At 48.2% G+C, this 71,812-nt stretch overlaps 3 protein-coding genes across 3 annotated transcripts; 2 read left to right on the forward strand and 1 right to left on the reverse strand.

The window, feature by feature from the left end:
- Nucleotides 1-4,575: 4,575 nt before the first annotated feature.
- On the forward strand, nucleotides 4,576-29,083 carry LOC147957408 (uncharacterized). Its single transcript, XM_087531682.1, has 3 exons — nucleotides 4,576-4,905; nucleotides 28,474-28,838; nucleotides 28,927-29,083. The coding sequence occupies exons 1-3, from the start codon at nucleotides 4,681-4,683 to the stop codon at nucleotides 29,081-29,083; spliced, it is 747 nt and encodes a 248-aa protein (XP_087387808.1). The 5' UTR covers nucleotides 4,576-4,680.
- A 1,159-nt stretch (nucleotides 29,084-30,242) lies between these two features.
- Nucleotides 30,243-31,089, forward strand: LOC147957409 (uncharacterized). The gene is made up of 2 exons (XM_087531683.1): nucleotides 30,243-30,525; nucleotides 30,605-31,089. Exons 1-2 carry the CDS (start codon nucleotides 30,243-30,245, stop codon nucleotides 31,087-31,089), a joined length of 768 nt encoding a protein of 255 aa, XP_087387809.1.
- Nucleotides 31,090-42,467: 11,378 nt separating this feature from the next.
- On the reverse strand, nucleotides 42,468-44,081 carry LOC125523925 (aspartic proteinase nepenthesin-1). The gene has a single exon (XM_048688999.2). It carries the CDS (start codon nucleotides 44,079-44,081, stop codon nucleotides 42,711-42,713), a length of 1,371 nt encoding a protein of 456 aa, XP_048544956.2. The 3' UTR covers nucleotides 42,468-42,710.
- Between the last annotated feature and the right edge of the window lie 27,731 nt (nucleotides 44,082-71,812).

Below are 71,812 nucleotides of genomic sequence, written 5' to 3' on the forward strand. Positions count from 1 at the left end.
GCCGAGGCTTCCGGACATCGCGGAGGTGGTACGTCACCGTGTCAGCGAGGAGGACCAGCACGTCCGTCGCTACATGGTTGCGTTGGAGGGCAGGTTCGAGAATACCTGGCAGGTTCTTCAGGGATCTCACTGGAGCTATGATCCTGTGACGGTTCCTTCCCTTTGGGTGTCCACCGCCCGCGCCGATACCCGTCGGGCGCTACGGTTCTAGCTGTACTGGCGATATGTATGATAGTATTCGACATGTATTAGTGATAATATTCGACGATGTACAGACACATGGAGATGATGTAGTTTTTCTTATAATTGAATGCATCCTAATTTGAATACTACTTTATTTTGTGATTTGATTTTTCTTATTGAATGCTCAAATTGGAGAGCACTATGCAAGGCATATGCATATGATTAGTTGAATAATAATGATCTAATTTAGTTTTTGTAGTACATATATATATATTTAATTGTACATGTTTAATCTTTGAATTATGAACGTAGGAAATGTCATCATCGGACGACGGAAGTGTGAGTGCGACTGGTGCCACGACGATCGAGGTCTGTGCGACAGGCCTCACCTGGACGATGATCGGTGCTTCAGCATTAAGCTCGAGGAGACCTTCGAAGTTGAAACGGTACGCAACGACGACAAGTGTTTTTTTCATAATTAAGCATGACTTCAACTATTTCAACGTGTAATTTTCATCTTTTACAATTCGAGTATAGTTTATCCCATGCCATGCAAGACGCTATGTCTTGGAGAGGATGGATTTTGAAGACCATGAAAATTTTGAAACGAAGAAAATTCACCTAAGGACCCATCATGGTGTGGATTTTGAAGTAAAACTGTATAATGCTGAGAGCGTAACCCATTTTGGTTGCAAAAATTGGGAAGCATTTTGCAAATTGTATGGTTTTGATGAGGGTATGCTTGTCACCATGGATCTTGGTGATCCTGAAATCGAGCAAGACAATATGGACATTTGGGTCCTTGTTGATACGCCTCCAGTTCTACCGCTATGTGAGTTTCTCAAACATAGTTAATTATTAACTAATTTGTATTGTTCATTTCAAAATAGTTGACAACTTATTTCCATTGACAGCTTATTTTGAAGTATCAAAGAATGTGCAGAAGATGGTAGATAGAACTTACTACACCGATGGCTCTGAGTTAACTTACAAGGAGAAAAATCATCTGGTTGGATTTTGTAATGATCTTGAGAATTACAATATCTACAATCGAACTCCTCAACATTATGGTCAATACGTGCCACTAGTGCACGTGTTGAACTACGGTAACTACTATGGAGATACCCTGGTAAGATTTTTTACTATTACGACATACGTGCATCTTTTGCATACTTCTATATAAAACTAGTACTTCATTGCTAACTATGAAGTTATTACTATGTTTTTCAACAGATAATCCCAGAGGATTGTGTGCCTCATCTGATGTATGAGCATGGTCGCCTTGATGTTTTGAACATATATCCAGGTCATCCTACGAATCTCAACTGTCCATACCGGACTTCTAAAAGAAGTGGAGACATGCAAATCAGAGAATGGAAAAAATGTATGGACACTCGTAAAGAGGTTCTTGGACGCAAAAGGAAGCGCGGTGCAAGAATTGGAGACAGGATGATCTCCATTGTCCATAATGGAGAGTCAGGGTCTATATTGTTTTATGCTATTTTACCTTAAAGAGGGTATTTAGCTCCTACCTAATATTGATGATCATGTGCTAAGAACAATTAAGTAGGGTTGGGTTCGATGACTATGAGGATGATGATCGTATGACTTGTTATTAATAACGAGTAGAAGTTCTATCATGATGATTAGTAGGACTTATTATTATGATGATGCATGATGTGAGCATGAAGAGTTATTATATATATATATCAGTGGGTGAAATGAACATGGATTGGATTGAAGTGAAGGCAACATGCATGTGGTGCATGTCGAAAGTAGTACTAATCCAAACTTGATCAAGTTAGGATTAATTAGTATTACTTTTGACATGCACCACATATGTTTCCTTCACTTCAATCTAAGCCATGTTTAGGCATAGCATAGCATTGGTATAAACCAAGCACCTTTCAAAAAAAACCCCAGCCACAGAAATGCTGACGCGTGGATGCCTATTGGTCCCGGTTGGTTCCACCAACCGGGACCAAAGGCCCTCCTGCCTGGGCTCGGTGCACCGGCCACGTGGAGGCCCATCTGTCCCGATTCTGGTTAGAACCGGGACTAAAGGGTCAGGGCATTAGTAACGACCCTTTAGTCCCGGTTCAGGAACCGGGACAAAAAGCCCTTATGAACCGGGACAATAGGCTCGTTTTCTACTAGTGTATGAAGCATAAAGCACCATGTTCAAGTAGAGGGTACAACGGGTTGCGGGAGAGTGTACCACTGTAGATAGAGGAGGGAAGGTGATGGAGATGTTGGTGAAGATGGCGGAGGTGTTGGTGAAGATCGCGGTGATGATGATGGTGGCCACGGCAGCGTTTCGGCGCCACCGGAAGAGAAGGGGAGAGGGGGGCCCTTCTTCTTCTTCTTCCTTGACTTCCTCCCTAGATGGGAGAAGGGTTTCCCGTCTGGTCCTTGGCCTCCATAGCATGGGAGGGGCGAGAGCCCCTCCGAGATTGGATCTGTCTCTCTGTCTCTCTCTGTTTCTGCGTTCTGTTGGTCTGCCCTTTCATCGTTTCGTATATATATGGAGATCCGTAACTCCGATTGGATTGAAATCTTTGCCGAGAATTTTTTTCTTCTGAAAATTAGCTTTCTCGCGGCCAAAGAAGAGCAGCAACCGCCTTACGGGGGGCCTGTCATGGTTCTAAGTCTGATAGTAGTGTAGGGGGTATGAATGGAGAGGCAAGATCCTAGCTATGGAGTAGTTGTATACGCACGAGTTTTACGAGTTCAGGCCCTTCTCGGAGGAAGTAATAGCCCTACGTCTCGGAGCCCGGAGGCGGTTGACTGGATTATGGGTGTATGAATTACAGGGGTGCGAACCCTTTACACTGAGGAGGGGTTGGCTTATATAGAGTTCGCCAGACCCCTCCGGCCCTCAGTTATGCAGGGTTTAAGGTACATTAAAGTCGGACGTTACTGGTAACGCCACAAATAAAGTGCTATGATGACCATAAAAGCTATTTAATGACCGACCGTTAGCATGCGGAGTGACTTTAGATCTCCTGGCTGTCGAGTGGTTGGCTTCATGGTCGAGTGATAGTCTTCATGGTCGAGTGTCTTCGAAGTCCGTCGAGTGGAACACTCCTGAGTCGATTGAAAGGTGATTTCTTTTAGAGATGTCCTAGGGGAGGGTAGCTTAGACAGGTCCATGACCCTACCCTAGGTACATTGCTTCATCATTAGCCCCCGAATGGATCGAGGTTTGAATGGGGAAGGAGTTGAACAGGTATTCCCGACCCATCTTTAGCACCTCGAGTGCGTCTGCTCTTGGCTCAATGAACTGCAAAGGTGACTTCAACTTCTTTTCGGCCGCCTTGATACATTCATGTTTTTGTCGAGTGCACCTTCACCAAAAGAACTCCGAGTGACGATGTAGAGGAGTCCCTTTGTCAGGCAAGTTGTTTTGCTACCCACGGATCTCGCGGGATTCGAATTTTGGGAAGCGCGCCGAGCGGAGGTGAACGCGGTAATCGGGCTAGATAAGGCAGGGACACCTCGATTCCTGTGCCGCCTTTTTTGTCACGTATCGCGCGCGCGACTGTTGCGGGATTTGACAGGATCGCCTGGGCCTACAGGTCAGCCACTCGGAAGCAACTCCATATAAGCCGCTGGCCCAGGGCTTTTGAACAGTGCGCCTCCATTTTTCCCCTTTCTCCTTGAATTCCTCCGCCACTTCTGCTCTCGTCTCAGCGCCGCTGGTCTACTTGAGCTTCGTCTGCGGCGATGGTGAAGGAGAAGATGGCGGCCCTGGAGCATGCGAAAAAGGCGACGACGCAGGCGAAGGCGAAGAAGTCCGGTCGGGGCGGATCTTCCTCGAGGTCTGCCCTGCCGCCGGGCTGGATCCAGGGCGATTGGATGCCCTCGGTGATTCGACAGGATGACATTGATGACCTGATCGAGGTGGGATTCATTCCACACAAATCTGTGCGCCTCCCGGGGAATGAGATCGAGCCACAGCCTCGCGAGGGTGAGTGTGTCCTCATCGCCACTCACGTCGACCGCGGATTCTCTCTGCCCCCTCATCCTTTTTTCCGGAGTTTCTTGAACTTTTTCGGAGCGCAACTCCATCACTTTACTCCAAATTCTATCGTGTATCTTGCTGCCTTCGTGTCTTTGTGTGAGAATTTCTTGGGTTGCCGTCCTCATTGGGGCCTCTTCAAGCATATTTTCACATGTCATTCTCAGTCGGTTAAGAAAGCCAAGTCGAGTGACGATAAGACACAAGTGATTCAGATGTGCGGGGGTATTGGGATCCAGATGAGAAGCAAAAGTTCTTTTCCAGCTATGATTCTTCCTGATTCAGTCCGCGGGTGGCAGTCGACCTGGTTCTACTGCAGAGACCAGCCGACTCCAGGACAGGCGACGGGTCTTCCCCCTTTCTCCCTGAACCGAGCAGAAAAACCTTCTTCTCTGAAAGTGACACCAGAAGAGAAGGCACAAGTTAAAGTGTTGGTTGGTCGAGTGGTTCAGCTTGTCCGCGACGGGGTGACTGGTATGGATTTACTAGAGGTCTTCCTCCGGAGACGCATCCAACCACTCCAAGCTCGTGACCATCCGATGTGGATGTATTCGGGTCTCGATGACACCACTCGGATTCACCCGGAGGAGGTCGAAGAGGCTACGTTGGAGGGGTGGATGTCAAGTATCACAGGGAACAAAGACAACCCCCGAGGAGCCAGGAGGATTCCTCCACTCGACCAATCACATGAAGTAGACCAGGTCCAATTCTGCATCTCTGACTGTGTAAGTGCATCTAGTGCCACCCCTAGTTGGTTTTGGAGTATTGACGACAAACCTAGTTGAGGGACTAATGTGTTTGTGAGAATTGCAGGATAACACAGGTAGAAGTCCCTCATTGATTCGGTTTTACTACCAGAGATGACCCCTAAAAATGTACGAAGACATTGAAGTCAATGGTGGTATATGAAGATATTCACATTGAAGACTATGACAAGAGAAGACACCGCATGAAGCCTATGGAGCTCGAAGACTTAGATCTTTCGTAGTTCTCTTTCATTTGTGTTGAGTCATCGGAACCACCGTACTGCTAAGTGGGGTCCAGAGAACCAGTCAGAATGACTAAAGTGATGCCTAAACAAAAACCTATGTCTTCGAGTGAAGACTATGAGAGCAAATCTTGTCCAGAGTCGGACAAGTCAGCTTTGCTTGCAGCCCAAGTAAAGTTGCCGTGTGAGTTTGAAATCTGACCGTTGGAACACATGTCAGTTCCTTAGTGACCCAGGGTCATTTCGGACAAATCAGGTCGGGTTGCCAAGTGGCTATATATAGCCCACCCCCTACAACCATAAACGGTTGGCTACTCAGATTTAGTGCGCGGCTTTTGTCGTTTGAGAGCAACCCACCTCGAAGCCTTTGAGAGAGAGAATTCCTAGAGAGGATAAAGCCCTAACCACCCAGAGCCAGAGAGAATTGGGCATCACTTAAGTCTTCTTGTCTGAGTGATCTGAAGACTTATTACACTTGAGGACTATGCATCCTCCAGCCGGTTAGGCGTTGCGTTCTGAGCATCCAAGAGACATTGTGGATTGCCGGTGAACGAAGTCTGTGAAGGTTTGGGAGTCTACCTTGAAGACTTACCAGAGTGATTGGGCGAGGTCTGTGTGACCTTAGCTCAAGGAGAATACGGTGAGGACTAGGTGTCCTGAGCTGCGTGTTCAGGACTGGGTGTCCGGGACTGTGTGTCCTAAGGTTTAAATACCTAGCCGCTCCAACCAGACGTATAGTTGTCACAGCAACTGGAACTGGTCCAACAAATCATTGTCTTCAACGAGTCACTGGTTTAATCTTCACTTCCTTTTACTTACTGTTACTCATTGTGAAGTCATTGCATGCTTGCTCTATCTTTTGTCTTCACAACGTGACTGTATGATCTGTTTGGCTTCATAAAATCTTCCTACCTGATCCTTATTACACTGCAGCTATTTGTCATTGTGCCTTCACTCTATTGAATACTTGACCATGGCTTGCCTAGTGTAATCTAACTTCCGCTGCATAGTAATAGGCATATCTCTACTGTTTGTCTTCATAACTTCCACGTTTTGAAGACTTTCATAAAAATCGCCTATTCACCCCCCTTTAGTCGATATAACGCACTTTCAATTGGTATCAGAGAAAGGTGCTCCCTTGTTCTGTGTGATTCGGTTTAACCAACTGGAGTTTTAGCTATGTTGACTGCAGGGATAATTAAAGTCTCCGCTGTGTGCCCCGTCTTCGATGGAACTGAATATCCCTACTGGAAGAATAAGATGCGCATGCATCTTGAAGCCATTGACGTCGACCTATGGTATGTCATCGAGAACGGCGTTCCCAAGGCTGGGGAAGGTGTCACTGCTGCTGATGTCAAGAAATTCGTTCAACTGGACTCTACTGCCAAGAATATCATCTGTGGTCATCTGACCAAAGGACAGTATGGCCGTGTGAGTGCTTTGAAGACATCCAAGCTGGTCTGGGATTGGCTCTCCAAGGTCAATGAAGGCATCTCAACCCAGAGAGATCAGAGAATCAGTGTCCTTCGTAACCTCTTCAACCGCTTCAAGCGAAATGACAATGAGAATGTCCAACACACATTTGACCGACTCACTGACATCACAAATGAGCTTCAAGCCTCGGCGCCACTGAGATCACCAAACATGAAATCGTCAAGACGCAGCTGAGATCACTTGATAGTTCGTTTGACATCCTAGCCCTGATGATACAAGAACGTCCTGATTTCAAGACACTCGATCCGTCTGACATACTCGAGAGGCTCAACACACATGAGTTTCAGCTTTCTGAGAAAAGAGATATCTACGGTCCAAACTATGGATGAACTCGTGCCTTGAAGGCAAAAGTTGTTTCCTCATCTGAAGAAGAATCTGACAGCAGTTCTGATGATCCTGAAGACATTGGAAGGGAACTTGCCATGCTTGTGAAGAAGTTCCAAAAGTTCACCAAGAAGAAAGGCTTCAGAAAGTCTTCACGATCAAGCTCAAGGAATGATGAAGCTTCTGCTCATGACTACAAGAAGAAAACATGCCACAAGTGCAAGAAAACTGGACACTTCATATCTGAGTGTCCACAGTGGGACAATGAGAACAGAAAGAAGAAGAAGAGCAAGGAATATGACTCTGACGACAAGAAGAAGAAGAAATACTCAAAGTCTTCTTCCAAGTCTTCCTCAAAGTCTTCATCGCACAAGAAGAGCTCATCTGGCAAGGCACGTGCATTTGTTGGCAAGGAAATGGATTCAGAGGAGGAGTCCGCTTCTGAGGAGGCAGAGGTGGAGCCCGAGGAGGAGTCTGATTCTGGCATTGCAAGTCTGGCTACAGCATACGTCGCCAAGTCCGTCTTCAACACTGAAGACAATGACTTCATCACCGACACCGATGCAAATGACAAGGACTACTCCGCTCCTACCTACTGCTTCATGGCACGCGGTGCCAAGGGTACGACACTAGCGTCTTCAGAATGGATTATTGACAGTGGGTGTACAAATCACATGACTGGCAAAAGAAGTCTTCTTATGGACTCAACCTTACGTCCATCCGACAAGAGCCACATCACATTTGCTGACACTGGTAAAAGTAAGGTATTGGGTCTAGGTAGAGTTGCAATCTCAAGGGATCAACACATGGATAAAGTCATGCTTGTTGAATCCCTTGGCTTCAATTTGATGTTTGTCTCAATGCTTTGCGATTTGAACATGATCGTAATGTTTGGAAAATATCGTTGCCTTGTACTAATGGAATCTGACAAGTCTCTAGTGTTTGAAGGGTATCGAAAAGATGATTTGTACGTGGTAGATTTCTCAGCAGGGCCACAGCTTGCAGTATGTCTTCTAGCAAAGGCTTCAGAATGCTGGCTCTAGCATCAGAGGCTTGGGCATGCTGGCATGAGGAACCTCCACACCCTTGCAAAGAAGAAGCATGTCATAGGCATCGAGGGCGTCAAGTTCAAGAAAGATCACTTATGCGGTGCCTGTGAAGCAGGGAAGATGACGAGGGCAAAACATCCCTCGAAGACAATCATGACCACTACTCGACCCTTCGAACTGCTTCACATGGATCTTTTTGGTCCCACTCACTACTCAACTTTTACCACTACTGCTTGCCTCTATGGCTTTGTCATTGTTGATGATTACTCTAGATATACTTGGGTGCACATAATCCTTTACAAGACTGAAGTGCAGGATGTCTTCAGACGCTTCGCCAATCGAGCTATGAACAATTACGGCACCAAGATAAAGCACATCAGAAGTGACAATGGCACTGAATTTAAGAACACTGGACTTGATACATATCTTGATACCTTGGACATCACACATGAATTCTCAGCCCCGTACACGCCACAACAGAATGGCGTCGTCGAACGCAAGAACAGAACACTCATTGAGATGGCCAGAACGATGCTAGATGAATACAAGACTCCAAGAAAATTCTGGCCTGAAGCCATTGACACTGCATGCCATACAATCAATCGTGTTTATCTTCACAAGCTTCTGAACAAGACATCTTATGAACTCCTAACTGGCAAGAATCCAAATGTCAGTTACTTCAGAGTATTTGGCGCAAGGTGCTGGATCAAGGACCCACACCACACCTCAAAGTTTGCACCAAAAGCACATGAGGGTTTTATGCTTGGATATGGAAAGGATTCGCACTCCTACAGAGTCTTCAATCTCTTTCATTACAAAGTGGTTGAAACAGTGGATGTGCGGTTCGATGAGACCAATGGTTCACAAAGAGAACAACTGCCAAATGTGCTAGATGAAGTTCCATCTAGTGAATCAATCAAGCTAATGGGAACTGAAGAGACTATACCTTCTAAAGCTCATCCTGAAGAAGAACTTATCATCTCCGCACCTGATCCACATGAAGACAATGCTCAGCCTAAAGACATTCCTCCCAACAACAACACAGATCAGCAAGAGCAAAGTCTTCGCCCTGTACATCCTTGTGTTGCCAATGAAGTGCAGATTGACAGAATAATTGACAGCATCAATGCACCTGGTCCACTCACTCGTTCAAGGGCAACTCAGCTGGCAAATTTCTGTGGGCACTTCGCATTCGTCTCAATTGCAGAACCCAAGAAAGTTGAAGAAGCCTTCATGGAACCTGAATGGATTCAAGCTATGCAAGAAGAGCTTCAACAGTTTGAGCTGAACAATGTATGGGAACTGGTTAAGCGTCCTGATCCACGGAAGCACAATATAATAGGAACCAAATGGATATACCGCAACAAGCAAGATGAGCATGGTCAAATTATCAGAAACAAAGCTCGCCTCGTTGCTCAAGGATATACTCAAGTGGAAGGCATTGATTTCGATGAAACATTTGCTCCTGTGGCTAGACTTGAAGCCATACGTATACTGCTGGCCTATGCAAATCATCATAACATACTTCTGTATCAAATGGATGTGAAGAGTGCCTTTCTCAATGGCAAGATTGAAGAAGAAGTGTATGTTGCACAACCGCCTGGGTTTGAAGATCCAAAACATCCTGACATGGTATACAAGCTCAACAAGGCACTGTATGGCCTCAAACAAGCCCCTCGGGCCTGGTATGACACACTCAAATATTTCCTGAAGAGCAAAGGCTTCATACCTGGTTCCCTAGACCCCACTCTCTTCATGAAGACATATGATGGTGAACTGTTTGTGTGACAAATTTATGTGGATGACATTATCTTCGGCTGCACCAATCAGAAGTACAGTGAAGAGTTTGGCTATATGATGCAAGAGCAATATCAGATGTCTATGATGGGGGAGCTGAAGTTCTTCCTCGGTCTTCAAATACGACAACAACGTAACGGCATCTTCATATCTCAAGAGAAGTATCTCAAAGAGTGCCTGAAGAAGTTTGGTATGCAAGACTGCAAAGGCTTCACAACACCAATGCCAGCCAAACATCATCTGGGTCCCGACGACAATGGTAAAGAGTTCGATCAAAAGGTATACCGCTCCATGATTGGTTCTTTGCTTTATTTATGTGCATCTAGGCCAGATATTATGCTTAGTGTTTGCATGTGTGCTCGATTTCAAGCGGCACCAAAGGAGTTGCATCACTTAGCTGTGAAGCGAATTCTTCGATATTTGGCTCACACCCCAACTCTAGGATTATGGTATCCAAAGGGCTCAGAGTTTGATCTGGTTGGATTCTCGGATGCTGATTATGATGGTGACAAGGTTGATCGGAAGTCTACATCAGGCACATGTCACTTTCTGGGACGATCACTTGTATGTTGGTCTTCAAAGAAGCAGAACTATGTATGCCTCTCCACTGCTGAATCTGAATACATTGCTGCTGGATCTTGCTGCGCTCAGCTTCTGTGGATGAAGCAAACTCTCAAGGACTATGGCGTTCATCTGAAGCAAGTACCACTTTACTGTGACAACGAAAGTGCCATGAAGATTGCCAACAACCCAGTTCAGCACTCGAAGACAAAGCACATAGAAATTCGTCATCACTTTCTCAGAGATCATGTTATGAAGGAAGATATTGATATCATACACGTCAACACTGAAGAGCAATTGGCAGATATCTTCACCAAGCCCTTGGATGAGAAGAGATTTTGCAAGTTACGGTGTGAGCTAAATATCCTGGAATCCTCAAATGTCCTGTGATCAGGCACACATCCTAACACCTATGCATAATGATGACTTAGATGTGCAACACACGAAGTAACGTATATCTTCAATCAATGAAGACATACATTCTAAGTGTGAATACATTAATGTGGAATTTGACTTTGGAGCGCCACGATAATTGTGCGCCGTGTCTGGGTCTAATATTTCCTATACGGTGGGTAACGCCGCCACCAAACGTTCTATTTTGAAGTGTTTCACTCATGGCGTTACCTTGCAATGTCTTCACTTTGGTTTGGCTTCAATCTCAACATGTCTTCATGATTATCTTCACTATGTTGATTGTATTGATATATATATATATACTAGTGTTCTGTCCTCTACAGCATTCACTTATAGCTATGTCTTCCTGTTTGAATCTTGTGAACTAAGTGAATGTGATCGGACCCTAACCTCTCTATGCTTTCTATCTCAAATTCTGTCTCTCCAAGTCATATGCATTCTATTGAAACTGTCGAATGTCTTCTCTGCGTCCTTGTCAGCAGAAGACACAGAGACAACCTTTAAGTCTGTTTTCAATGCTCATTTATCCACATGAAATCCGGAGAAGTAGGAACGACCACCCGACAATCCAGGAGTGCGTGGGACGTGGAACTGCCCCCAAAATACCGCATGATGGCCACGTGTTACTCAGATGCGAATCGCCAGGGGCACCTATGTAATAGCGCAGTGCCGCCCCTGTAACTATAAATACACACTCACAGCGGTCATTATCCCTTCTTCCACCCTCACACGAACCCTAGCGCCACCGCTAGCCCTCGACGACGCCGACGACGAAGCGCTTCGCTGCCGCAACCTCTCCGACGCCGTCTTCACGCCGATCGCGGACATCGTCCTCTCCGCCGTCGCCGTAGCTGTCTTCCATCGCCAAGTTAGGGCACGGAAGATTGAACTGCTCGGCCTCATCTCCCACTCCGTCTAGCAGTTCCCAGTGTGGTAAATAAAACTTCTTTTTACGGCCCCTTTTGATCCTATGGCTCTGTCACTTTCTACCATAAGAAGTTTCTATTCACACAAGTTAGATCTCTCTCAAACTGCATCTCATAACATGCCTATTATATTCACTTGTGCTTCACAAAGTAGTTAGATTCCTCACTTGTACTGATCTGTGGGTTCGTACAAATCTGGAACCAACTTCTTATCTATGAGTGAATGTCTTCGCACGATGAGGTCAATGTCTTCTAAACTGATTTATCTTCAAAATCTTCTGAGAATGCATATGACCTCTTCCCCTTCCCTCGCACCTTAATGCTGTCACAGGTACATGTCCGTGGGAGAATCCTTTGGTTCTCATAGTCTGCATTCATTTGCAGAGTTCTTACAGCATCACATAAATTCTCCTGAAGCCAGTTCCTGTTGGTCCAGCAAGAGAAAGCCTTTGAAGCCTTTGAACATCTTGAAGCCTTTCAAGTTAAAGTTTATGGCTTCAGAGAAAGCAGCAAGGAAGGGGGGCAGACAGCGTCGTGGCGTAACATCCAAAGATCTGCCAGATGAACTCGCAGAAATGTATAAGACAGATCCTGAAGAGGATTATAGTCAGCGCAAGACCCGAATCCAATGGATTCGACGCTATTGGGAAGAACAATGGTTCAAATACCGCTTCACAACCAAAGAGTATGCTGAGAAAAATGCCATCAAGAGACCGTGGGGAGACATCCTATACAAGAATCTTCTACCCAGGTCCAGAGATGAAGCTATTGCCCAAAGCTTCTACCCATGCATGGTCCGTGGACCAAAGCCTGCTGATGCACATCCGTCGTCACCACTCTGGTGTCGTGATGACAATCTGTTCAAGCACAACTTCCAGTTTGCCCAAAACTCAGCGAAGCAGAACAAGAAGAAATTTGGGTTAGACTTCATCCCTGGTCCCTCAGCACCAAGGGCAGATGGCACACGACATGCAGAACCCAATGTCATCGGTCCTTTCGCCAACCTTGAAGGCCTCATCACCAACATCGTGGTTCAAGGGACTGCAGTGAATGAGCCTGCAGCTAGCACTGAGTCTGATGACGCGCCTGCAGTGCCGAAGCCAAAGCAGTTGAAGAAGCCAAAAGCTTCAAAGACGGCCCCTTCACCAAAAATCTCAAGGGCAAAGCCATTAGCAACTGCACCTCCTGAAGACAGTGTGCAGTCTGAAGACGTATCCCGCATCTCCAAGCCCCAGAAGAGCAAGATGCCTCAGCCACACAGCGGCCAAGAGCTAACAGCTACTGCCATTCTGCGCAACGACGCCATTGATCTGTCAAGTGATGAAGATCTTGCAGATGACGCTCTTGAGCAACTCATCAAGAGCAAAGAAGAAGCAGAAATCTTCAACAATCTGCCTCTCTTTGATGTCGCCATCATCCACAACTTCATTGACGAGTGGTTTGACACGCCAAACATTAGCTTTGAAGATCTGCAGCTACCTATTGGCCTCAGTGTCGCCTTCCAAGGCGCCATTGCTTCAGAACTTGCTATTGCCCGGCGCATTGTTGAACTGAAGCAGAAGATTGACCATGAAAAGGCTCAGTTCAAGAAGCATATGGCCAAGCTCAGCGTGCAAGAAGTGAAGAACTTCAAGATCATGATGCACGAGCTCAAGGAAAACTTTTTGAAGAAGCGTGCAGAAGCTCAGGGTTCGTGTGAGCGCATGAAGACTCTAGCTGATAGATGTGTGAAAGCCTATAATGAGGCTGAGAAGCGCAAGGCACTTGGGCGTCCTGGCATCGATCCCAGGATGGCCGCAAAGAAAAAGAAGAAGTCAGTTACAGCTGAACCCGATGCACCAAGGCAGGAAGCAGTTCCGATTGTCTTCCCAACTGCGATGACTGGCTCGAAGCCAAAGAGCCGGTCAACCGCTTCAGAGCTCAAGAAGACCAGGACTGCTGAGGCTGAAGCAAGGAAAAGGAAACATCCTGAAGCCTCTCCTACTGCCCCCTCTAAGAAGAAGAGGAAGATCAAGAAAGCTCGGGCTGCTCCCACAGAGCCCTTGATGGTTGAACCCATTTCTATGGTTCATCCTGACGCAGAACGTCAACTGACAGTTCATGAGCCTGCTTCCACAGAGGCTCCTGAAGCTGAAGACATTCCAGCAGCTGATCCCATCACTGCTGAAGACATTGGTCATCATGACAATGTAGAAGATGATACAGTCCTTCCTCAGGTTGAAAACAGCGAACTCATCAGCATTGGTCGTCCACTGACGCCAATTGCACAGGATGCTTCATGGGCGGATCGCCCACAAGAGGAAGAAGACTTTGAGGCCCAGCCCACTCCAAATCCACAGGCGTCGTCTGCTTTACGCAGGCTTCGCAAAGGTCCAAGGCCTCAAGTCTCTGCTGAAGACATTCCGGCTGCATCAGCCGAAGAAGAAGAAGTACCACAAGTCACCTCGTCTCACCAAGAAGCAGTTCTTACGGAGAACGTGCTTGTGTCCGACCCTCCAGCTCATGAAGTGGAGGATGAAAATCTTGAGTCTGCCACAACCAACAATGAAGCCAATGTGGAGCCCTCCCCAGCAAAAGCTTCAGAAGACAGGGAAGCCACTGATCCTGACACTTCTGTCCCTGAGTCTGCTGCCGGTCCCCAATATGACTACCATGTTGAGCACAGGCCTCAGGTCCAGAAGCCAATCCCAAGATTGCTAAGGTTTCCAGGTCCCGCATCAGCACCTGGTTCCTTCAACATCAATGGCTTCAGGTCAGACAACACCTTCTTCAATAGCTCCAAGAACCCCTACTCAAGGGAAAGGATTTCATCGGATCGGTTCTGGAGCTATCCTCAGCGCAGCTACTACTCATGCATACTGTACAACCAAGGTCGCATCTTCCCACACATGCACCTTGACGTTGAAGCTATAGCTGGTCTGCCCTGTCTCGAAGAAGCGTTGGATTGCTTCAAGAAAGTGGGTCTGCTGCAGTTTGTTACTGATGAAGAGCATTGGAATGAGGAGCTGCTGCTACAATTCTATGCCACACTTCACATCAAAGGGTACAACAGAGATCCAAAGACTTGGGTCCTGGAGTGGATGACTGGCAATGTTCATCATGAAGCCAATGCATTTGATATCATTGAGCTCACTGGCTTGCCCACTCCTGGTGATCTCTTCGAGCAAGGCTGTCAGCTGCATATTGAAGCTATTGAAAGCATCTTTCAGAGGCCAGAACCTAATATGAGTCAAATGATCAGCATGATGAAGCCATTGCCCCAAGATGCTGCTTATCCCACAGAGTTCTTCGTTGAAGACCTTGAGTACCTGCCCAGAACCATCTATAATATCATCAGGCGGACTCTTTGGCCCATTAAAGGCCACTCTCCAAATGCCAAGATCGAGGGTGCAATGAAGACTTTGATATTCTGTATCCTTCATGGCAAATGCTTCAATGCACAGGACTTCTTCATACGCCAACTAGCTGCATCAGGCTCAGATCTGTTTGGTTTGAAGTTCTACGCCCCTTGGGTAATGCGGCTGATCAAACTTCACTCTGCTATCTTGTATCAGCCCTCTGCCCGCAACCATCGGATCTTCTTGCCAGATGTAGATACCTCTGCTGAAGCCATCTATCCTGAACCTGCTAAGCAACCTCTAAGTCTTCAGAATGCAGAACACCAGAGCTTCACTCAAAACATTGAAGGAATTGAAGCAGTCTCTCGGGTGTATCCGTTGGCTGGCACTACACGTGCACCACGCCCTGCTTCCACTGAAGCCACTGACAGCACAACTGCTCCCAGACCCAAGAAGCGCGCTCGTGTTCTCAATGACCGAGAGCTTCTTGTGGCCCTTCATCAAAAACAGGATAGGCATCATGACTGGCTAAAGCGACAGATGAAAAGCCTCTTGGTGGATGTCAATCGCATTCGAAATCTTGCCACCAAGAATGCTTTCGTTGCCCATGAAACCTGTCGACGCACATGGAAAGGACTCTCGATGATGTGTTCTGAAGCTGATCTTCAAGAGGATGGCTTCACAGAGCGATTCAAGTTTGACTCCACACCTCCTCGAAGGGATGTGCTGCTAGGAACTCCATCCCTCGAAGACTCTGAGTACTCTTCATCTGCTGCCACAGTGACTGCCAAAATTATCGAGGATGAAGACGATGCTACATCACCGCCACCTCCTTCAGCACGCGTCGACTCTGCATCAAGTTCTTCAGCACCGCCAAACACCACCAACGACCCTGCTGCTCATGGGAACGAGTAGAAACTCTATGTCTTCAAACCTTTTTGGTTCTTACTGACAAAAGGGGGAGAAGCATATGAGGTTGATAGTCTTCAAGCGGGTCCATATGGGCGGGTGCTTTATATTTTGCTTCGTGCTTACAACTCTCGTTTTGCTTCATTTGGTTCTTTGAGTTGTAACACTAAAACTCGATGGTCGTCTGCTACTTGCTTGCCACCTTGTTTTGCGAAGATAAATTCCGCATGTGCGACGATAAATTCCGCACTTAGATCATTCTGCAGACGTCCATTTTCCATTATGCATGACATTATCTTCATATACTTTTACATGCATAGTGGAATGTCTTCATAAGTTGAAGTGGATCTCCACAAGTACAACCTGCCATGTGCATTTGCATTCCAAAAGCAAATTACTTATATGCACATCTTCAGGGGGAGCCCTTGCAATTTATGAAGACAATTCCTTATCCTTTACAATTTCACAGATTATATTCCCCGTTGAAAACTTCAACTAGTTTGTCATCAATCACCAAAAAGGGGGAGATTGTAAGTGCATCTAGTGCCACCCCTAGTTGGTTTTGGAGTATTGACGACAAACCTAGTTGAGGGACTAATGTGTTTGTGAGAATTGCAGGATAACACAGGTAGAAGTCCCTCATTAATTCAGTTTTACTACCAGAGATGACCCCTAAAAATGTACGAAGACATTGAAGTCAATGGTGGTATATGAAGATATTCACATTGAAGACTATGACAAGAGAAGACACCGCATGAAGCCTATGGAGCTCGAAGACTTAGATCTTTCGTAGTTCTCTTTCATTTGTGTTGAGTCATAGGAACCACCGTACTGCTAAGTGCACTACTGGAATCAGCTAGTTTGCCATCTGCCAGTTCTTTGTCGTCCGCTAGCGGACGGCAAAGAAGCTCTTTGCCATCAGCTTCCAAAAAGCAGACGGCAAAGAACTGGCTGATGGCAAAGACCAAGTTTGCCATCAGCCAGTTCTTTGCCGTCCGCTAGCGGACGGCAAAGAGGGAGGGGCCCCACTGACGAACTGCAAAAAAACCTAACGGGCCCCCTCTTTGCCGTCCGCTAGCGGACGGCAAAGAGCAAGAAGGCGGACGGCAAAGTGCCGCGGACGGCAAAGAGGGAGGCCCCACGTAACGTTAACGGGGCCGCGCCCCACACCCCCCTCTCTCTCTCTTTCTCTCCCACCTCTCGCCACCCCGTCGCACCACGCCCCGCCGCCGCCCCAGCGCCCCCCGCCGCCGCCCCGGCGCCCCCCCGCCCCGTCGCCCCCGCCGCCCTGCCGTCTGGGCGCCGGCACCTCCGCGCCCCGCCGCCGCCGCCCCAGGCCGCCCCGCCCCCTCCTCCGCCGCCCCAGGCCGCCCCGCCCCGCTCCTCTGCCGCCCCAGGCCGCACCGCCCCCCTCCTCCACCCTGCAGGTGAGCTTCTTCCTTTTTTTCCTTTTTTCTGTTTTTTAGTTTTAGGTTTATGTTTAATTTAGATTTAGTTTTAGTTTTAGGATTAGTTTTTAGGTTTATAGGTTTAGTTTTAGTTTAGTTTTAGGTTTAGATTTAGTTTTTTCTTTTTCTGTTTTTTTAGTTTTAGGTTTAGGTTTAGTTTAGTTTTAGGAAAGAAGAAAAAGAGAAAAAGAAGAGATCAGGAGAAGAAGAAGAAGAAGAAGAAGAGGAGGAGGAGAAGAAAAAAGAAGAAGAGGAAGAAGAAGAAGAAAAAAGAGGAGAGGAGGAGAAGAAGAAGAGGAAAAAGGAAAGGGGGAAGAAGAAGAAGAAAAAAGAGGAGAGGAGGAGAAGAAGAAGAGGAAAAAGGAAAGGAGGAGGAAGAAGAAGAAGAAGAAGAAGAAGAAGAAGAAGAAGAAGAAGGAAAAAAAGGAAGAAAAGGAAAAAGAGGAAGAAGAAGAAAAGGAAAAAAAACCCGACCCGACACGGTACCCTGACCCCGACCCGGCACCCTGACACGACACCCCGACCCCGAGACCCCTACCCGGCACCCTGACACGACACCCCGACCCCGAGACCCCGACCCCGACACCCCGACTCCGACCCCGACCCCGACACCCCGACCCCGACCCCGACACCCCGACCCCGCAAGCCTGACCCGACACCCCGACCCCGACCCCGACACCCCGACCCCGACCCGACACGGTACCCAGACCCCGACCCGGCACCCCGACCCCGAGACCCCGACCCCGACACCCCGACCCCGACCCCGACCCCGATACCCCGACCCCGACCCGACACGGTACCCAGACCCCGACTCGACACCCCGACCCCGAGACCCCGACCCCGACCCCGACCCCCCAAGCCTGACCCGACACCCCGACCCCGACCCCGACACACCGACCCCCCGAGCCTGACCCGACACCCCGACCCCGAGCCTGACCCGACACCACACCCCGACCCCGAAACAACACCCCGACACCGACACGGTACTACCCCGACATCGACACGACACCCCGACCCCCCGACCCCGACACGGCACCCCGACACCGGCAGGACACCCCGACCACCGACACCTCCCGAAAAGGTGTTCTTTGGCCTTCCAGAGGCCGACGGGGTCATATATTTATGAATTATTAGTTAGGTCATATATTTTTCGATTTTGTTATGAAAAACATCATATATAATTGTGTTGATCGTGTAGTTTTAAATGTGCAGTTGTTTCATCGCTGCGAGGTTTGGTGTTCGACGACCTCGCCGTGCGTTTGACGAGCTCTGCCCCTTCGTTCGTGGGTGAGCACAAATGACAAGTCCTCCTCCCCCATTAATTATTTGATCTATTCCGATGAAACTTGATAGCTAGCTATATATGTGTCTTGAATCATCAGTATGCGTAACCAATATGTGTCTCCCGTTCGAAAGCGTCATAGTTATAAATATGCATGCATTTGCATATTTATAACCTTGATTCTTTCGAATTGTCCAACGCTATCCATGGACAGCCCGAGTATGTGTAGATTGGGTTCGTTTTTCCATATGCTTTGCTCCGGATCCGATGCATATATTTCGTCAGTGCCTCCCCTGTTGTTCTCCGGGTACACATCCTCTCTGTTTATTGCAGAGACGTGTATCAGGAGAACAGCGGGGAGGTGCTGCCAAAATTTTGCTTCGGATCCGGAGCATAGCATGGGAAAATAAACCCAATCTACACATACACGGGTGGGATTAGGACCTATCATTACCTATTAGAGTGTAGGTTGCATGGACGTAATAAAATTGACAAAGTAGATCAACTGATGAATATATACATGGTGAATTACATATATAATTGTTGTGTGTCCAGTAGCTCTGAAAGTCAAGATGAGTGACCGTGCTTGGATGTATACCGGTCACACTGGTCAGAACAAATGGAGCGCTGAATGGTTCACAAAAACTAAGGGGTTTGTGCAAGCCGCATTTGCAAATGGCCAAAAGAAAACCTGGTGCCCCTGTTTCCGGTGCGGCAATTGGGAAATGAAGACAGAGGCTGAAATGGGCAAACACCTGCAGAAGAGTGGTTTTACACCCGATTATACGGTGTGGACATTTCATGGTGAGTCTGCCCAACGTGACCGAGCTGAGGTGGATCGTCGTCGCACCGACGAGCATGGTGCCGGGATGGAAAACATGGTGCAAGGCTATGATGATGCTCGGGATTCGGACGAGGAGATGGAGGAATCTGCAAAGGCCTTCAATGAAATGTTGGAGTCTTCGAAACGTCCGCTCCACGAGCACACTGAGCTTTGTCAGTTGGATGCCATCTCACAAGTAGTGGCTCTGAAGGCTCAGTTCAACTTGGGCAGAGAATGCTATGACGCAATTATGACAGTATTTGGACGCTTTCTACCCAAAGGCCATGTAATGCCTGCAAACCTGTACCAGTCGGACAAAATCCTCCGTGCACTGAAGATGCCCTATGAGAAGATACATGCCTGTGAGAAAGGATGTGCCTTATTTAGGCTTGACTATGCGGACTTGAACTATTGTCCCATTTGCAAGTCTTCCAGGTATATTGTGGTAGACAACGGTATGGGTGAGAAGACACAGACCAAAATCCCCGTTAGTGTTCTTCGGTATATGCCAATCGTACCAAGACTTCAACGTCTTTTCATGGTCGAAGAGACGGCCAGACAGATGACATGGCACAAAATAGGCAAAAGAACCGAACTAGATGCAGATGGGAATCTGATGATGGTACACACATCGGATGGTGTTGCGTGGAAAAAGTTTGATGAATTACATGCTGACAAAGCGGCAGATCCGAGGCATCCTCAAGTCGGCATCAGCACGGATGGGTTCAGTGTGTTTGGTATGACGGCAGCCCAATACAGTTGTTGGCCCGTATTTGTCTTTCCACTCAATCTCCCCCCCGGACAGATTATGCAAAGAAAGAACATTTTCCTGACGTTGATAATTCCAGGACCCAACTATCCGGGCAAAAATATGAATGTGTACATGCAGCCGCTTAAGGACAAATTGCAAGAAGCCTGGGATAATGGGTTCAAGACATACGACGCCTTTAGCAAACGGAACTTCATAATGCGTGTCTGGTACATGTACTCGACGCATGACTTGCCGGCGTATGCGCTATTCGTTGGCTGGTGTGTGCATGGAAGGTTCCCGTGCCCCACATGAAAGGGAGCTCTTGAGTTTCGTTGGCTTCAGGCCGGTCGCAAGTTTTCTTGCTTCGACATGCATAGACAGTTCCTGGATCCTCGCCATAAGTTCAGGAAAGACAAGAAGAACTTCATCAGGGGTAGAGTTGTCAAAAACTCTGCACCACCTGCATTGACAGGCCAACAGACCCTGGATCAGTTAAATGCTCTCGAGCCAGATCCACAACGTCCAGGGTACTTCAAGGGGTATAATACTAAGCATGCGTGGACTCACAAAACATGCTTATGGGATCTGCCTTACTTCAAAGACCTCCTTTGCCCACACAACATCGACGTGATGCACACTGAGAAGAATATCGCCGAGGCACTTTTTGGTACATTGTTCGGCATAGATGGGAAGTCAAAGGATAATACTAAGGCTAGAGTCGATCTGGAGGCGCTATGTGATAGGCCGTTACAAAACATGAAAGAACCGAAAGGAAAGCAGAACTGGACGAAGCCAAAGGCATGGTTCAATCTTGGAAGGCCAGCTATGAGGGAAATTCTCTTGTGGGTGCAACAGCAGTTGATGTTCCCCGATGGGTATGCAGCGAATCTAAAGAGGGGAGCGAATCTTGATAAACTGAAGATATTTGGTCTCAAGAGTCATGATTGGCACATATGGATTGAGCGGGTAATGCCGGTGATGTTGCGTGGCTTCATCCCTGAGGATGAATGGCTAGTACTGGCAGAACTCAGCTATTTCTTCCGTGTTCTTTGTGCGAAAGAACTAGCGCCTGGCGTGCTAGAAGAAATGGAAGAGTTGGCGCCGGAGTTGATCTGCAAGTTAGAGAAGATCTTTCCACCGGGCTTCTTTAATCCAATGCAGCATTTGATTTTGCATCTCCCGACCGAGGCAAGATTGGGGGGGCCCGTGCAAAATCGTTGGTGCTACCCAACTGAGAGGATGCAGAAGACGCTTCGAGAAAAATGTAAAAATAAACGTAGAATTGAAGCATCGATGGCTGAGGCATTCATCACAGAGGAGGCGGCAAACTTCGTAACAGCGCACTACGAAGCCAAAAATCGTCATTTGCATAATCCGAAGCCTCGGTACAATGCTGACGAGCCTAAAAAGGGTGGATCCAACCTCAGCCTATTCAAAGGGAATCTCGCACCAGCTAGTGTTTCACATCCAGTATCTTTGGATAACGAAGAATGGCGGACCATTTCGTTGTATATCTTCAACAACCTGATAGAAGTGCGGCCGTACATCGAGTAAGTTCTCGGTACATTGTTTCGCAATTTCTATTTCCTTTGAACTACTCTTATTCCTGGATATGTCATACAGTCGATACGTCACCATATTCTCGTATGGAGCGGAGATCCAAAAGGATTCCGTCGAAGAGTATGAGCTTCTCGCAAAGCAAGGAGGTGGCTATCCCGGTTTCATCTCTTGGTTCAAACAAACGGTAATTTCTATTAGACAATTTCATATCATTCGCTAATTTGTGCATAATGCAACAATCCTTTCATATTAAACTTGTAGGCTAATTCAGAGTCTATGGACGCCGAATTCAGACAAGTCGCTAATGGTTTTGACTATAAGGTCCGTTCATTTGACAAGTATGACATCAACGGGTATCGCTTTCGTACCTATGGCAAAGAGCTATCTATGGCCGACCGAAAGTCAACAAATTGTTGTGTATCTGCTATCGGCGAAGGAGGTACCGAGTATTATGGGAGAGTTGAAGCAATTTATGAACTTCTGTTCTATGGTGAAAATCCACCGAATGTCGTAGTCTTCAAATGTTATTGGTTTCAGCCGAAGGAGACTAGAAGGACTCATGAACATGTAGGGCTAGTTGAAATCAACCAAAGCACTCATTTAGATGTTCCTGATGTCTATATTATGGCTCAACAGGCGACCCAAGTATTCTATCTACCGTGGGCCTGCCAAACTAATCCAAATCTGAAAGGTTGGGATGTCGTTTATGAAGTGCCGCCACGTGCTAGACTTTCTCCCCCAAAGGAAGAGGATTATGAACCTCACATTAACCCAGACACATATGAAGGAGAATTCTTCCAAGAGACACGTCTTTCCAAAAAGCGTTTCAAGAACCACTATACTTCACCCCAAAACATTGAAGTAGACAGCGACAATGAATCCGACATCACCCCAGAGGAGGAACAAGAAGAGCCGGAACAAGAAGAGGTTACTGCTGCGGATGACCTGTCAATGCTTGACCGATTACGTCAAGGTGGCCTTGCACATGTTGATGCCAATGAACCCTATGAGCCCGTCATTGATTATAGTGATGATGATTATGCATTTATTGATGATACTGATCGAGATTATTAGTAGTGTCAGGTATTACATTTTTTTATGTTGTACTTGATGATGATACACTTAAGTGATACACATATTATTATTCATGTCGGTCTTTTTTTATGTTGTACTAATTTCGTTTACTGTTTGTCATGGCAGGTGTTGAAAGATGGTGGGCGCTGGTCGGGAGCATGGTCTGAGGTCTTCCGTTCCAGACGCACCTCTCCGCCGAGCGTTGCTGGACAGTATGGCCACACCGCCGGGCCCTTCTTCGTCGACCGCGGTGCCCAGCAGGGGACGAGGTAGGAAGAGAGGAGGTGGGGCACGTGGTCGTGGGAGAGGAGGTAGGGTGACTGCTACGGTGCCTTCCTCACCGCCACCCCTAGCCGTTTCACCCGAGCACGTGACTGCTAGGGTGGACTCGTCCGAGGAGGAGGCTACACAGACTCCGGTCCACGAGCCTCCAGTCCACGGGTCTTGGGCCCACGAGCCTCGGGTCGACTGGCCTTCGGCCCACGAGAGTTCGGCCCACGTGACCCCGGAGGAGCACACGTCCGGATGGGGTACCTGGCCGGATCAGCCCGAGGAGCCGAGTGGCCATGCTGATGATGGCGGGGAGCCGACTGATCTTGAGGAGGAGGGGGCACCGTCTACCAGCGTGGTGCTACACGGCTCCCGTCCGTGTCGGTGACCCGCGAGCAGAGGTGGTTGATTTTCCCTGATGGGGACAGGTACGTAAGTGCATTTAATATTTTTGTACCTTGTGCATTCACGTTTTTTCAAATAACTAATGCGTTGGCCTTGTCATGCTGCAGGGGTTGGGACCACCATCATAGTGTCCGCCGGCCCAACTCCGTCCTTGGAGTTCTTTGCTGGCAAAACTTCCCGGGGTTTGTCACGTTGCCTGGTGAGGGTCGGCTTCCAGAGCTTGGATTGAGCTGGGAGCACTACGTGGCTGCCCCGGCCCCGCCGGATGAGATTATCGACGGTGTCATGTGCAACACGAGGGCAGACATGGTGATCAGAAAGTTCTGGGTAATTTCTCCTTTACACATTTAAAAATCTTCAACTAGCTAGTTATTAATTGTACTAATCAATATTGTCTCATTTGATTGCAGACATTCTACAGGTGTGAGGAGGGATATGAGGAGGACGCGGCACATGTTATCGAGAACGTCTGCAAGCGCCTACTCCAGAACTTACGGCACGAGGCTCGGGTGCAGGCTGTTCGAGACTACTACGCCTTGCGTGGTATCAAGAAGACCAAGCCGGCGTGCCGCGATAAGTTCCTGAGTAAGGAGCAGTACATGAAGGTAATTCTTAAGGCCTTCTCTACTTAAGTTCCTTCATTTAGTAATTCTTAGCCGTAGCGCTCAAGTTTCTATTTGCTAACTTAGGCGCCTCCGAGATGGTGTGCGGATCGGATGGATTGTTGGGAGGTGTTGGTCGATGAGTGGTGCTCACAACGATGGCTAGCCCTCCACAACGAGGCCAAGGACAAACGTGCCCAAATGGAAGGTGTGCCACACCATCAAGGCAGCTCCAACTTATATCAGTTCGGGCGCAACTGGGTATGTGGTTTGCTTCATGATTCATGCAATTCATTCATCATGCTAGCTTGAGCCCTTTAATTACTAATTTTCATTGTTTCTCTCTTTCAGGCACGCTACAATAAGGCGGATAAGGTGCCAGAGGTGTACGACCTGTATGCCATGGCCCACACTGCCTCTTTCAAGAAAGTCAAGGCTTTCTCTCAGTCTGACCTCGATGATGCAAACAACTTCACCAACATCTCCTCCCACAACAAGCTCGTGAGATATAGAGATGAGGGGAAGGCGAGGAAAGGGGAGGACTTTAACCCGAGCCAGGATCCCATTGATCCAGAGCTGTTGATGATATCTGGTGGCGGGAGGTCCCATGGCTCCATAGCCATTAGAGATGGACTTATCCGTTGTCCTAGCACTCTCCCGGAGATCAAGGCGCGCCAGTCGAGCTCCGCTCCTGAGATAAGGCCTCGTGAACGGCCAGTGCAACTCGCCATCAAGGTTAGTGATACGTACTCAGTTATCTTTCTCCATTACATTGTGTGCGCTTCCATCAATGATTACAAATGGTCATGTGAGTGGTGTTGCAGGCTGCTATACAGAGTGAGAGAGATAGAACGGAGAAACTTCTGGCGGAGGCGGCGGAGAGGCAGCGGGAGTTGGAGGAGAGGACGACAAAGATGATGGAGGAGAGGGCACGGAATGACATGCAGGCAAGGGCCATGTACGAGCTCCTTGTGGTAAGTTTCTTCTGCAGATTAGCCAAAACATTCATGTAGTGTTTGTCTCATTACTAACTAGTATGACTGAGTCGTCAAAACCAAATGTGCAGTCTGTGTGCGAGAAGACAGGTCAGACCGCTCCGCCGATGCCAGTGATTGCTCCTGGGACCACGGTGAGTTTTATTGAATGGACATTACTTGCTAGTCTTAACATTTGAGTGTCATCATGCTAACAAGACATTGGAAATGATCTTTGGTGCAGCGTAACTCCAGACAAGCATCACACGATCCTTCTCCAGCTACCGACACGAGCCACCCCGCTCCTACACCTCCTACATCTTGGTAAGTTTATCTAGTGTTTTGCTTAACACATGCATAAAGACCTAGACTTAGCTTTATTTCCTCCAATGCTTACCATAATGACCTAGACTTAGCTTCTTCACCTCCAAAATGACTTAATAAGCTTACTGACCTCCAAAACCATCCATTTTACCTAAGTTAGCTCTAAAACGATCTGTACTTAGCTTACTTATGTCAAAAATTGCATAATTAGCTTAGTTAGCTTATAGACGATCCATTTTACCTAAGTTAGCTCTAAAATGACCCATTTTACCTAGGTTAGCTTATAAATGATCCAGTTCATCCAAGTTAGCTCAAAAATGACCCATTTTACCTAGATTAGCTCCTAAATGATCCATTTTACCTACGTTAGCTTTAAAATGACCCATTTCACCTAGGTTAACTCCAAAATGACCAATCTTACCTAGGTTATCTCATAAACGATCCATTTCAACTAATTTAGCTCATAAACGATCCATTTCACCTAGGTTACCTAAAAAACGATCCATTTCACCTAAATTAGCTCTTAAATGATCCATTTCACCTAAGTTAGCTCAAAAAGATCCATTTCAACTAAATTAGCTCATAAATGATCCATTTCACCTAAGTTAGCTCAAAAACGATCCATTTCAACTAAGTTAGCTCATAAATGATCCATTTCATCTAAGTTAGCTAAAAAAGATCCATTTCACCTTAGTTACCTGAAAAACGATCCATTTGACCTTAGTTAGCTCATAAACGACCCATTTCAACTAAGTTAGCTCATAAATGATCCATTTCACCTTAGCTAGCTCATAAACGACCCATTTCAACTTAGTTAGCTCATATATGATCCATTTCACGTAAGTTAGCTCATAAATGACATACTCTTCTTGTTCTAGTCTTCTTCTTGTTCTACTCTTCTTGTTCTAGTCTTCTTGTTGTTCTACTCTTCTTCTTGTTCTACTCTTCTTGTTCTAACTTTCTTATTTTTCATTTTGCAGAGTTCATTCACTTGACGAAAGCTTGCATAGATGGGTGCTCCTTATCCCTTTCTCTGTTTCTTTTGTATCGTTGAACTATGCATGTATCGTTGGATGAAACTATTGTAATATATATGGTTGGATGCCTCTATGTTGAACTTGTTATGTATGATGGAACTATGCATGTAATATATATGGTTGGATGATGAAGTTATGTGTTGGATATCTTATATGTTTGCTCTGTAATGGCCTTTTGAAATATATCTATATATGTCATCTATATTTGTGATGAAAATTGTTGGATTTAATAAAAAACAGATAAAAGAGCCAATATACAGGCTCTTTGCCGTCTGCCACCGACGGCAACGGGCTCTTTGCCGTCTGCCGCGGACGGCAAAGAAGGCACGTGGCATCCAGCTGTGCTTCCTGGGAGCTGACCCGTTTGGTCAGTTTGCCTATAGTGGCAGACGGCAAAGACTTTGCCATCAGTGGCAGACGGCAAAGAACCTGCCATGTAGTGACGTGTAGATGACATCATACAGCGGACGGCAAAGACACTAGAAAGTTTGCCGTCAGTGGCGGACGGCAAAGGCCTGCCGTTAGCCACTTAACGGACTGACAGCGCAATTATTGCCGTCCGCCTTCTTTGCCGTCGGCCGCGCTCTCTTTGCCGTCTGCGGCGGACGGCAAAGACTTTGCCATCAGTAGCAGACGGCAAAGTAGCTGTTTACCGAAGCCTACTTTGCCGGAGCCTTTTGCCGTCCGCGGCTGACGGCAAAGGCCTTTGCCGTCCGCCGTTCATGCCTTTGCCGTCCGCCGTGGCAGACGGCAAAGTAGCTGATTCCTGTAGTGGTGGGGTCCAAGAGAACCAGTCAGAATGACTAAAGTGATGCCTAAACAAAAACCTATGTCTTCGAGTGAAGACTATGAGAGCAAATCTTGTCCAGAGTCGGACAAGTCAGCTTTGCTTGCAGCCCAAGTAAAGTTGCCGTGTGAGTTTGAAATCTGACCATTGGAACACGTGTCAGTTCCTTAGTGACCCAGGGTCATTTCGGACAAATCAGGATGGGTTGCCAAGTGGCTATATATAGCCCACCCCCTACAACCATAAACGGTTGGCTACTCAGATTTAGTGCGCGGCTTTTGTCGTTTGAGAGCAACCCACCTCGAAGCCTTTGAGAGAGAGAATTCCTAGCGAGGATAAAGCCCTAACCACCCAGAGCCAGAGAGAATTGGGCATCACTTAAGTCTTCTTGTCTGAGTGATCTGAAGACTTATTACACTTGAGGACTGTGCATCCTCCAGCCGGTTAGGCGTCGCGTTCTGAGCATCCAAGAGACATTGTGGATTGCCGGTGAACGAAGTCTGTGAAGGTTTGGGAGTCTACCTTGAAGACTTACCAGAGTGATTGGGCGAGGTCTGTGTGACCTTAGCTCAAGGAGAATACGGTGAGGACTAGGTGTCCTGAGCTGCGTGTTCAGGACTGGGTGTCCGGGACTGTGTGTCCTAAGGTTTAAATACCTAGCCGCTCCAACCAGACGTACAGTTGTCACAGCAACTGGAACTGGTCCAACAAATCATTGTCTTCAACGAGTCACTGGTTTAATCTTCACTTCTTTTTACTTACTGTTACTCATTGTGAAGTCATTGCATGCTTGCTCTATCTTTTGTCTTCACAACGTGACTGTATGATCTGTTTTGCTTCATAAAATCTTCCTACCTGATCCTTATTACACTGCAGATATTTGTCATTGTGCCTTCACTCTATTGAATACTTGACCATGGCTTGCCTAGTGTAATCTAACTTCCGCTGCATAGTAATAGGCATATCTCTACTGTTTGTCTTCATAACTTCCACGTTTTGAAGACTTACATAAAAATCGCCTATTCACCCCCCTCTAGTCGATATAACGCACTTTCAGACTGTGACCTTGCTTTCTTCATTCTGTTTGCTTAAAATCAGTCGACTGACTTTTGTCTTGTTTGTTGTCTTCTAGACCATTACTGAGATGTACTCGATGCCCAACGGGGCGCAAGAACAGGCCGAGGAGGGGGAGGCGAGCGGAGGCGAAAGTGAGGAGGAGTGGCAATCTGATGGTGAGGGGGAGGAGGATGACGACGGCTCCAGTGGAGAGGAGGAGGAGGAAGTCGATCCTCCTCACACGGAAAGGCGATCCAAGCTCACCCATGACCCCGCGAGCGAGCGTGGCAAAGCGACTGCGCCTGTTGGGCAGTCGTCAAAATGCCCTCGGACGTCTTCTCCGGCGCCGACTGAAAAAGTGCCGAAGCATCCACGGGCGGCGTCATCAAAGCCGCCGAAGGCCTTGCCCACGATGAAAATGACCATTCCCGCCATTTCCAGGTAACAGCAGAACTTGTGTTTTCTCATTTAGCATGGACAGACTCTTGGTTGACTCATTGACTAACCGACTGGTTTCTGAAATCTGCAGTGCCACTACCTCCAAGACTTCCGCCAGGAACGAAGACCAGGAAATGGAAGACGCTGTCACCTCCAACCTTGGTACGATCTCTGTGGTTTCACTCTTGGTCGATTGGATTTCTTTTTTAACTTTGGATTTTTCCTGTAGCTCCTCCTCATGTCATTGATCTCCCTGATGATGACGACGAGGTGCCGGTGAGGCCGAGGAGGAATAGAAAGGCGCCGGCTGGCAAGACAACTCAGACTGCATCAGTGCTTGAGACACCGGTTCAGGAGGGTGGCAATACCACTCGGACTTCTGTGTCCTTCGCTGTGCCGCTGACGAGTGTTCGGTCTTCATCATCGACTGTTGACCTGCCCTCCCTTTTCGCCACACACCACGTCCTAGAGGACCAAGTGGGTGCTGCTAAGGAGGCTATACGCCAGGCGGGGATCATGATGGAGCAGGTGAAGGTGGTCCGGGAAGCCAGCCAAGCGGCCTATGATGCTAGCTCATCTCTTCAGAGCAACGTCCAGGTTAGTTGATCACCGCTCGTTCTGTTAGGATATGCTATCTGAAGACTCTCTTTCCGAAGATCTTTGCATCTGTACACCCACTGGGTGTGTCGATTGAATTTTTGGACTGGTGGGGGCACGCTGAGTGCACCCACTGGGTGTAGTCCCCGAGACTATGGTGGACTGCTGGCAGTCGACTGTAGTCTTTGTATTTTGAGTTTCTTCACTTTAACTTCTTCACTCGGTCTGGTCGGACCATGTTGAATGGAATTCTGGAACCGGTGGGGGCACGCCGAGTGCACCCACTGGGTGTAGTCCCCGAGACCATGGACGACTGCTGGCAGTCGACTAAGGTCTGAAGGACCTGGGTTTTTCTGGTAGATCATGATGAGACCGTGGCTGACTGCTGGCAGTTAGCTATGGTTTAGGATCATAACCTCTTTGTCTCTTTCGGTCGACTGATCGGACCGAGTCGGTAGAAACAGTGGGGGCACGCTGAGTGCACCCACTGGGTGTAGGCCCCGAGACTACTATTGAATATTTTGATTCGGCTGTAGTCTTAGAAATGTTATGATTTTTCTCTTAGTCACTCGGAAGCAACCTATCTTTGATGTCTGTCAACTGACTCTTCGCAGAAATCCTGCGAGCTCGTGGCTCGCTATACTGAATTGGAAAACAAACAGATCCAGCTCAACCTTGACTTGAAGCTTGCTCAGGAGAACTTGCAGAAGGCGAGAGACGAAGCAAAAGGTATGGCTGGTGAGAACTTGACGACTGTCTTTTCTTTCTGCCCATTCTTGATTCTGATCTCACTATCATTTTGTAGATAAAATGGAGGAGGCTCTAAAGAAGAAGGACCTTGACCTTGCCGAGGCGCAGAAAATGGCTTTGGACAAAAAGAAGCTTGCGGAAGAAAAACTGGCTTCAGTTGGTAAACTTGAAGAGGAGAACGCCAATCTGAAAGCTGCTCTCGACACGGCCAACAAGGAGGCCAGCCGTCTGAAGAATGATAAGATAGCTCTGAACGACAAGGCTAGTGAACTGGTGGGGAAGAGGAACGAGCTGGAGGCTTATCTAGGAGGGCTCGCCAAGAAGTTATTCGTCATGCTTGAGGGTAATCTCTTCTACCCGACTGACTTGTTATCATCAACTCAACGGGGAGTTACTGATTTATGTTTGAATCGCGTTTATAGAATTCTGCCAGAACTTCGAGGAGGAGACCAGTCGAGTGAAAACAAGCTTGGACCCCATTAACTCTCCGGTGAAGGATGAAGCTGCCATGAATGTGCTCCGACTGGAGTCTCGCGTTGCTGGCGTGGTCGATTACCTTGATCGACTGAAGGTTGCGGTGTCGCGGATCGACACAGCACTCTGGCCAGGAGCGACACTTAAAAATGACCTCGAGTCTCTAATGACTCGACTGAATGAAGTTCCAGGTCGAGTGCAGGAATGGAAGAAGTCTTCTGCCAGGTGCGGCGCTGATGTCGCTCTGTCCCTGGTCCGTGTTCACTGTAAGGAGGCGCGAGAGGAAAAGCTGGCGGCCATCAAAGTTGCCAATACCAAGAAGCACAACTTCCGGTCTTTCATGGTGACCTTCATTCCTACTGCCACTCGGATTGCTGACGGGATTGACTTGGACCAGTTTGTCGCGCCCTCCAGTCCTCCACCTGAGGAGTAGAAAAAAACTTCTGTGCTTTGCTTCAGATTTGCCTCGGAATGCCGAGTGGATTTTGTAACCGTTAAACTCTTTCGGGCTGAATGCTCGAGTACTTTGATCTGCGGTCTGGGACCTTTAGGATTTATCTGAACTTGGTTTATCGTCGAATATGCTTGCATTTGCCTTCGAGCAAACTTTGTTCTTCACTCGGGATATACTTTGTGCTTGAGATGCAGCTCTGAGGTGGAAGATCCAATCGACCTGCACATCATCGTTCTTGCAGGTAGGGGTGGAGCACAGATTGCAGTTGACCGGCACCTTGTCGTCTTTGCGGATCAGGATGGAGCGCACGTTGTACTTGTGGCGTAGCTCTGAAGGAGAAGGTAACAGTCGACCTGCACCTCGTCGTCCTTGCGGATCGGGATGGATTTCATAATTAGGCGAGTACTTGGACTGCAGCTAAGCCCCCGAGTGGGAGGATTGCTCTCCACTCGGTAGGATTTTTAGATACTTAGGCGAGTACTGGACTGCAGCTAAGCCCCCGAGTGGGAGGATTGCTCTCCACTCGGTAGGATTTTTAAATACTTAGGCGAGTACTGGACTACAGCTAAGCCTCCGAGTGGGAGGATTTCTCTCCACTCGGTAGGATTTCAAACACTTAGGCGAGTACTTGTACTGCAGCTAAGCCCCCGAGTGGGAGGGTTGCTCTCCACTCGGTAGGATTTTTAGATACTTAGGCGAGTACTGGACTGCAGCTAAGCCCCCGAATGGGAGGATTGCTCTCCACTCGGTAGGATTTTTAAATACTTAGGCGAGTACTAGACTGCAGCTAAGCCTCCGAGTGGGAGGATTGCTCTTCACTCGGTAGGATTTCAAACACTTAGGCGAGTACCTGGGCTGCAGCTAAGCCCCCAAGTGGGAGGATTTCTCTCCACTCGGTAGGATTTTTAAATACTTAGGCGAGTACTGAACTGCAGCTAAGCCCCCGAGTGGGAGGCTGGCTCACCACTCGGTAGGATTTTTAAACACTTAGGCGAGTACTGGACTGCAGCTAACCCCCGAGTGGGAGGCTGGCTCACCACTCGGTAGGATTTTTAAACACTTAGGCGAGTACTGGACTGCAGCTAAGCCCCCGAGTGGGAGGATTGCTCTCCACTTGGTAGGATTTTCAAATACTTAGGCGAAACGGATTCGCAGCTAAGCCTCCGAGTGGGAGGCTGGCTCACCACTCGGTGCGATTTTGAAATACTTAGGCGAAACGGATTCGCAGCTAAGCTCCCGAGTGGGAGGCTGGCTCATCACTCGGTAAGAATTTTTTTTACAAACTTAGGCGAAACGTGTTCGCGGCTAAGCTACCCACTGGGGGATTTCTCATGTAAACAAAAGCAACAACAATCACAGGGAAAATTATAAGACTCTTGTCTTTGATAAATAAACTACAGAGGTATCTCTTATTACATCTCATCCGCGTGAGTACTTAAGTATAAAAGGGATGGAGGAGCTCCGCATTCCAAGCTCATGGCTCATCAATCTGGCGATCGATATTGTAAAGATGGTACGCTCCATTGTGGAGAACTTTGGTGATGATGAAGGGGCCTTCCCAAGTAGGAGCGAGCTTGTGTGGTTTCTGTTGATCCACTCGGAGGACCAAGTCTCCTTCTTGGAAGGCTCGGCTCTTCACATTTCTGGCATGGAATCGACGCAATTCTTGCTGATAGATAGTCGATCGAATCATGGCCATCTCTCTTTCTTCTTCTAGAAGGTCGAATGCGTCCTGCCGGGCTTGTTCTGCTTCATCTTCAGAGTAGAGCTCGACTCGTGGTGCATTGTGAAGCAGGTCACTCGGTAGAACTGCCTCAGCTCCATAGACCAAAAAGAATGGAGTTTGTCCAGTTAACCGATTAGGAGTGGTCCTCAATCCCCAGAGAACTGATGGAAGCTCGTTGACCCATGCACCTGCTGCATGCTTGAGATCGCGCATCAGTCGGGGTTTCAGTCCTTTGAGAATTAGACCATTTGCTCTTTCCGCTTGTCCATTCGACTGGGGGTGAGCGACTGAAGCGTAGTCGACTCGTGTGCCTTGAGAGGCGCAAAAAGCTCTGAATTTGTCGGAATCGAAGTTTGACCCATTATCAGTGATGATGCTATGCGGAACTCCATATCTGAATATCAACTCTCTGATGAAGCTGATAGCAGTGCAGGCATCAAGATTTTTGATAGGCTTATCTTCAATCCATTTCGTGAACTTGTCAACTGCCACCAGCACATGGGTGAAGCCGCTCCTGCCAGTTCTCAGCGGTCCAACCATATCCAATCCCTAAACAACGAAGGGCCAGACGAGTGGAATGGTCTTCAAGGCTGAGGCGGGTTTGTGTGACATATTGGAATAGAACTGACATCCTTCACATTTGTCGACTATCTCCTTTGCCATTTCATTTGCTTTTGGCCAGTAAAATCACGCTCGGTATGCTTTAGCCACAATGGTCCGAGAGGACGCATGATGGCCACAGGTCCCCGAGTGGATATCATCGAGAATTATTTGACCTTCTTCTGGTGTTATACACTTCTGAGTTCTGACCGACTCTAGTCGTGCTGCTTCTATCGTAACTCGATATCAATTTTGCATTCTATCCCATTTTGTAGGTTGAATGGGAACCGTATGGAAAAGGAGATAGCTTTGGGAACCCTATAGAGTTCAGGCTAAATCTGATGTGCATTAGGGATAGGGATCTCTGGCATATGCGGTGTCCACTCATATGCAACTGGGCGGTTGAGCTTCACCTGCCACATCGGGTGTTCCGCCAGTTTGGTTTGTTCCAGCCACACCCGCCAGAGTGGGAGGACACGGACATATATATTGCTACACGCGTAAGATATAATCAACCTTGAGCACTTAGTGGCTTCTCGGCGGTTTCGATGATGCTAATATTCTGTTTCTAACTTGCAGGTTGGATAGGAAAAAGCAGCGGAAGATCAAGGATTGGGCCAAGCATCACAGCAAGTATATCATTGCTCGAACGCCCAAAAAGCACGGCCAAATACTCTGACTTTCCTTCCTTCATGAACCGTTGTTTGGTGCCCATGAGGCTCGACCACATGAACCATGCCCGGGTTTGTCGCGGCCATGGCTAACAACAACCTAGGGATTCGGTTGTATGCTTCCTCCCATGTACCATACAACATCTTAAATGCGGCTTGCTTCGCCTTCCATGCCTTGCCGTACTTCACCTTGTAATGAAAGATGGCTTTCACAAGGTCAATGACATGTTGGACGCTCATTATTGGAAGTGTGGATATTGAGTTGGAGAGCCTGTAAGCGATGAACTCGGACGTGAGTTGTTTGTGGTCTTGAGACACGATCTTGCCATCCACCCTCTTGCCTTGGCACATGTGAGTTGGCACACAACTCACTACATGCCAACTTGGACCTCCTTTCCATGGTCTTGCACGCACAATCCATCGACATATTTCATCTTCACATGCACATGCAACCGTGTAGCGCACATTGACGTCCGAGTGCACCACCTTGTGTGGACGATAATGCGTAACCGAGTAGTTGTCGAGCCACATTTTCAATTCCAACAAGGTGTCAAACTTAGAACCTTTAGCAATCCGGTTCTTGTCGTCTCCCAAATCACGGTGAGAGCTTGGCCTAACCCCAAGAGGTGCACATTGGCCACCATCTACCACGGCTTCATCCGCAAGACTAACATCCTTGAACAATGTAGTCCGATGATCCCGACGAAATACCTTCTCGAAAGCTTCGGCCTCCTTCACCGTGAACCCATCCGCATCAACTTGTTCATCGGGACCATCGACATCCGAGTCTGATGCATATGCACGGGAAAAAGGGATGGAATGGTCCATTGTCTCTTGCAAATGATATTTGTCGAGATCACCCACATTGTTGTCATGGAGATCAACTTCATTGTCATCGTCCGCATACTCATCATTGTCCTCTTGCAAAGCTTCATCTTGGTTGTTTGTAAACGGGCTCAATGTTGGCCTCACTTCTTGGGTCAAAAGAGGTTCAACAATTTCATCTCGCTTCAAGGGTGGGGGGCTACTAGCAACCAAAGGGGAGGGGTTCCGGTTCAAGTCCAAATGCAAACTTGAATCAACCTTCTTCGTTGCAAATAACTCAAGAGCCTTGTCTAGTGAATCGGCTACCGTCTCCTTGTATGCAACCCAACGTTGCTCCGAGTTGACATGCATTGTCTTCCAACGGACGTGCATTCCAAAACCAACATTATGCCTTCCCTCCAACTCAATGATATCACTAGGGTCCATCCAATTCAAATCTTTCCTAACTTGTTGCAAGAGCTCCGCATAGCTAGGACTACTATCAAACACCATGTCAAGCTCATCCGGGTCCGGTTCTATATTACCTTTCAAAAAGGCGTCTTTGTCCCCATGATGAACAAACACACATGTTCTTCCCATCCCTATAAGCATTCCAAGAAACACAAGGTAACATTGCTTCCATGAGTACTAATCCAAGGATTAACACGGAATAGAAACCCTAATATATATATCAAACAACAACCCTAACCCTAATCATAACCCTAACCCTAACCATAACCATAACCCTAGCCCTAAACCTAACCCTAGCACCAACATAAGAACACCCATAAGAATAACCCTAGCATACTAACAAAGCCTAATCATAGAAATTGGCAAACAAACATCTCACATCTCCATGCAAATCTCTAGATCCAAACAAAACTAGGGTTTCCCCAAACTAGCAACAAATGAGCAATGGGAGAACTTTATTTGGATCAAAACAAGGGGATCGGAGAAGATTACCTTGAGGGAGGGTTTGACTTCGAAATCCACGGACAAATTCTTCGAATATGCAAGATTTGGGAGAGGATTTGAGAGGGGGGGAGAGTGGGAGAGGGGGCAAAGCTCGGGTTGGAGTGTGTGGTGTGGGGGGAGTGGGGGAGGGGGCAGCCAAGTGGCTGGATAAGTCACAGTGCAGCGCCCCCGCGCTGGGCGTTGCACTTTAAGTGTGTGGCGCCTACCTCGGAGGCGCTGCACATTACACGTGTGGCGCCTAGCTCGGAGGCGCTGCACTGCTGGGTGCAGGCCCAGGGGCTGCCACGGTGGACTGGTGTGCAACGCCTCCGAGCTGGGCGCTGCACAGTAGGGTGTGGCGCCGTCGTGGCGGACGCTACACAAAAGAGTCAGGCGTGTGAAATAGTTTCACAGGCAGTTCATTCCGTGAATTGATTTCGTCCACAGGTCAAAATTGTTAAATTTGCCGTCCTCCGCTTGCGTATTCAGCAAGGCGTGGCCTAGTATGGCAAAAAGAGCAAAAGGAAATGCGCCTTTTGCTGCTGGGCGCCTTTGGAATTTATCTATTTTATTTTTCTGTACGTGTTTTCATGTTTTAGATTGGTTTTTTTGGTTTTTTTTCAGCTTTTTGGTTTTCATCTGGTATTTCCAAGGTTTTGGATGAAACAGGAATTCACGATTTTTTTTGTGCCCTTCCACGGGAAGTATAAATTTGCTTCTTGTGCAGGCGCAGATTTGCTATCGCAAGAAGCACATATTTGCTTCTCGTGTAGGCACCGATTTGATTTCGCCGGAAGCACAATAAAACCGTAATGGAAACGCTCCCTTTGCTTCTCTACTGAATAATGGGCCGGCCCACAAGTAATGGTTGCAGTGGGCTAGCACTATCCTAGAGGTTGTGCTACGCGATACATATCAATTCTGCCTATGAAAGGAGTAAGTCCTATGTGTCCAGAAGACTGCGTTCTAGCTCGCCCTAAACAAAAATTTGAATCCAACTTTTCTGACTAACTGAAAGCACTTATGTGAAAAAGGAAATATTCTTTGAAATAATTTAATACTTATCTTTCAAAATTATTGAAATTCGCTCTTTTGAAATAATTGAACTCTCTTTCATGAATGTGAAATCTTTATGGAAATTTTAAATCAAGGGTTTTGAAATAATATGATTATTTGTTGTGGAAAAATAAAATATTTTTACGAAGTGATGAAATAATTGGAGTAACAGTTCTGAAATAATTGAAATCCAGTATATCTTGTGTACTTTGGGTGTGAAGCCGACATGGCGCCCTTTGGATGAAATATTTTTACAAAGTAGCTTCTGTGCACAAGCACTCGTGTGTGGGCTGGCGGACACCTGAGCCTGGGTGGCTTACTTTAAATGTCGATGGATCCTATATGGCGCATACTGGAAATGGGGGCATCGGCATGGTACTCCGTGACAGCTTCGGTGGTATTATCTTTACCTCGTGCCGACATCTTTTCACATGTGATAATGCATTAGCTGCAGAACTTGAGGCTTGCAAAGAAGGAATTGCATTGGCGCTAGAATGGAGCTCACTCCCATTCATCGTCGAAACGGATAGTGTTGAAGCTGCTACGATGATTTCCAACCCCTTGGTTGATAGATCACAATACACTGCCCTTGTCCAGGAGATCTCTGCCATGATGAGAGGGGACAGACAGATTAAGGTTAAGGCGATAAAGAGGGAGTGTAATCTTGTTAGCCATGAACTAGCTAAGATCGGGAGGGTTGAGGTTAAGACGGCCGTCTGGTTACGGTCGGGTCTTGAGAGGGTTGTAAAACTGTGTGCACTGGATCATACTGATCCGGGTTAATTAATACAAAACCCTTTTCCCCCGCAAAAAAAATTGAAATCCAGTATTTTCCAACAGCTAAATCAATTTTTAAATTAGTACGCCCTCTGTCCCATAATATAATAACGTTTTTAATACTACACTAGTGTAAAAAATGTTCTTATATTATGGGACAGAGGGAGTAGAAATTACTACTTTGAAATAACTGAAATATGTTTTACAAAGAATGAGAAGGTTTTTTGAAATAGTGAAATAATTGAAATAACTATTCTGAAATAACTGGAACAATTGTTTTGAAATAATGGAAACAATTGAATTACTTGTGAAATTTATTTTGATTATCTCAGTCGAAACAATGATACTTAAATGAGTTCTAAATATGTCAATATTGGTCTTGTTTGAAAGGTCTTGTCATCATGATTCAATTATATTTAAAAAATTGAAATGAAAATTTAATTTGAAAGATATGAAGCATAAAAAATATCTCTGAGAAATAAAATGCTAGCCTTTTGTATGAGAGATAGAGGAGAGAGAATGGTAGAGCCATGCACTCTGTCTCACAAAAAGGTGATGAGACCCACGTGGTGATTTGATAGTGTCATATGGGATTTTTTTTGAGGGGTGGTTATATGGGATAGGGCAGTACTAGGCGCCGGTCGACCGGCCCAAATTGGGCCGGTCATCGCACAGCCGCCTAATACGTGCGCCTTGGACCATAGGATTGCCTCGCACACGCCTCTCTTCTTCTCGCAAGCGACGCCGGTCGCGCAAATCACCCTGCTTGCTCATCGTTCCCCCGCGGCTTTCTGCCTCTGCCTCTAGCTCCATGCCTTCATGGCGTCGCTCGCCGGCGCAGCTCGCCCGATGGTTGTATCGCTCCTGCCCCGCGTCTATCCGCCCCTATGCAGCAAAAAGCGTTTTTGGTTCCAGCAAAACAGCCTGCAGGTGGCAACATCCCTCGCTAGTTCGTTGCTCCTGTCATGGTCATCGTCATCGCCATAGCCGGTTCCAGCTTTGCCAATTTTGTAGCTCCACCGACACATCTCGCGTGAGGGAGAAAAGCGGCTGCCGGCAGATGGATCCAATACAAAATAAAAAAGATGGGATGGTAGAGAAAATCTAAGACGGTGATAGCAAAAACAAAGGATGGTAGTAGCAAAAATTTAGAACTGGTTTCATCAAAAATCAAAGATGGGCGGTAGTAAAAACCAAGACTGTAGTAGCAAAAATCATAGACGGTGGCAATAAAAATTGAAGTTGGTTCCAGCAAAAACAACCCCCAATGACAGATCCTAGCAAAAAAAAGTCCATGATTCCAGCAAAACAATACCCCGGTTGTAGCAAAAATTGCCGCCGATTGCAGCTCCTGCCGATGCTGGTTCCAGCAACTCCGGCGTGGTGTGCGGCTTGCAGCAGCGGCTGCCGCGGCGCATCCCCTCGGTACAGCTGGAGCAATTCCGGCGTAGTGCGCAGCTGGACAGCTCGCATCGACTCACGGTGGTGGTGCCGAGACAGCTCGCGGCGGCGGCGTGTGGTCATGAGTCGGCGACGCACAACAGGAGTTGTGCTTCTCTGGTGTGCTGTTGACGCAAGGCGGGGCTGATGCGACGGCCGTCACCGGTGAGTTGCTGGCAGGTGGATCGGGACAGCAGAGATGGAAGGGAAGGTACTAGCGAAAGAATAGAAACGGGAATGAGTGGACCAAAGCATTGCGCTGTGCCTGAGAAGATAAGGGCATCTCCAGCCGTTTGCCCCCCCCTCCCCCCAGGAGGCATTTTTTTCGCCTCCTGGGGGGCTGCCGGCGAGAATTTTTGCCTGGGTGTCAAAAAAGTTCCACTCGTTGTCTCCCCCACCCCCTCATCTGTCTCTTCTCTGCTCGGCCATGGAGGTGGAGGCGGCATGGCGTGCCCAAGTCCGCTGCCCCGCCGTCGCGTTCGACGCCGCCCCGACCACGCAGAGGCGGGCGCGAGCTCCACCCCGGCCACGGGCGCGGGCGCGGCGAGTTCCGCGTCTGCTCTGCTCCGCGCGTCCGCCATCGAGCGCGGCTCCGTCCCGCTCTGCCGCGCCGATGCCGCACCGAACGCGGCTCCGTCCCGCTGCCCCGTTCGCGCCCGCCCCAGGCCACGCCCGGCCCCGGCCTCGCCCCGAGCTCCTGCAACACGTCGAGGGAGGAGGGCAGCTCCACGGGCTGCCACCATTACCGCCGACGCACTCCTTGAGCCGCTTGGCGAAGAGCCTGGCGATCTACAGCTGCGTCTTGGCCATGGTCCCGCTCGATCTTCAGGAACGAGCTCGCCAGCAGCTCGATGCTCCTCGCAACGTCCAGCTCCGGGCCCTTCCGCTTCCTCCCCGGCGCGTCCCAGGCCTCCTAGGCGGTGCAGCAGCGGCGCGTCGGCGGCGAGGAAGCAGGACGCGGCGGTGAGCGCGGCGCGGTGGGAGTTCCGGAGTGAGGCAAGCGCGAGGAAGACCGCGTTGAGCACGTCGAGTGCCTTGACGGAGCGGTCGAGTAGGTCGGCGGCGAGGCGGTCGGCGGGGGGCCTGGCGAGGGCGTCCACGGCGTCGAGCAGCTTGGAGAGGAATGCCAGCGAGAGCACCGGCCCCTAGTGCTGCGCCGCGGAGGAGGAGTGGGCGGTGGGGGCGGCGAGGGGAGGGCGAGAGGAGGCCGCAGCAGGGAAGGCGGCCACCGGTGGGAGCGGGGCCGCGGTGGCCGGCGAGGGGAGGGCGAGGGGAGGCTGCGGAGGCGCGCCCCCTGGCGTGCGGCGGCGAGGAGGAGGCCGTGATGGTGGGTGGTAGGTGGCGGAAGGAAAAAGGAGAGGAGAGAGGAGAAAGAATAGAGAAATAGAGAGAAAGGAGAGGAGAGGGGAGAGAGAGGGGCTGGCAAGTGGGGCAGCGGAGAGGAAAAAGCAATGCCGGCGTCCCCAGCTGCCCCCCGGCGGGCTGGGTGCGGGGTGCGCGTGACGGCGCTAATTTTCGTAAAATCCGGCGAAAAACGATGTCCTGGGGGCCTGACTAGAACGTTTTGTATCCGCCGGTGCTAAAAAAGAAGTTGCTTGAGGGGCGTCCTGGGGCCCTAGTGCAGATGGCCTAAGGAAACGGAGGAGAAAAGCGGTGCAAGGGCCCCGCTGCGCGTGACGCTCCGTGTGTGACTGGCCGAAATCGTGGCCGGTCGACCAGGTGGCACCGTGTCCCTATGGAATATGATGTAGCCAATACATCCGAATACTTTGCTCGTGTGGGCTCTTGACAACATGGATCTCAGCACACTTGGATGGGGTTTCCTTCCACGGTAGGCACCATCACCTTTGGAAATGATTTTAGCCAAGCACATGTCTCTATTTCGCCGCACCCGCCACCAGCAATATTAGGAACTATTTCATAACCTGACTCAAACTGATGTTGTATCGCAATATGCCATGAGATAGTTCTTCAACTTGCCAACACTCGATCCTTGAAAACTGGGGTTAATAGTCATCTTCCTAACTTGCATGTTTTGGGACCTGATATAAAAATCACTTAGGGCAAGGGTATTATCCCCATTGATCAAGTTGTCATATGTCATCAAAACCTACTAGGGGTAATGGTGAACTTTCAATGACGCAAAAATATAAAATGCACAACAAATAATAGAAGATTAATTCATGGTACATGCAACATGCTCAACTTTCTTGTTTGACATGCGATGTGTTAGCAAGAAAAAATTAGCATACGATAAATCACCTCTGGTCGATTGACGCGCTCACCCTCCTTTTCTCCTTCTCGCATGAGCAGTTAGCCTCCTTCAGCATAATGATCAATACTACTATACATAAATAAAAGCCAACTCTGGTTGTATCTAGTGTGTTCGTGATGTTTTTGCAACTACCCCACTCCGCATCAAAGCTTGTATGCCAACTGTCATGCAAGTGATGCTTGCCGCTTACCAAGCAATTGGTCGCCCAACAGATCAGGTCGTCTAAATTTTTTTTAGATGTCCTTTTCTACATATTTTACATTGTAAGCGTAAAGGGGAAGCAGAAATGAGCAAAACAATAAGCCTGTTCTTCATAGGCATTTCAACAAACAATTTGTGTGCATGTAAGAAATCTGAATTATTTTAGAAAATCTACAAGCACCAAGTTGTCGAATGTTGATCACAACGATGTACTTGTAATAACACCTTACCACACCATTAATATTCCAACATAATCATCAACATATAAAGAACACATGTATGACACGCCTTAAATATCAACACAATCGAAATGTACGAAACTTGCACAGTTGTTATTAATAGCAAACAGGAACTTGCGCAACAACAAATATGCGTGTGCGTCTTCTTTTTATGTAGGCTGCATTTTCTTTTTTATTTTCTGGTCTATACACACAAAATCACTAGGTAAGGGTTACACCTTACAAATGACACTCCCACCTTCTCAGTTGCTGAGAAGTGACGCACTATATGTGCGTCATTTGTCGCATACTGGGTTTTCCTTTCTATCGCAGATTCATTTATTCAAAATGGTTTATCTCTTGAACCATGCATCCAAATCCCAAACTGTTCATCATTGGATCTCTCGCATTAAGATCTTCGAAACTAGATCCGATGTTACTATGTTTTAATGAACTTTTTTTTCATGAAAAAACTCAGAAGCCGGATAAACCCCAAAAAATTACCAAAAAATAATAAACAACAAAAACTGAAAAAAAATTGGCAACCGAGAAAAAAGAATGATGAAAAAAGTGGAAGAAAAAACCTAGAGCCTGAAGCCTAATTTTCTTTTTTCAATTCAAACATCAAGGTGCATTTATATGAGTAGTTTTCTTCCTAACCGTCAGATATAGATCGAACGGCCTGTATTACAGGATGACAGACACATCATCATCATCAACTCTATTTTTTTATAAGAGTAGAGACAATTACATGACATTTATTAGCCATAAAACAGCATTGATTGTACAATCTATAAAAAAATAGAAAAATACACCACATTGCTAAAACAATGCAACCATATGGAACGGTAAATACTCAATGAGTATGAGATGACCGTTTAGAAGAGGAGTACCCAAGCAATGAGCAGAGAGGCTATCACCATGAGCGATAACTGGGAGGGCGCCGGCGCCGCTGTGCCCCCCTCTAGCGTCAGCGTCTCGCCACCAACGTCGTAGATCATGTTGGTGCCCGCCTGCACCATGCTTCCCAGGACAGAGCCGAATGGTACACCCGCCGGCGTCGGCAGCATGGTGAGGCACTGCAGCCCGGTAACGTTGTCCTTGTAGAAGTAGTGCACCGTCGTGAGCTCGATTGCCGGCGAATCCCCGCCGTCGAACAACAGCTTAATCTTCGGGAACGTCAGCGCCGCCACGGACTGCGCGTTGTAGCATAGGTCAAAGGCGCCGCCGGCGAGCGCGGAGCCGTTCACGGGCTCTGACTTGACCTTGCTCACCAAGGCCTGCCTCACCGCATCGTAGGCTGCCGCCTGGAGGAGCGTGACGGGGGAGAGCGTGCTGATCACCACCCCGCCGGAGCTGCCGTCGGCTGCGAGGTCGAACGCCCCCGCGGGAATGCCGCTCAGGGCCACGCCGTCGACCTGTATGGAGGTGAGCTTGACGTAGTAGAAGTTAGGGAACACGGCGCTCCGGAGCAGCGGCATGGAGCGGCTGCTTTTGGTCTGCGGCACGGCGGCGTCGCCGAGGAGCACGACACTCTCGGAGTCGGAACTCCCAGGTTCGTCGGTTGCCAGGAAGTAGGAGAACCGGGAGATGCTGAGCTGCGACACGAGGGAGAGTGGCCCCCTGTTGAACCCGATGCCGGCGGACTCGCCGTCGAGGGGCACCGTGCTGTTAGCGGCGCTGCACCCCAACAACGCGCGGCCGGCGATGCTCCCCACGCCGACCGTCTCGTTGGCGAGGAAGCCGGTGGTGTTGATCCCCTGCCCGTACATGTAGACGTACCCGCAGCTGGCATTGACGCTGGTGTTGCCGCCACCGCAGGCATCGGTGGTGTTGGTCACGCTCCGGCACGTCTGGCTGCCGCATGGGACGCTGAGCGGCGCTGCCGGGCACTGCGTGGTCCAGACGAAGTCATTGAGGACGTCCACAACGCCGGAGACGTTGTTCTGCTGCGTCGCCGTCGCCGTCGCCCCGATGGAGACGTTGTAGAGGACGACGTAGCCGGCGTTGTCGGCGGCCGCGCTACCCAGCTGGTCGCCGTTGCGGCTGCCGCGTCGCTTCTTGACCAGCGCAGTCGTGCCCGACTTGGCCGCCTTTTTGAACAAGAAGGTGTACACCTGCTTGAAGGCCCCCGGAGAGATCCTCGCCGGCGCCGCCGCAGCAGGCACCGGCGACAGGACTAGTACCTGGAGCATAAGTAGCCAAGCTACCAGCGTGACGGCCACTGCGCTGCTCCTTCTTGGCGCCATATTTTTCTGCTGTGATGTGAAGATATATTTGTGTACCTCCAGCCCGGCTGCATGTCTCTATATATACTATGTATACCGGTCGCCGGCGTCGATCGCCATCTCAAGGTCAAGGCCATCAATACCACCTACGGCCGCGTCTGGAATCGCTTCATATAAGACCAAGTCAGATCAACTTAATCCAGCAGCCCAAACCGCAGAAACCCCAAATTAAGCGCTAGGATTCAAACCCTAGCGGCCAGAGGTTTGAGGCCATGGACAAAACCATGTGAAGGTGCGTACCTAAACACGCTGCTAATTCCCATCATTGGTCGTGTAGGGAAGAATATGACAATTTAGCTGCAGGTTTGGTGTGACAATTAAGAACGTGGTCAGAATTAGAGACCTACTATATCTAAACGCTGCACCCGAATTTGAGATGGTCGTATTCAGTTGCTTATTATATCTTGTAGAGTTTCTTGGTAGCTTCCATGACTGCATGCACTAGCTAGATGAATGGAACCAGTCTACCGTATCGTCTAAAAACCTAAAATCTGGTACCACGCTAACCAATGAGCCTGACTCTTGCAAAGGCGAGAACATGTGTCCCGGCACGCCGCACTTGACGGAGGAGTGACGACACTGCGTCGTTTGCCGAGTATCACCTGATGACAGTCTGCAAAACAGTGGCCTTGTTAGCGTTTTTTGTTGGGATACACATAGCAGGTAGGCCCACGAAGGGTCAAAGTATCATAAAGCATGGGGCTCATGCGACAGATGGTACCAGATCAATTCCATGTCATACATGAAGATACTCAGATGATATGTATATCAACAACTCAACATTGCTCGGATGACGTCTATGCCAACATCACTTGGACAATCAACATACCATCCACTCGGGAGACCATCGACTCACTCGGACGTATGAAGACCAATAGTCAACGCGGCGGTTTCGTAGTGGGCTGATATTATGGCATTGATGCTCCACCTTGTAGCATAAGAGGTGAGGGGTGGCGTACTCTATATAAGCCACCCCCACCACTAGACTTAGGGGCAAGCACTCATTCTTCTCCCGTGGCTCTCACGCCATTAGTCTCGGGACTTAGCTCAGGCATGGAGATCCATTCTTCTCTCTCACACACCCACATTGTAATCTCCAGATACATATTCAGATAAAAGAAAGAATCTTTGGAGCATGAGACGTAGGGTTGTTATCTCCACCATGAGAGGCCCGAACTCGCTAAAACACGGTGTCGCCCATATGCATCTCGGTAGATCATGCTCCTTTACCCTACCCCTTTCTATTGTCGGAATCGTTCCCATGACTCTGTTCATCTTTCGAGCATCTCTAACAACCTTTGTATATTGGATTGCTAAAAACCAGTGATAGAAAAAAGAGAGAAAAGGTTTTAAAAAGCCAACATGTTCTTTGCTTTGATAGCCTTTGTATATTGGATTGCTATATTTGCACAAAGCACATAATGACATGTGGGTACAGTTCGTCATAGACACATCACACACTAGCATATGTACATCTATACATATACTAGCACAATTCATGTACACATATACACGCACACATGCGGCACACACGCACGCATGCAGCACGCAGACACATAACATCACACACTGGCCCATTGTCATTGAGACAAAAATACGAAAGGGGGCACTTTTACATAGGCTTGCTAAAAAGTTAGCAAGTGGTCTTTGCATTTGCAAATAGGCAAAATAGGATGCTAGATAGCAGCTTTGTAAAAATTTGATGGGGACCACTTATACAAAGGTTGTTCGAGGATATTATTTTGGCCAAGATTGCTAAAATAGCAATTGAGTGCAAATAAAAAGGCTGTTAGAGATGCTCTTAGGCCGCACTCGACAGACGTTTTATATTTTCATTTTCCCCTATAGTATAATGTTTGTCGAGTGCCAAATAAATAGCAGTTGGCAAATATTTTTGTTTCATTATGTATTTTTTTTGTTCTTCTTCTTTTCTTTCTTTTATTTTATTTTCTCTCTTTTCCACCATTTCTCTCCCGTCACTTTTTCCTCACCCGTTCTCTCTGGCCACATTTCCCCCGATTTGCCTCTCCCGTCACATCCTCCCCCCCCTTTCTTTCATGTTCTTTATCTCCACCCTTTTCTTCAGCCATCCTCATGCTATAAAAGGCCCTCACCCGTATGTTCTGTTACATTAGTCTATTGCCCTTTCTCTCACTCCCTTCTTCTCTAGAGATGATCATTGAACCTTCTGTTTGCGGTTTTACTCCAATGTTGTCTTTGAAAATGCATGAACATTATATAAATACACGACAAACAACATGTTAATACATGATAATTATTTATATTACACGATGAATATTTTTGTGATACATGTAGATGGAGAATGGTTTTTGAATACATGGTGTATATTTTTCTATATAAAAACAATATTTTTCCGGTATACCAGGAGTAACTTTTAATACATGATGATATGTTTTTTAGTATGCACTGAATAATCTCTAATATGTGATGCATATTTATAATATAAGGTGGATATTTTTGAAATACAATATGACCATATTTTAATACAGGATGAACAATTATTTAAAAACAAGATAAAATTATTTTTAAAATACAATGAACAATGTTTTTGCAGGGTTACAATAAATAATTTGAAATACAAGATCTATATTTTTAACAAAAAAAATTTTGATTAAATACATTAAGTATATTACAAACATTTTTGAAAAATACACTATGACACTTTTGAAATACAAGATGAACAAAAAAAAGAACCGACAAAAGTGAAACCAGACACACAATAGAAAACTGAAAAGGAATCAAGAAGAAACGAAACGAAGGTGAAAAAATGAAAAGAAAAATAAAAACAAACAACACTCCCCCAACCCGCTCCTTAAAAATAGAACAAAAAAATCCACGCGGACCACGAGATCAATATCTAGTTTTTTTCTTACAGCGATTTTTTTTTGAGAATCTCTTACAGCGAGATATATGATTCTCGCGCCTGAGGAACTTTCTGGACGCTGCAGTACTGTCTTGGCCCAGTACTGTAGCACCATTTATTTCACTTTCATTGTTTTGCTTCCTTTTTTCGGGCTTTTCCTCTCTTTTTTCCTATGGATTTCTTAACTTTTTTATTCATTTTTATATTTTTTTCTCATTGGTTCACTGTTTTGCATTGGTTTCTTTGATTTTTATTTTCTTTCTTTTACTCTTCGGTTTATTTGCTTCATTTTATGGGTTTCTTCGGGTTCATTTTTCCTATGTTGCACTGTTTTAAATTGGTTTCTTTGTTTCTTTCTCTTTTAGTTTTATTTTGTTTTTTCTCTTCTTCTTTCTTTGTTTCTTTCTTGTTTTCCTTGGTCTTTTTACCTTTTCTTACACATTGTATATTTTCCGTATATAGCGGGAAACATTATGTTATACACATTAATAGTTTTAAAATACATGATTAATACAGTTTGAAATATATATGTTTTGGCGTCTACTTTTTTCATATCAATTGTACATTTTATTATACAGTAGAAATATTGTTTTAGTCTCATTTAACATTTTTGAAAGACAAAATTAACTTTTTAATCAGATATACTTAAAATATATTGTAAAATTTTGGTGCACTTAAGAACCATTTTTCTTATACACGTTTGACATTTTTCAAATATATGTTTAACATTTTCTTTAGATATATGTTTTGATGTCTACTTTATTTCATCAGATTGCACATTTTTCGTATAAATAGGAAACCTTTTTTTTACTGTTTTAATATTTTGCAAGTATAGGATGAGCAATTTTCTCAAATATATGTTTTGAAGTCTACATTTTTTTTCATACATATTTATGCTTGCCTGCTCCTCATTGGTGGTGTTGGTCCGTGATCGGCCTCCCTTGGTGTTGGTGTATCCTCGGTTGATCGATACTGATGACCATGGATGTGGTGGCATTCGAGCTCACCTAGGATAAGACTAGAGGGCTTGGGTTGGAGCCTGCTCGACGAGCCCCCCCCCCCCCCCCACCCACCCACGCGCCCTCCCTTTCGTATCCAACGAGACGGGCTGGGGACCCAGGCGTGAGCGCCTTGTATGGTGGAGGCGTTGACTCGAATCCGGTGGCTGATGTTGGGCTAGGAGTGCAAGGGGTGTGTTCCACTCTTCCTATCTGGGTTAGTGCGTTGTGATGTGGACGGTGGACGGTTGGCGATGTCTTGGGACATGGATGCCGGGTCGATGACCTCGGATGGTGGTCCGCATGCTTGGCTCTCTAGTGGGCATCATAGCTGCAGTTGTGGCTATGTCTTTTGGTCGTCTGGGTGGCGTGTAGCGGGCGGTAGCTCAGGCTCGCTCTCTGCTATTGGTAGTTAATACGCCCAGATTTGAATCTGGAGGTTGTACTTGTCGTGACTATCCTAAGTACCATTTGTTAGTTTTTCTGAAAAGGGGATCAATTCCCAGCCCCTAAAATCGATTGATGCACACAACTATTATATGTATTCTTTCTATCTCAAAAATTACAGAGTGAGTCCTACTCGTCAATTCGTGGCATCTGTCTTGTTATTGAAGAGGAGCAGGACTGTAGGAATGATGCACTACCAATAACGAAGTGATGCCAAGTGAAGCTGCACTGAATGAAAAAACTTCTCTTTTCTCCCTCACAAGAAAAGCCTTTCCTCCTCCCGTCGGCGTTGTCGCCGGTCCATCTCATCTCCGATGGCCTATGGGCCATGACGGTGGAGAGGACCCCTCCCCCCCCCCCCCCCCCAAACCCCGTTCTCGTTCTCGTTTTTGTTAGTTTCAACGTTTTGGTTGGGGCTCTGTGGTAGTGGTGATGTCTGTTAGTAGGAATAATGTCTCCCACATTCTATCCCTGTCCCGATGGTGCGTCTAGCTTCGTTGGAGGGTGTGTTGAGGTTTGTCTTCGTCAGATCTCGTGGGATTCGGTCAGTGTTGTTCTTCAGTGGATCTATTTGGATCCGGTCTTCGTTCTTCGTTTGGGTGCTTGCAAGTTTGGTCCTTCCAATCTATGACTTTTTTCATCGGCGATGGTTGCTACTCTGGTGCACTGGTCTTATGGGACCTTAGCGTGACGACTTCCCGACTGTCTACTATAACAAGGTTTGCCCGGCTTCGGTGAAGAAGGGGCGATGATGGTGACGAGCCTTCGGCTTGCTCCAGTTCTTGTAGTTAGGGGTGGAATTCGAGTCGAGTCGAGTCGACTCGACTCACTAAAACTCGTTTTATTAACGAGCTAGCTCGACTCGACTCGTTACTATAACGAGCTCAAATTCAAGATTAGCTCGACTCATATAACTCACGAGCTGACTCATCTAGCTTGTTAAGATCATTAAAGATACAAGACAAAACCTTATAAATATGACAAAAAAATAATTGGGAACTTATATATGGACATTTACCTGAGAGTCTCATGAGAGGCTGGGCCTTGTGCTGGGACGCAAGATGGTTAGTTGCTGTTTTTTACTACCCTAAAAAAACACCGATTTTTTTATCGAGTCTAACGAATTACACGAGTACTCGTGAGATCGGCTCATTTAACTTGGTCTATAAACCATCTTAAACTAAAGCTCGACTCGACTCATTATTGTTCGAGTTTGAGTCGATTCGAGCCGAGTCACGAGCTACTCGTTTAGCTCGCGAGCTTCAAACTATTTTCTAGCCGTATTTGTAGTCATTGCTAGAGGATCCACAGATCTGGTTGTAATTTTTATTACTATGGTGTTTTTTGTATTGTTGTGATTGAGAATGAATAGATCCAAAGTTTTCTTGAAAAAAAAGCTGCACTGAACGGACAGTGGGAGACGATGCTATCTATCCCGATTTTATGTTTCCATAGCAAGCGTATGCATGGATATATTCAGCTAATTAATTCGGATGTGGACGTAACGACCGCCTAAAGAACCGAGGCTAGAGAGCGGGCGGAGTGACCGCCGGCCGCCGAACCTAGCTAGCTAGGAGCCCGGCGTGCCGAGCCTACGACGACGAGCAACCAACAACCATCCCGCAGCCGGCCAATTAATCCCACGCACTATGATCGCCAATCACAGCCATGTGCCATCCTTCAATGGCCGGCGGCCAAAGCTGCAGCATCACATCTTCAATGGTTTCTTCGCCCCTACAAATAGAGGGAGAGGGAGGGGATGCCCGAATCAGAAGGGCACGCATCTCCTCACAGTAAACAGCGCACACGATCCCAACCCGGCCGGCCGTACGCACCGGAAGAGAGATCAGACTCAGAGTGACATGGCGACGGCCACCGTTCGCCTCTCCGCCGGCCGCCTGCTGGCGCTGGCCGTGGTGCTGTGCTTGGTCACGGCGGGCGAGTCCGCCAAGGCGAGGTACATCTCGTTCGACGCTCTGAGGGCCGGCCGGCCCCTTGTACACGGGGTCGGTGTCCCGGCGCCGGCGCCGGCCCCTGTAAGCGCCGGAGGGGTCAAGGCCCCGGCAGCCGTCGAGGTTGGCGCCATGGGTGAGACGATGGAAGGTGGTGCCGTTGTCCTCCGTCACCAGCTCCACGCTTAGATACTAGCCCTGCTCCTCACTTGTTCTTGATGCTCCTATTACTTCGCTGTACGTACGTAAATAAAAGCCCACCCTGGTTGTGGCGTGTCCATGTGTGTTAGCAATGCAAGTGAAAGGGAAAGGTTCACGATCGACCGCACTACGGATCGAAGCTCGTTAATCTCTATTTCTAATGGACGACTTGGTGAATAGTCTGCGCAGTTTTTTTTCGCTGGTTTTTTTTCGTCATCCTCCCACCTCCGTTTTATTTTCGTCATCCTCCCACCACTTTCGTCTGGTTTTTTTCGTCCCCCCTCCCACCACCCCATCGGTTTATTTTTTCACTATTTCCTTCTAAACAAACACTTTCCTACCATACAAAAAGACACAGATCTAACTTTACTAAATTACCCAAATCAAACGATCCATCTCATCAATGCAATTTGCTTTAGGAAACATATAATGGATGTGAAGGAAACAAATAATAGACTATCCAAATCAATCGATCCATCCCATCAATGCAATTTGATTTAGGAAACATATAATAAATTTTAAGGAAACAAATAACAGACTTTAAAGAAAAATCCAATTAACTAATCTCTACTCTTAAAGGCCCCTCGATTGATTTTTGTCCCTCGCTTCCTTTCCTAGCACTGATACAATGGAAGGAATTATAATCAAACGATCCATCTCATCAATGCAATTTGCTTTAGGAAACATATAATGGATGTGAAGGAAACAAATAATAGACTATCCAAATCAATCAATCCATCCCATCAATACAATTTGATTTAGGAAACATATAATAAATTTTAAGGAAACAAATAACAGACTTTAAAGAAAAATCCAATTAACTAATCTCTACTCTTAAAGACCCCTCGATTGATTTTTGTCCCTCGCTTCCTTTCCCAGCACTGATACAATGGAAGGAATTATAATCCACCTATTTGTTCTCCTATATATCCATGCAGGCAACACAACATAAACCGGTGAAAAAAACACTCACCTCGCACGTCCCCCTGCCTGCAATCCCGAGACGCCGCCATCGCTCCAGGCTCCAGCCTCCGCCGTCCTACATCTTGCCCCTCTCCAACCTCAGAGACCTCCGCCACCGCCGCCATCTCGTTACCCCAGTTCAGGGCAGGACTCAGGGAGGGTGTGGCTGTGGACGACGCTGCCGCCGTCGCAGAACCCTAGGGCAGGGCGTGGTCGCGTTGCGGGCAGCGCGAGCGGCCGTGCGTCTCCCCCGTCAGGCTGTCCTCGGCAGGAACTCGGGACCTCCTCCTAACAGAGCCAAGGCCCTCCAAGGTCCAAGTCGCTGTGCGGCGTGCACAGTAATCTCCCCGGCCTACTCTCTCTTCACGTCAATGCTCCTGTGCTCCGACCCTCCCCGACCCCTCCCAGCAAGCAGCAGAGTCTCTCGGGTTCGAGCTCCACCGGGCCGCCGGCGGCGGCGTCCATGTTCGTTGGGCGGTAATGCAACAGGGCAACACACGGCCATGTTTGTTCCTATCCAAATATTACACGGTTGCATAATTCTTCCCTAACTTGCAGATGCTATCCAGGCCACATTATCCTTCCCTGACATGCAGATGCTATCTAAGCATTTGTGTTCTAACAGAAATAAATAACTTTTTTCATTAAATCAATAAGAGCAGCACAAAGTCTAGGTCCCTGTCTCGGTGGCAGACGAAAGGAGGAGAAGGATTGATATGTATGAGAATATTAATATTGAACTCTTAAAGTTAATGTGGTCCCGTTACAACGTACGGGCGTTCTTCTAGTTATGAATAATGTAGGCGTAATCCTCATGTCTACATGACTGTTATACAATCTCTTCAGCCTTGAACTGTCACGCCAAACAGAAGGAGCGCAGGCCACTTAAAAAAAAAACTCGTCCGCTTGTGTCTTTTGCAAGGCGTGGCCTGCTATGGCACAAAGAGCAACACAAAATGCGCCTATTGCTGCTGGGCTGTGCGACGTGTCACCCGTTGTGACAGTAGGGCGCATTTTGTTCTGCTTGACATTGAGACAGTAGGGCGTCTCGGTTCAGGCAGCCGCCAGATTGGCCCGGCATAGCCCGGTCTCAGGCCTTTAGTGTTTCTTTCTTTTTCTTTATTAGCTTTTTGCATTCTTATTTTCTTTTATTTCCTTTTTCCCGTTTGCTTGTATTTCAGAATATTCTGATTATATCTATTATAAAAATCGCTGTATATATTTTTTTTTGAAAAATGATAATCAGGAATTAGAGGAACGTTAAATGTGTATAGAAAAATATTTATAATGCATACAAAAATGGTATAATGTTTATGAAAAATGGGAAATGTTAAACTTCTATATAAAAAATGTTCCAAGTATACCAAAATTAGTCAAGTATTTGGAAAATGTTAACGTGTATACCAAAAGCGTTCCTAATGCATAGAAAAAAATGTTGAATGTGTATGTAAAATATTTGGCATCAAAATAAACAAAAGGAAAAAACTAAGAAAGAAACAAAAAAAACAAGAACAAACCAGTAAATGTCAAGAAAGAAACAAAGACAAATAATAAAAAATGCAAAACGAAAACACCAGTCAAGAATCAAAGAAAAAACGGTTCAAACCAATACGTCTCAAAACACCAGTGAAGAAACAAAGAAAAAACTAAGTGCAGGAAGCTAACAGGCAGGCACTATATGCGTGCACACATGGATGCTATTCTGGCTCTAAGCGAGATATGGCATTCCCGTTGTGTACGTACACACGTTCACTCATTTCTAGCCCCTGTGGGTCGGGGCATCAGTTCATCCTGCTCGCATCCACCGTTCCACTGCTCGGTCGGCTTTGTCTAGAAAAAAAAATGTCTCAAAACAAAATGGGACCGAGGTGTGTACCTGGGAACAAGAAAGGAGGTTTTCTTTTGGTCGGTTTTGTTTTAATTAAGAATGTTAAGAAATGTAAAAATGTAGGAAATTCAAAAAATGTTTGTGAACTTGAAAAATGTTCAGTAATTTGAAAAAAAATATTACAAATTTGAAAAATGTTCGTGAACTCAAAAAATGTTTGCAAAGTTTTCACACAAATGTTTACAGATTAAAAAAGTGTGCATGAATTTAGAAAATGTTCGCAAATTCAAAAAAATGTGCACAAATCTAAAAAAATATTTGCAGATTTATAGAGTAATCGCAAATTTGAAAATGCACAAAGTAAATAATGTTTGTGGAGTCAAAAAATAATTTTTATTTTTAAAAAAAGCTCCATGTACTTGGGAAATGTTCATGATTTAAAACAATTATCCATGAATTCAAAAAAGCTTCCAGCACTTAGAAAAACTTTGGCCTGGGTCCTTGGCTCGTCTGGTCTCTTATGACTTGGAACTTGCTCTCATACTTTTCTGGATTTTTAAAGTATAAAATATTTATTCTACCTTCAAACATAAACACCGAAAGCAGGAACTAACTCTGGGCATAGTTGTCGTTCTAGCACTGCCTTGTATCCTCATCCATCCCGCTATGGACGCCTTCTTCACCCCGTCATAGGCCCTTGGGTATACGGAAGTTGTGCGGCTCCCTTTAAGGAAACCTGGGTGGTACAACTATGAAAGTCGGGGCTCTAATACAAATATTTGTACCTTGCCTCTATGGGAAAATAGGACTCAAAGACGGATGTGTTGTAGGGGAATGTGGCAGAGCCCACTTCCCTCGACACACCGTTCCTTGGAGGGGTTGTGTCTCTGCCATTTAGTTTTGTTAAGTGAGAGTAGTTGCGAGTACATTCCGAGTGCATGCCATTTTATCGCCTTGTGGTCCTTGACAAAAGATCAAGACCGCCTTGAGGTGATAGGCAGGAGGGGTGGAAATGACCATTCTTGGTTGATAACCCACAAGTATAGGGGATCGCAACAGCTTTTGAGGGTAGAGTATTCAACCCAAATTTATTGATTCGACACAAGGGGAGCCAAAGAATATTCTCAAGTATTAGTAGCTGAGTTGTCAATTCAACCACACCTGGAAACTTAGTATCTGCAGCAAAGTGTTTAGTAGCAAAGTAATATGATAATGGTGATAGCGGTAACAAAAGTAAAGACAACAAAAGTAATGTTTTTGGTATTTTGTAGTGATTGTAACAGTAGCAACGGAAAAATAAATAATCAAGAACCAGTATATGGAAAACTCGTAGGCACCGGATCAGTGATGGATAATTATGCCGGATGCGGTTCATCATGTAACAGTCATAACATAGGGTGACACAGAACTAGCCAGTTCGTCAATGTAATGTAGGCATGTATTCCGTATATAGTCATACGTGCTTATGAAAAAGAACTTGCATGACATCTTTTGTCCTACCCTCACGTGGCAGCGGGGTCCTATTGGAAACTTAGGGATATTAAGGCCTCCTTTTAATAGAAGAACCGGAACAAAGCATTAGCACATAGTGAATACATGAACTCCTCAAAGTATGGTCATCACCGGTAAGTATCCCGATTATTGTCACTTCGGGGTTAACGGATCATAACACATAATAGGTGACTATAGACTTGCAAGATAGGATCTAGAACTCTCATATATTCATGAAAAGATAATAGGTTCAGATCTGAAATCATGGCACTCGGGCCATAGTGAAAAGCATTAAGCATAGCAAAGTCATAGCAACATCAATCTCAAAACATAGTGGATACTAGGGATCAATCACGGCGGTGAGCATCATGAAATTGGTGATGGAGGATGGTTGATGATGACGACGGCGACGAATCCCCCTCTCCGGAGCCCCGAACGGACTCCAGATCAGCCCTCCCGAGAGGTTTTAGGGCTTGGCGGCGGCTCCGTATCGTAAAACACGATGATTTCTTCTCCTTGATTTTTCTCTCTCCGAAAGCAAATATATAGAGTTGGAGTTGCCGTCGAAAGTGTTGGGGAACGTAGTAATTTCAAAAAAATTCCTACGCACACGCAAGATCATGGTGATGCATAGCAACGAGAGGGGAGAGTGTTGTCTACGTACCCTCGTAGACTGGAAGCGGAAGCGTTAGCACAACGCGGTTGATGTAGTCGTACGTCTTCACGGCCCGACCGATCAAGCACCGAAACTACGGCACCTCCGAGTTCTAGCACACGTTTAGCTCGATGACGATCCCCGGACTCCGATCCAGCAAAGTGTCAGGGAAGAGTTCCGTCAGCACGACGGCGTGGTGACGATCTTGATGTTCTACCATCGCAGGGCTTCGCCTAAGCACCACTACAATATTATCGAGGATTATGGTGGAGGGGGGCACCACACACGGCTAAGAGAATGATCACGAAGATCAACTTGTGTGTCTAGAGGTGCCCCCCTGCCCCTGTATATAAAGGAGCAAGGGCGGAGGCCAGCCGGCCCTTGAGGCGTGCCAAGGAGGGGGGAGTCCTCCTCCTAGTAGGAGTAGGACTCCTGTCGGTGTCAAAACCGGCGGATCTTGGGTAGGGGGTCCCGAACTGTGCGTCTAGGCCGGATGGTAACAGGAGGCAGGGGACACGAAGTTTTACCCAGGTTCGGGCCCTCTTGATGGAGGTAAAACCCTACGTCCTGCTTGATTGATATTGATGATATGGGTAGTACAAGAGTAGATCTACCACGAGATCAGAGAGGCTAAACCCTAGAAGCTAGCCTATGGTATGATTGTTGTTTGTCCTACGGACTAAAACCCTCCGGTTTATATAGACACCGGAGAGGGCTAGGGTTACACAGAGTCGGTTACAATGGTAGGAGATCTACATATCCGTATCGCCAAGCTTGCCTTCCACGCCAAGGAAAGTCCCTTCCGGACACGGGACGAAGTCTTCAATCTTGTATCTTCATAGTCCAGGAGTCCGGCCGAAGGTATAGTCCGGCTATCCGGACACCCCCTAATCCAGGACTCCCTCAATAGCCCCTGAACCAGGCTTCAATGACGAAGAGTCCGGCGCGCAGATTGTCTTCGGCATTGCAAGGCGGGTTCCTCCTGCCAGTACTTCATAGAAGATTTTGAACACAACGGTAGTGTCTGGCTCTGCAAAATAAGTTTTCACATATTGCCATAGAGAGAATAATATTTACACAAATCTAATCTGCTGACGTATTCCGTAGCGTGACATCACACCACGGCCAAGTCTTTATTCGAATCGTTTTACTGTCCCACCTCAGCGCGTTTAGTGAGGCGGTTTCCTTGGCACGTCTTGTTAAAGCAGAGATCATGTCTCCTTATTCCGGGATTCTCATCAATACGGGTGTGGGTAACCCAATCGCGCCATTGATTACGACGCTTGGGAGATAAGCGAGTTTTACCAGGCTGGTGGGGGCGCATAGTCGCGTCCACCCATATAAGGGGATAAGGATCCACCTTTTCATCCACGCCCTCTTCCTCCTTTGCCTATCCATTTCCGCGCACTCGAGCTCCAGCGCCCAAGTCCGCACACCCCACCTCAACCTTCTCCTGCCATGTCCGGAGCGGGAGGCAAGTGGATGGTCTCCTCCGTCACGGAGGGACACATAAAAAAACTGAGGATGGCCGGATACTTGTCCAACGACATTGCGCACCGGCTTCCCGAAGAGGGGTAGCTCATCCCCACCCCTAGGCCCCATGAGAGGGTGGTGTTCCTCCCCCATTTCCTCCGCGGACTGGGCTTCCCTCCCCACCCATTTGTCCTGGGGCTCATGTTCTACTATGGCCTGGATTTCCATGATCTGGCCCTGAACTTTGTCCTCAATATCTCGGCGTTTATCGTCGTGTGCGAGGCTTTCTTCTGCATCCGCCCCCATTTCGGCCTATGGCTCAAGACTTTCAACGTCAAGCCGAAGGTGGTGCACGGCACCCAGGCGGAGTGCGGAGGCGCCATGGTGGGCAAGATGCCCAACGTCATATGGCCCGAGGGCTCCTTCGTGGAGTCCCTAAAGGGGAGGCAATCGGGGTGGTTTTACATCACCGAGCCTCGCGACCCTGAATGGGTCGCAGCCCTCGAGTTCCGATCCGGACCCCCTACGCGGCTCACCTCCTGGAAAGAGACGGGCCTGTCATGGTGTAAAGAAGGAGAGCTGACCGGACTCCAAACATGCGTCCAAACCCTGGTGGACAAGAAGCTCAAACTTGTCAACATAGTCCAGGTTATGCTCATCCGCCGGATCCTCCCGTGTCAACAACGGGCTTTCAACCTGTGGGAGTTCGACCCGGCGCTGCACCAAACTCTGAGCAGGCTCTTCGACACGACGTACAAAGATGCCTGGAAGGTGCTTTTCAAGGGCGCCGGGCCCCCCGCATCCGCTATCAAGGATCACGGATTCAGCACGCAGCGTCACGCTCGTGCGGTAAGCTGTTTTTACCTTTTACAGGGTATTAGTTTTTCATAGTTTGACTCCATGTGGGATCTTAAGCTCCCTTACCTTTGACAGGATTGGTAGGAGACGTCCAGACAGATCAACTGCCTGGCTCCTTTGCCCGAAGGCCCAGCAGACGCTCGCTTGGCGAAGCTGCTGGTTCCGGCACCCTATGTGGTGCCGGAGAAGAAGGCCAAGAAGAAGGCCACAGGGACTCGGAAGAGTGCCCGGCGCTTGGGGGTGTCGGATTCATCATCCGACGACTCCAAGACGCACTCCTCCCATGAAGACGAGGAGGAGGAAGAAGAGACCTCTCCCCCTCCAGTGGGGGGAGAGAAGAAAAGGAAGGTCGCCCCAACTGGGGAGGCCGAAGGGTCCAAGAAGGGGAAAACCCTTCCTCCGGACAGCTCCACCAACGCCGACGACGGCAAAGAGGAGTGGCCGCACAGGGCCAAGCCCCTGGCGAGATCGTAAGTGTCCGGATACCAGAGTGATTCATAGTATTCCTCCATTGCACATCTTTTCCTTATGTCGAACATGTTTATGCAGTCCACCCAAAGACCGGCTCGACGTGTCGTCGAGTGGTTCCCTGGATTCGTCGGATGTGAATTCGCTTCCGACAGCTACCTCCCCCCACCCTACGGACGACGCGCGAGGTGCTGTCCCAACAGGTTCCAAGCCAGGAGGAGGTGGTCCTGGAGGTGCCGCAAGGCGACCTCCCGGACTCCAAGCGCAAAGGGGATAAAACCCCCAAGGGTTCCGAGTCCGGCCTTGAGCTGGACACCGCGCCGGAACCTTCAATGGTTTTGGACTCCATTAGGCAGCCTCCTTCCAAGAGGAGCGAGCCTACCGAGCCAGTGACCTCCGTCCAACCGGAGGCACCGGACAATTTGCTGGAGACGCTTAACGGCGCCTCCATCGACGAGGAGCACCGCACTATTATGAGTGCGGTGATCCAGAAGGTTCAGTCCGCCAAGAGCGGACTGACTGAAGCCTGTGCCAGCCTTCTAATTATTGGGGAACGTAGTAATTTCAAAAAATTTCCTACGCACATGCAAGATCATGGTGATGCATAGCAACGAGAGGGAAGAGTGTGATCTACGTACCCTTGTAGATCGACAACGGAAGCGTTAACTTGGTTGATGTAGTCGTACATCTCCACGGCCCGACCGATCAAGCACCGAAACTACGGCACCTCCGAGTTCTAGCACACGTTCAGCTCGATGACGATCCTCGGACTCCGATCCAGCAAAGTGTCGGGGAAGAGTTCCGTCAGCACGACGGCGTGGTGACGATCTTGATGTACTACCGTCGCAGGGCTTCGCCTAAGCACCGCTACAATATTATCGAGGACTATGGTGGAAGGGGGCACCGCACACGGCTAAGAATATGATCACGTGGATCAACTTGTGTCTCTAGGGGGTGCCCCTGCCTCCGTATATAAAGGATCAAGGGGAGGAGGCCGGCCGGCCCTCTATGGCGCGCCAAGGAGGAGTCCTCCTCCTAGTAGGAGTAGGACTCCTACTAGGAGGGGGAAAGAAGTGGGGAGGGAGAGGGAAAGGGGGGCGCCGCCCCCCCTCTCCTAGTCCAATTCGGACCAGGGGGGGAGGAGGCGCGCGGCCCACCTTTGGCTGCCCCTCTCTCTCCACTAAGGCCCATATGGCCCATTACTTCTCCCGGGGGGGGGGGGGGTTCCGGTAACCCTCCGGCTCTCCGGTTTTCTCCGAAATCACCCGGAACACTTCCGGTGTCCGAATAAAGCCGTCCAATATATCAATCTTTATGTCTCGACCATTTCGAGACTCCTCGTCATGTCCGTGATCACATCCGGGACTCCGAACAAACTTCGGTACATCAAAATGCATAAACTCATAATATAACTGTCATCGTAACCTTAAGCGTGCGGACCCTGCGGGTTCGAGAACAATGTAGACATGACCGAGACACATCTCCAGTCAATAACCAATAGCGGAACCTGGATGCTCATATTGGCTCCCACATATTCTATGAAGATCTTTATCGGTCAGACTGCATAACAACATACGTTGTTCCCTTTGTCATTGGTATGTTACTTGCCCGAGATTCGATCGTCGGTATCTTAATACCTAGTTCAATCTCGTTACCGGCAAGTCTCTTTACTCGTTCCGTAATACATCATCCCGCAACTAACTCATTAGTTGCAATGCTTGCAAGGCTTAAGTGATGTGCATTACCGAGAGGGCCCAGAGATACCTCTCCGACAATCGGAGTGACAAATCCTAATCTCGAAATACGCCAACCCAACATGTACCTTTGGAGACACCTGTAGAGCTCCTTTATAATCACCCAGTTACGTTGTGACATTTGGTAGCACACAAAGTGTTCCTCTGGCAAACGGGAGTTGCATAATCTCATAGTCATAGGAACATGTATAAGTCATGAAGAAAGCAATAGCAACATACTAAACGATCGGGTGCTAAGCTAATGGAATGGGTCATGTCAATTAGATCATTCAACTAATGATGTGATCCCGTTAATCAAATAACAACTCTTTGTCCATGGTTAGGAAACATAACCATCTTTGATTAACGAAATGGATCAAGTCAATCACATCATTCTCTAATGATGTGACCCCATTAATCAAATGACAACTCATGTCTATGGCTTGGAAACTTAACCATCTTTGATTCAACGAGCTAGTCAAGTAGAGGCATACTAGTGACATACTGTTTGTCTATGTATTCACACATGTATTATGTTTCCGGTTAATACAATTCTAGCATGAATAATAAACTTTTATCATGATATAAGGAAATAAATAATAACTTTATTATTGCCTCTAGGGCATATTTCCTTCACTAATAGGCTTTGAGGTAAGTAAAGAATATGTAAAAATATTACCGCATAGACAGTAGCCCCTGATGCTCTGTTCGGCGTTCGTAAAGAAAAGCCGAATAGAGGATCTAATAACATTCCCAGGAGTCTAACATAATCAAGTCAATATGCGTATGCAGGCTTCGCTGCTGGCCTCCGCCGCACTGACTGCGGAGGTGGATATGCTGAAGCAAAACCTTGCGCGGTCCGAGAACGAGCTCGGCCATGCCAAGAGGCAACTCGAGGAGAAGGAAGGTAAGTTATACCTTGCGCAAGTATATAGAGAAGATGTGGTTGCAAAAAATGACAGGATCAACGTGCTATTATAGGGGCCACGACCGAGGTGGCAACCCTTAAGCAAGCGCTGTCCGAGGCCGAAAACAGAGCGGCTGCGGAGCGCATGGAGAGAGGGAAGCAGGAGGCGCGGGTGGAGGAGGTGCAGAAAGAGCTCCAGGCTCTCATGAAAAAACACGAGAGTTTGGAGCTTGACTCAAAGACGCAAGCGTCCGAGCTTGCGGCAGCCCTTAAAAGCACGAAGTCTGCCAAGGCCGAACCCGAGAAAGCCCTCAAAGAAATTGAAGTGATGAAGAAGATAGCGGCAGGTAATGCATTCATTATGCAAAGCAAGCACGTGAAAGTGAATTACTTGTTACTTACCCGAGTCTGGAGCTCTCTAGGAGCATTCGCAGATTTGCCCCGCAGTGCGTCGGATGCCGCCGCCTACTATCGAGCCAAAGAGGGGAGCTCGACGGAGAAGGTGTTCTGGTCTTAGTATGCTGAGGCCGGACACCTGGTGCCTTTGAGCGACCAGCTGAAGCAAATGGTCGAGCTCCACAAGGTTGCCGGATAGGCCATAAAGGGCCTCATAGTTCGGCTGTGGCCTCGAGAGGCTCTGCTTGGGAGCTACTTCGGTCTGGTGAGGTGGCTGGTGGATGCATGTCCACGGCTTGAAGTAATCAAGCGCTCCATCTGCATCAAAGGTGCCCGTAGGGCGCTTGCCCGTGCTAAAGTGCACTGGGGCAAGATGGATGCGGAGAAGCTGGTGAAGGACGGGCCACCGCCGGGCAAGGAGCTTCGCGTCCCGGAAGCGTATTATGAGGGCGTCCTGAAGGGTGCCCGCCTTATAGCGGATGAATGCTCCAAAGATGTAATTTTTGAGTAAACTCGCATTTGTGATCCTGTACGCTGAAAACTTGTTCATATGCGCCAATCAACGCTTTTGAATTTAAAATATTACCTTTTGTGCGGCCGTTTATCAAATTTGAGAGCTGGCGAGTCGTCGGCTTCTGCCCACATGACACGAGTGCTGGGGTGTTCGGAATAAACATGAGCGCTCTTTTTCCCATTCTTGGGTCCTTCGAGGGAGGCGCTCAACACAACGAACAAGGCAATCGGACTATAATGCTTGAACACTCTCACTTAGCCATAGAATTCTATAATTTTAAATTTCGGTGAAGCCCCTAGTGTTCGGAAGACCGAGTTCGGGGCGCTATCCACGCCTAGGCCGGACAAAGCCGTCTCCTCGCTCTAAGCGGCATAAGTCTTTAGGGACTCGAAAACCTCTCGAACAGCGACCAGCTCTCGCCTCATCATGACGGTCAGTTTTAGCTTTCTCTACTGAGGTGCTTAGCCCAGCTCAACTGGGGCACAATCGCAGTAGTTCTCCTAGTGCTACCTTAGCCGATATAACGGAACGTAAGGTACCAAAACATAGGAGCCGGGCAAACCCAACTATTGACCCAAGACATGATCCGGAGCCGATGCATATAATGCTATAAGTTCGGGGTGCCGCACTTGTGAAAGTGTTCGGACTTCTCACACCGTATTGTGGGGTACTTAAGCCCCTGGCGTATTGGCCGTACCAAAGTGTACGGGTGCAACATGTCATTAATGAACATATATTCGTAAAAAAGGTAATGCAATAATAGACGGAAGCTATGCATTATTTATTTTAAAAAAGCTGCGATCAAAGCAGAACGATACAAATAGTGAAATAAGCAAAAGATGGGACTATCAAATATGTCCTTTCCAGGGGCGAGCTGCGGAATGTTATGCGAAACAGGTATACTGCTCGTCATAGAGACCACCTTAGAGTTCCGTAGTGCGGCGTAGCTTTCTGATTCCCTGGTTGTATCGTTTGTGCGGCAATTGTACTGCCGGACAAGCCTTCCGAAGAATGGAGTCCTGAAAATAAGAGAAAATTAAGAAATCGGCAGCCTCTAGTGCGGTTTAAGTTGCGTTTCGGGCGTGCCGTGATGGTGCCCCTCGCCCTGTGCCCATGGTATTTCCAGAGCGTAGTTATGTACGCGCAGCACTGGTTTCGCAAGTTCGCGAGGGCTGGGGTTGGGGCCGCATTGCTACGCTTGCTCTGAACGTGCCGGGCGGTCTTGGTGTAGGTTACTCCGGGCGCGCTTGACGGTGTCCAGACGTTTAATGGCCGGACTAGAGAATTTCCTTGAGAGGCTGCTTTGTACTTCCGCTGCGATAGCCGCCGTATGCTCCTCCGTTCGGTGTTTCCATTGACCGTGATGACGCCTTGAGAGTCTGGCATCTTGAGCTTGAGGTATGCGTAGTGCGGCACCGCATTGAACTTAGCAAATGCGGTTCGCCCGAGTAGTGCATGATAGCCACTGCGGAACGGGACTATGTCGAAGATTAACTCCTCGCTTCGGAAATTATCCGGAGATCCGAAGACCACTTCAAGTGTAACTGAGCCTATACAGTTGGCTTCTACACCTGGTATGACGCCTTTAAAGGTCGTTCTGGTGGGTTTAATCCTCAAGGGATCGATGCCCATTTTCCGCACTGTATCCTGATAAAGCAGGTTCAGGCTGCTGCCGCCGTCCATAAGGACTCTAGTGAGGTGAAATCCGTCAATAATTGGGTATAGAACCATTGCGGCTAATCCGCCATGACGGATGCTAGTGGGGTGGTCCCTTCGATCAAAAGTGATCGGGCAGGAAGACCATGGGTTGAACTTTGGGGCGACTGGCTCCATCGCGTATATGTCCCTTAGCACACGCTTCCACTCCCTCTTGGGGACGTGGGTTGCGTATATCATGTTCACCGTCCGCACTTGTGGGGGAAAACCTTTCTGTCCACTGTTGTTCGGCGGTCGGGGCTCCTCCTCGTCATCGCTATGCAGCCCCTTGTCTCTGCTTTCGGCATTTAACTTGCATGCCTGCTTGAACACCCAACAATCCCTGTTGGTGTGATTGGCTGGTTTTTCGGGGGTGCCATGTATCTGGCATGAGCGGTCGAGTATTCGGTCCAAACTGGACGGGCCCAGAGTATTTCTTTTGAATTGCTTTTTCCGCTGACCGGGTTTAGAGCCTCTGAATCCGGCATTAACTGTCGTATCCTCAGCGTTGTCGCCGTTAATGCGACGCTTTTGCTTGTTGCAATGCGACCTACCACTGCTGTCCTTGGTATCCGAATTACCAGGGCTCTTGGTCATGTTATTGCTGCGAGCTAGCCAGCTGTCTTCTCCTGTGCAAAAGCGGGTCATAAGTGTCGTGAGGGCTGCCATGGATTTCGGCTTTTCCTATCCTAGGTGCCATGCAAGCCACTCATCGCGGATGTTATGCTTGAAGGCTGCTAGGGCCTCTGTGTCCGGACAGTCGACGATTTGATTTTTCTTGGTTAGGAACCGTGTCCAGAATTGTCTGGCCGATTCCTCTGGCTGCTGAATTATGTGGCTTAGGTCATCGGCGTCTGGTGGTCGCACATAAGTGCCCTGGAAATTGTCGAGGAATGCGGCTTCCAGGTCCTCCCAACAACCAATTGATTCTGCTGGCAAGCTGTTAAGCCAATGCCGAGCTGGTCCTTTAAGCTTGAGTGGGAGGTATTTGATGGCGTGTAGGTCATCACCGTGGGCCATGTGGATATGAAGGAGATAGTCCTTGATCCATACCGCAGGATCTGTTGTGCCATCGTATGATTCGATGTTCACGGGTTTGAAACCCTCAGGGATTTGATCATCCATTACTTCATCTGTGAAGCATAGTGGGTGTGCGGCGCCTCTGTATTGGGCTATATCACGACGCAGCTCAAACGAGCTTTGTCTATTGTGTTCGGCCCGGCCGGATTTACTGTAACCGGCGTGACGAGTACCGTCTCGTGTCGTGGGGCGCCCACGTGATCCGTAGATCAATCTTGTTTGCCTTGCCTTGTCCTCCAATATGTCTCGCAGGTCTGGCGCATTTTCCCACGCCTTGGTATTTTTTGAGCGGCGCCGGGGTGCGGCTTGAGTGGAGGGCCGAGAGGCCTCTCTGTCGCGGCCACGGGGTGGCCGGTCGGCCGCATCATGCGCTGGTGATGTAGGTTTAGGTGCTTCCTCCTCTAATTGGGGTAGCAACCTGCGCTTTGGGTAGCTCTTGGAGGGGCGTTCGAGTTCATACTCTTCGGCCACAAGGACTTCAGTCCATCTGTCGGCTAGCAAATCTTGATCATCTCTAAGCTGTTATTGTTTTTTCTTGAGGCTGCTCGCCGTGGCCATAAACCTGCGTTTGAAACGCTCTTGTTCGACGGGATCCTCCGGCATGACAAATTTGTCGTCGTCGAGGCTTGCCTCGTCTTCGGAGGGAGGCATATAATTATCATCCTCGACCTCTCTGTCTGCCGCTCTCTCATGAGGGCTGGCTTCTCTATCCTCCTGTGCTGAATCTTGCTAGAGGTGGTTGTCTTCGGCACTGTCCGGGGTGTTATTATCTCCCGTGCCGGAATCACTGTTTTTGTTTTGGCGAGATTTAGAGCGGCGCCGCTGACGCCGGCGCTTAGGCTGCTTCTTGGAGGGGTCATCCTCCACTGTTCCATCGCCATTGCCTTCTTTTGGGGTGTCCACCATGTATATATCGTACAACGAGGTGGCTTTCCAGTGCCCTATAGGAGCTGGTTCTTGATCGTCTCCTGCATCGGCGTCCATACCGTCGATGTCTTCGGAGTCGAAGTCGAGCATGTCGGTTAAATCATCGACAGTGGCTACGAAGTGGGTGGTGGGTGGGCTTTGAATTTCTTCATCATCCGCATCCCAACCTTGTTGACCATAGTCCGGCCAGGGCTCTCCTGATAAAGAGAGAGACTTTAGTGAATTCAGAATATCGCCGAAGGGCGAGTGCTGAAAGATGTCCGCGGTGGTGAACTCCATGATCGGCGCCCAATCGGGTTCGATTGGTCGGGGCGCGGATGGCTCGGAGTCTGGAGAGGAGTCCGGCTCCTTGGAGTCACAGGCTTCGCAGAGAATAGGGCTGGTGTTTGGCTCGATTGCCGTAGAGATTGCAGCCCCCGAGGCGGTGTCTAACCACCCATCCTCGATTGGTGTGATCGGCTCCGAGCTAGGGGTCGGAGCGGACACAGGTGCGGCCTCCAGGGCACTGTTCGGCGGCAGAGCTAAATCATGCCCATCGTGACAGTGCGGCGCGCTCGGCTGTGGCTCGAATCCGTCGAAGATCAAGTCTCCGCGGATGTTGGCCGTGTAGTTCAAACTTCCAAATCTGACCTGATGGCCAGGGGCGTAGCTTTCGATCTGCTCCAGATGACCAAGCGAATTGACCCGCAGTGCAAAGCCGCCAAATACGAAGATCTGTCCGGGGAGAAAAGTCTCACCCTGGATCGCATCGCTGTTGATGATCGGAGAAGCCATCGGGCCTAAAAGTGACGACACAGAGGAACTCTCAATGAAAGCACCAATGTCGGTGTCAAAACCGGCGGATCTCGGGTAGGGGGTCCCGAACTGTGCATCTAGGCCGGATGGTAACAGGAGGCAGGGGACACGATGTTTTACCCAGGTTCGGGCCCTCTTGATGGAGGTAAAACCCTACGTCCTGCTTGATTGATATTGATGATATGGGTAGTACAAGAGTAGATCTACCATGAGATCAGAGAGGCTAAACCCTAGAAGCTAGCCTATGGTATGATTGTTGTTCGTCCTACGGACTAAAACCCTCTGGTTTATATAGACACCGGAGAGGGTTAGGGTTACAGAGAGTCGGTTACAATGGTAGGAGATCTACATATCCGTATCGCCAAGCTTGCCTTCCACGCCAAGGAAAGTCCCTTCCGGACACGAGACGAAGTCTGCAATCTTGTATCTTCATAGTCCAGGAGTCCGGCCGAAGGTATAGTCCAGCTATCCGGACACCCCCTGTCGGTGTCAAAACCGGCGGATCTCGGGGGGGGGGGGGGTCCCGAACTGTGCGTCTAGGCCGGATGGTAACAGGAGGCAAGGGACACTAAGTTTTACCCAGATTCGGTCCCTCTCGATGGAGGTAAAACCCTACGTCCTGCTTGATTAATATTGATGATGTGGGTAGTACAAGAGTAGATCTACCACGAGATCGGAGAGGCTAAACCATAGAAGCTAGCCTATGGTATGATTGTTGATGTGTATGTTGTCCTACGGACTAAAACCCTCCGGTTTATATAGACACCGGAGAGGGTTAGGGTTACACAAAGTCGGTTACAATGGTAGGAGATCTGTATATCTATATCGCCAAGCTTGCCTTCCACGCCAAGGAAAGTCCTATCCGGACATGGGACGAAGTCTTCAATCTTGTATCTTCATAGTCCGGGAGTCCGACAGAAGGTATAGTCCGGCTATCCGAATACCCCCTAATCCAGGACTCCCTCAGTAGCCCCTGAACCAGGCTTCAATGACGACGAGTCCGGCGCGCAGATTGTCTTTGGAATTGCAAGGCGGGTTCCTCCTCCCAGTACTTCATAGAAGATTTTGAACACAAAGGTAGTGTCCGGCTCTGCAAAATAAGTTTCCACATATTGCCATAGAGAGAATAATATTTACACAAATCTAATCTGCTGACGTATTCCGTAGCGTGACACACCATGGCCAAGCCTTTATCCGAGTCGTTTTATTACCCCACCTCAGCGTGTTACGCGAGGCGGTTTCATTGGCACGTCTTGTTAAAGCAGAGATCGTGTCCCCTTATTCCGGGATTCTTATCAATACGGGCGTGGGTAACCCAACCGCTTCTGGGACTTCTAGATTATAGGCAAGTCCAAGCGGACACGGAGAGGACGCTTGATATTCACCCTTTTTATAAAGGGGCAAGGCTTTCTACTTTTCCCTCCCATGTTCAATCGAATCCTTCCCCTGCCTCAAGCTCAAACGCCCAAGGTCCAGGTCAGGTGCTCCGAACCTTCAGTCATGTCCGGATCTAGCCTTCAAGGCCGATGGGTGCCTTCCTCCATCACGGAAGAAGATATCAAAAAGTCGAGGGAGTCCAGATATCTGACCGCCGAGATTTTGCACCGGCTGCCTCCCCGGGGGCAGGCCGTCCCTTCCCCCGAACCCAACGAGAGCGTCGTGTTCGTCTCCCACTTCCTCCGAGGTCTAGGCCTCTCTTTGGATCCTTTCGTCACGGGCTTGATGTTCTACTACGGGCTAGATTTCCACGATCTAGCTCCGGACTCCTTTCTTCATATCACGACATTTATCGTCGTGTGCGAGGCCTTCCTCCGGGTTACCCCCCACTTTGGCCTATGGCTCAAGACCTTTGAAGTAAAGCCGAAGATGATTGAGGGGCAACATGCGGCGTGTGGAGGTGTCTCAATATGCAAGACGAAGGGAGCTCCATGGCCCAAAGGTTCCATCCCAGAGGTATCTGAATTGTGGCAGCAGGAGTGGTTCTACATCACGGCTCCTAGAAGCGCCAAGTGGGCAGCCGCCCCCGTTTTCCGCTCAGGCCCTCCACCACAATCGATGTCATGGATTAGCCGAGGACTGAGCTGGGGTCCAGCCAAGGACGTGCCCATGCTGCAAAGCTGCATTCAGATCTCTTTAATGGAGATCTCAGTTTGATTGCGGTGATACAAGTCATGCTGGTCCGTCAAGTCCAGCCGTGCAAATGCCGGCCCCTTCGCTTGTGGGAGTTCCATCCCGAGGGACCGTGTGTCATTCAAAATTTCCTCGGCCTGACGCACGAGGAGATGTACAAGTCGTTCTTTGGACTTCAAGTGGAGTGTCCGGAAATCACCGAGGACGTGGGCCTGAGCAGTATCCGTGCCGCCGAACAGGTAAGGAATCTTCCGGCCGAATATACTATCTCTCATTTGTTACGAAGTTATCTCTGAGAGTTCACTTTTTGACCAGGACTGGCTAACAAAGGCGAAGCTGATCCAGTGTTCGGCCCCCCTTCCTGAGGGTTTGGAAAATCCGGTACTGGAAAAGATGCTCCAGGTCGCACCCTGCCCGGAGCCCTTGAAGGAAGATACCGGGGAGGGCGGACGCGGGGCCCCAACGCTGCACATTCTAACCGAGGGAGCGAGCGTCTTCATGAAGGAAGACGACCGGGGGAGGAAAAGGACCGCGCCCGGGGGTTCGGAAGCCGAAGCTTCCAAACGGGAGAAGAAGTCTCCCACGGAGGGTCTTACCCTGGGGGGCGCTATTGCCGCACAAATTCCGCGTGGGGATCAATTCTCCCACGAGTCGTAAGCGACCCGAAAATACTTTAATAGTACCGATACGCCGTCTTTTTCTTCTGAGAAAGTAACCACCGCATATATCTTTGCAGTTCGGGCCTTAGCCCCTCTCAAATGAGCTCGTCTTCAGGGGATCTCCTTCCAGAGATGATGGAGAGTGAAACACCTCCTTCGGACTCCTCCGCTCCGGAAGCGTGTGACCCTGAAGTGTCATCGCGGAGGGCTTCTCCGAGTCCGGCGAGGCCAGAAAATAATCCCGTTGACCCCCGAAGCTCCCAGTGTCCGGTTCCCGAAGAGAGCAGACAAAAGAGTCCGGCACCGTCTAGTGTGCGATCGGATGTTCTGAGGGAGTTGGTTGGGCAAGCGGCCATCTCAGACGAACACCGTGTGCTGATGAATACGGTGATGGAGAGGATATCGTCTGCCGAAAGCGGATTGCATGAAGCTTTTATGAGTCTACTGACAGGCTTTGAGGTACGTAAAAGAATGTATGATAGTCCTGCACATGCTAGGTGTGCCCTGTGTAGATAGTAGCCCCTAAGACTCTGGTTGTTGTCGGAAATGATGACGAACAGAGGATCATATTCCCAGGTAATAACCATACCGCCTTTATGTGCAGGTAATGGAAGCTCCGGTGGCTAGCCGGACGAGCGAGTTTGCCCATTTAGAACGGCAGTTGGATGCGGCAGAGGCCGACATCGAGCTTGTTAACAAAAGGCTTGACGAGGCACAGGGTAAGTGTCATTATCTGGTAAACGCCGCATAGTAAGAGCAGTATGAAGCCAGTATCTTTAATATGTTATGACTGCAGATGGAGCTACCACCGTTGAAGCCTTGTGGGCGGAACTTGCCCGAGCCAAGGAACAAGCGAGGTTGGGTAATGCGGCTGCTTTGAAGGCGGCCGAAGAGTTGCGAGCCGAGAAGGTCGCGCATGGTGAGAGCCGAGACAAGATGGCCAAGATGGCCATAGAATTAAAAGCCGCCGCCGACCGTTGCCGGGTTCTCAAAAAGGAAAACCAAGCAAAGGCATTGGACCTTGAGAAGGCTGCTGCGACGAGAAAGGACCTCCGCTCTGCTATGAGGGCAAAGAAGGAGGAGCTGCGGGAAGCCAGAGATATTGTAGCCGGGAAATCCTTTATGTTGCGGAGGAAGTTCGGAGATCCACGATATGCTCCTCTGGATCGGCTATGGAGTTCGAAGGATGTATACATGGATTTGGCGGCGAGCGCTGTCGATGCGGCCAAGTATTTCCAGGGTCAGACAGGCCGTGAAGTAGACCGACTATTTTGGAGACAATTCCATTCTCCCGAGCGTCCACTTTCATTGAGTGACCAATTGGCCGAATGGGCCGAACTAAATAGGTTGTCCGGACTCTCCATGAGGTCTGTTCTGGATCAGCTATGGTCGGAAAGGTCAAAACCGGACTCTTATTTCGGCTTGGTGCAGCAGTTCCTTGACGTGGTGCCACGCATTGATGCGATGAAGAGGTCGGCATGCATAGAGGGCGCACGGATGGCCTTTGCCCGTGTTAAAGCATACTGGGTGGAGATGGATGCTACCACTGTTGCAGCGCGGGATTCGGCCATAGGTCGAAGGGCTGCTGAGCATTACTTTGAAGAAGTTCTTGAGGGTGCTCGTTTGATAGAGACCCAGTGCTCAAAGAATATTATGTTTGAGTGATATGTAATCTCATTGTAAGCAAAATGCTTTTATAAATTTTTGTAAGGCTATTTTTATACTTTTGCCTGAAAGTAATATGATGCCTCCTGGGCGGCCGTTTATGTATACATGTGTATAACCTAAAAGATTGCAGTCGTCGGCTTCAACCCTCACGCATATACTGCGGAGGTGCTCGCACAAACACGCGTTCACACTTAACCCAACGTCTTGGTCCTATTAAGGAGGTGATAGCGGAGCGAGCGAGGCAACCGGACTATAATGCTTTAGCACTTTCACTTAGCCATAGGAGTTTGACAGGGGCGCTACTAGATAGCCCCTGGTGGCTCCGCACTCTCCCGATCCCGGGGTGCGCACATGCCTGGCCGGAAAACGACCCTTCATTAAGGCGGAGGAATCCTAACATTCCGACAAGTCGTCGAGTGGTTGACCAGTCTCACGCTATATCATGACAGTCAGTTTTCGGCTTTCTCTACTGAGGTGCTCGTCCGGATGAACCAGGGCACAATCGCAGTAGTACTCCTGGTGCTACCTTAGCCGGTAAAGCGGAATGTTAGGCACCAAAACACAGGAGCCGGGCAAACCCAACATTTGACCAAAGACAATGATTCGGAGCTGATGCATATAAGGCCGAACTCTCGACGCCGAACACTCCCTAAGGTATTCGGTCTTAGTGGTATAAACCGGGCCTAAATAATGGCCTTTGTAAGAAGCCCCTTCTGTCCAGGTACGGGCATTGTTCTGGCGTGGCCACATGCCAAGACGTCATCATCCTTTGATGGAGATGTATCAACAAGAGACAGTAAAAAAGGTTTACACAGGGTCTTAATCTAAAAGGAATCCTTGGAACGGGTCCCTGCTGCACGTCTGTGCCTGTGTCTCCGTTGTGCCGTATCCTGGACGGGTGTAGCACGATGATCGTCTGTAAAAGAGAGGAATTTATGTGAAAAAGTTATCATGCAGAAAGATAGTTTTT

Source organism: Triticum urartu, chromosome 7A, assembly GCF_056163025.1.
Source record: "Triticum urartu cultivar PI428250 chromosome 7A, HENAU_Tu73, whole genome shotgun sequence".
Taxonomy (NCBI): domain Eukaryota; kingdom Viridiplantae; phylum Streptophyta; class Magnoliopsida; order Poales; family Poaceae; genus Triticum; species Triticum urartu.

What these genes read in the sequence shown, in the direction of transcription:
- LOC147957409 (XM_087531683.1), top strand. Translation starts at nt 30,243, where the DNA reads ATGGAGGAGGCTCTAAAGAAGAAGGACCTTGACCTTGCCGAGGCGCAG. An exon ending in GTTATTCGTCATGCTTGAGG is followed by an intron (nt 30,526 to 30,604) that starts GTAATCTCTTCT and finishes TCGCGTTTATAG; the next exon opens with AATTCTGCCAGAACTTCGAG.
- LOC125523925 (XM_048688999.2), bottom strand. Translation starts at nt 44,081, where the DNA reads ATGGCGCCAAGAAGGAGCAGCGCAGTGGCCGTCACGCTGGTAGCTTGG.
- LOC147957408 (XM_087531682.1), top strand. Translation starts at nt 4,681, where the DNA reads ATGGATTTACTAGAGGTCTTCCTCCGGAGACGCATCCAACCACTCCAA. An exon ending in AATCACATGAAGTAGACCAG is followed by an intron (nt 4,906 to 28,473) that starts GTCCAATTCTGC and finishes GTTGTCTTCTAG; the next exon opens with ACCATTACTGAGATGTACTC. An exon ending in ACCATTCCCGCCATTTCCAG is followed by an intron (nt 28,839 to 28,926) that starts GTAACAGCAGAA and finishes TGAAATCTGCAG; the next exon opens with TGCCACTACCTCCAAGACTT.